Source organism: Mus musculus, chromosome 8, assembly GCF_000001635.26.
Source record: "Mus musculus strain C57BL/6J chromosome 8, GRCm38.p6 C57BL/6J".
NCBI lineage: Eukaryota > Metazoa > Chordata > Mammalia > Rodentia > Muridae > Mus > Mus musculus.
Window position 1 is genome coordinate 4,485,247 of NC_000074.6, and position 72,089 is coordinate 4,557,335.

The 72,089-nt window shown below is 44.4% G+C and overlaps 1 protein-coding gene and 1 pseudogene across 9 annotated transcripts; one reads left to right on the plus strand and one right to left on the minus strand.

Moving 5' to 3' along the window:
- The first annotated feature begins 7,571 nt into the window (after positions 1-7,571).
- Cers4 (ceramide synthase 4) lies at positions 7,572-44,357 on the plus strand. 9 transcript variants are annotated; one of them, XR_003947331.1, is made up of 13 exons: positions 7,740-7,822; positions 8,159-8,344; positions 9,061-9,203; positions 30,309-30,482; positions 31,627-31,744; positions 32,994-33,112; positions 33,357-33,414; positions 34,217-34,267; positions 34,970-35,062; positions 35,308-35,436; positions 35,928-36,171; positions 38,108-38,264; positions 38,358-44,357. XR_003947331.1 is itself a non-coding variant. In XM_006508863.3 (13 exons), the coding sequence occupies exons 4-13, from the start codon at positions 30,310-30,312 to the stop codon at positions 38,532-38,534; spliced, it is 1,182 nt and encodes a 393-aa protein (XP_006508926.1). In that variant the 5' UTR covers positions 7,740-7,822; positions 8,159-8,344; positions 9,061-9,203; position 30,309; the 3' UTR covers positions 38,535-44,357. The 9 variants fall into 9 exon arrangements, 7 of the variants coding, with proteins under 7 accessions (XP_030099592.1, XP_006508924.1, XP_006508926.1 ...); XM_006508863.3 differs by having other exon boundaries at positions 35,928-36,034; XM_030243732.1 differs by lacking the exons at positions 7,740-7,822; positions 9,061-9,203 and adding an exon at positions 7,572-7,719 and having other exon boundaries at positions 35,928-36,034.
- Vmn2r-ps89 (vomeronasal 2, receptor, pseudogene 89) lies at positions 44,369-52,944 on the minus strand (annotated as a pseudogene).

Genomic DNA, 72,089 nt, shown 5'->3' on the forward strand with positions numbered 1-72,089 from the left:
CTTTCCATCCCCATTCCTCAGGCTGTCCTCATGCTTACTAAGACCAAATGTGGATAGTGGTCACTCCCCTCTAGGTATCTGCTGCCCCCACTTCAAGATCAGCTTGGTTGTTTTCCTTTCCAAAATGGAAATATTGGGTCTAGAGAGGTTGTGTCAGCACTCAAAGGCACACAGGTTAAGAATCAGTTTATCTTCAACAGAAATCCCTTTTGGGACAGGGAATCCCCTGATTCCAGTGGAGAGCAGGAACCTTGCTTGGTAGAGGTCATACTAGGGAAGACAGGATGGGAAAATCTGAGAGATCAGCCTGCAAGCCTACTGGCAAGCTACTCTGGACTTTTAGCCACACCTTTGTGTGCCTATCCTTCCAGAGCAGGGCTATACAGACAGGCAGAAAGTGTGGGTAATGAACACGGTGGGGGCTATGGATCTGGCCTTGGAAGGGCCCTATGGGAAGGGTTCATCTTGCAGACAGATCTTTTGCTGGGAGCTTCTAGTCTATAGGATTTTCATAGTTGTAATCAGAATAGATACTCACAAATCTGCCAGGGTGGTGGTACGTGTTTGTAATTTCAGCCATTCCCAGATGTGTGTGAATGTGGAAGCCCCAAATCAATGTCAGAGAATTGTCTTTGCAGGTGGATGGGGTAGTAGAACCACAAGTTGAAAATCAATTTACTCTTTTATTGTATTTATTTACTTATTACGTGTACCATGCCATGTGTACGGGGGATCAGAGAATACTTGTGCACATACGTTTTCTCTTTCTACCATGTGGGGCCCAGGCCTGAACTCAGGTTGTTATCTTGGCAGTAATCACCTTTATCCAGTGAGACATTTCACTGGCCCCACTTTTTTTTTAAAGATAGGGTCTCATGTAGTTAAGGATGGTCATGAACTCACTATGCAGCCTGGAAGATGATTTTTGAACCGATCATCCTGCTTCCACCTCCTGCTTCCTCCACATCCAGTGTCAGGATGACTAATGTATGCCACTACAACTGGCCTGAAAAGGAAATGTGCTAAAGGTCCAGGGATAAAGCATGGATAGTGCCTGCCATTCTAGCACTTGGGAGGTGGAGGCAGGAGAATCATAAGTTTGAGACCAGTCTGGGCCATACAGAGAGACCCTGCTTGGAAAGCCAGGAAGGAAGGAAGGAAGGAAGGAAGGAAGGAAGGAAGGAGGGAGGAAGGGAGGGAGGGAGGGAGGGAGGGAGGGAGGGAGGGAGGGAAGGAAGGAAGGAAGGAAGGAAGGAAGGAAGGAAGGAAGGAAGGAAGGAAGGAAGGAAGGAAGGAAAACTCAGATCCTTATAGAGCAAGTGCTTTAACCACTGAGCCATCTCCCAAGCCTGTATGTTGCTTTACTTATTAAATTTGTGCTCACTTTTTTCCTTCTTTTGTGATGGAGGGGAGCTATGTAGTCTAGGCTATCCTGACATTACAGGTATGCACCACTATGCCTGGTGTGTGTGTGTGTGTGTGTGTGTGTGTGTGTGTGTGTGTGTGTTGCTGGGACTAGAAGCTAGATCTAGAGTCTCTCACCTGCTAGCCAGGTTCTCTATCATTTAGCTCCGTCCTAGTCATTTTCTTTTCTTTTTCTTTCCTTTTTCTTCAAGACAGGGTCTTTCTACATAGCCCAGGCTGGGCTCAAACTCATGATTCTCCTGCCTCCACCTTCTAAGTGCTGGAATGGCAGATCATGATGCCTGATCCCTGGATCTTTTTCTTTTTCAGTATTTATTTATTTACATCCCAAATACTTCTCCCCTCATGATCCTCCCTTCACAGAGTCCCTCACTCCATCACCCTCTCCTCACCTAAGATGATGGGGCCCCCTGGATACCCTCCCACTCTGGTGTATCAGTCTCTGAAGGATTAGGCACGTCTTCTCCCACTGAGGCCAGATAAGGCAGTCCTGCTGGGAATGGAGTCCACATTCAGACTACAGTTTTAGGGACAGCTCCGGCTCTAGTTGTTGGGGAACCCATATGGAGACTGAGTTGCTCATCTGCTGGGGACCTAGGTCCAACTTGTGTCTATCCTTTGGTTGGCTCAGTCTCTGAGAGCCCCCAGGGGTTTCTGGACCTTTTTTACATTTCCTTTTCAGGCCAGTTGTAGTGGCATACATACTTGTCATCCTGGCACTGGATGTGGAGGAAGCAGCAGATAATGTCTGCCTGTAATGCCAGCTTTGGAAAATGGAGACAGAGAATCCCCAGGACAAGTTAGCTAGCAAGATTAGCCACACAGATAATGTCTGCCTGTAATGCCAGCTTTGGAAAATGGAGACAGAGAATCCCCAGGACAAGTTAGCTAGCAGGATTAGCCACACTGGCCAACTCTGGATTTGGTTAAGAGACCCCGTATCAGTGAATAAGGTGGAAGAATGATCAAAGATAATAGTTGATATCAACTTAGGGCATGTGCATGCGCCCCCGCCCCCCACAGGTATTCCCATACAGTGAATTCCCACACATAAAAACAACAACAAAAACAACAACAAAACCAAACCATGTGTATACACATATACAGACAAAATAGCAAAAGAAAGCAACACAGATTCTTTTTTTTAAATATTTTTTATTAGGTATTTTCCTCATTTACATTTCCAATGCTATCCCAAAAGTCCCCCATACCCTCCCCCCCACTCCCTTGCCCACCCATTCCCACTTTTTGGCCCTGGCGTTCCCCTGTACTGGGGCAAATAAAGTTTGCAAGTCCAATGGGCCTCTCTTTGCAGTGATGGCCGACTAGGCCATCTTTTGATACATATGCAGCTAGAGTCAAGAGCTCCGGGGTACTGGTTAGTTCGTAATGTGGTTGCAGATCCCTTTAGCTCCTTGGGTACTTTCTCTAGCTCCTCCATTGGGGGCCCTGTGATCCATCCAATAGCTGACTGTGAGCATCTACTTCTGTGTTTGCTAGGCCCCGGCATAGCCTCACAAGAGACACCTATATCAGGGTTCTTTCAGCAAAATCTTGCTAGTGTATGCAATGGTGTCAGCGTTTGGAAGCTGATTATGGGATGGATCCCCAGGTATGGCAGTCTCTAGATGGTCCATCCTTTTGTCTCAGCTCCAAACTTTGTCTCTGTAACTCCTTCCATGGGTGTTTTGTTCCCAATTCTAAGAAGGGGCACAGTGTCCACACTTTGGTCTTCGTTCTTCTTGAGTTTCATGTGTTTTGCAAATTGTAACTTATATCTTGGGTATTCTAAGTTTCTGGGCTAATATCCACTTATCAGTGAGTACATATCATTTGAGTTCTTTTGTGATTGGGTTACCTCACTCAGGATAATGCCCTCCAGGTCCAACCATTTGCCTAGGAATTTCATAAATTCATTCTTTTTAATAGCTGAGTAGTACTCCATTGCAACACAGATTCTTAACCTTGTTGGAGGGCAGCAATCTCAAACTGAGCTTACTCACTGCATTGAAGTCCAAGGATATACAAGAAGACAACATAAATGTGAGCTCTAGGGAGAACGTAGCATCACAGGGTAGAGCTGGTGTGACTTCCTTCCTATAGGTTTCAGATGTACAGGAAGAGTTTATGCTATTGTCTTCCACAGCATGAACTTGTGGTTAAGCTGTTTTAATTTCCTGGACATGGAGAGTGAGGAGAGGGACTATCTATTTGATGCATATCTGTCATTTGGGTTGTGTCACAGATATGTACTGATAGTGTGAAGTTTATTAGCCTGAGGCTTGGATACAGAATCAGCTATGAGGGAGAAGAGAGACTAGTTGCTGTTGGGCATGACCATAGCAGAGTCTGGTCTGGCCTGGGTTCCAATATTGAGCAGGTGTCATTGGGACTCAGGCTCATAACTGCAAGCAATGCAGTGAGGACCCTGTGGTAACACCAGGCCCAGATGGTCCTCAGTCATCTCCCTTCTTAACATCTTTCATGTTATCCCATGTGTAATCTTGTTAACCATGAGAAGTAACACATTTAGGGGCCAATGAGATGGATCAGGTAGTAAAAGCATTTACTGTTAAGCCTGATGACCGGAGTTCAATCCCCAGAACCCACATGGTAGAAGGAAGGTCAGAACTGACCTTTGCAAACTGCCTTCTGACCCCCAGCATATAGGCTGGGACACATAAGTGTCTTCCTCAAATAAATACAAAATCAAATTGAAGTAACAAAGTCACAGACTTCAGAAGTCAGGAAAAATCTCAGATTGTCTTGACTAGTTTTATGTCAACTTAACACAAGCAAGAGTCTTCAGAGAAGGGAGCATCAATTGAGAAAATGCCTGCATGGGATCTGACTGAAGGCAAGCCTGTGGGACATTTCCTTAGTTAGTGACTGACAGGGGAAAGCCAGACCCAATGTGGGTGGTGCCCTTCCTGGGCTAAAGGTCCTGAGTTCTATAAGAAGGCAGGCTGAGCAAACCGTGATAAACAAGCCAGTAAGCAGTACTTGCCCATAGGTTCCTGCCCTGTTTGAATTCTTGTCCTGATTTCCTTCAGTGGAGAACTACAACCACAACTTACTTTAGTCATGGTGTTTCATGCAGCAATAGAAACACTAACTAAGATAAATTGCCACCAGGATTGTGTGGTATTGCTGAGACAGACCTGTGCATGTTATTAGCAGGATTGTGGGTGTACTTTGGAGTTTTGAGTAAGAAAAGTCATTGAGTGTTTTGTTCTGTAGGAGCTTGGAAAATGTTGAGGACAATGTAGAAGATTGGAGAGCTGGCTAATGAAGTTTTAGAGGGAAGCAAAGACTCTAATTGGGCTATTTTTGTGAAGAATCTGCAGTGTCTGATCAGCTGGAGCTGAAGAATCAGCTGTGATTAACAAGAAACCAGAACAACTAAAGTATAATCTTTGTTTTACTGGGACAATTGATGTTGGTTAGCTAGAGCTGGGAAATTAGAGGTGATTAAAAAGAGACTAGCATCATTAAAGAGAAATCTTCTGGGAGGTGTTTCCTGAGAGCACACAGAACCTGTGTTCCAGAGGTGACCAAGGTTGTACCTCATGTCGGTAGCAGAACTTGGTAGTATAAGAGCCACCCAAATGGTACAGGTTTCATTGCAGCAATATAAACCCTAAGACAGTGATCACTTGTGAATAACTCTTATTGTGCTTAGCCTAGGTGTTGTGGGTCCCAGGGTCCAGTCTTCAGGCCTGGTCACAATCAGCCCAGGTTCTAGAGAAGATCAATATAGGTATCTACTTCAGACCCCCTAGTTGGAGACTGTGATGGTCAATCTCAATTATCAACTTGATGAAATCTAGAATCACCTGGGAGAGGAACCTGTGGATACGCCTGACAGTGGTTGTGTTCATCAGATTGAAATGGGAAGACTTGTGCACTGTGGTGACACTGCTGTCTGGATCCTAGAGTCTATAGAAAGGGGAAGATGAGCTAAGCAAATAGCATGTATCCCTCTCTGTTTCTTGACTGCAGATGGAATGCCACCATATGTCCCAGGCCCCTGACTTCCCGTTAGTGATGTATATCTGGAACCGTGAGCTAAAATAAATGCTTTCTTCCTAAATTGGTTTTGTCAGAATGTTTTATTGTAGCAACAAAAAAGTAATTAAGACAGAGGGGAGCAGCACAGAGTTGCTTCCTGGGTCATAGCACTTAGTAGCTTCCTTAATCATTTGAGCCTCACATGGATGGGAAGATTATACAGGGGGTCAAAGTCGGGGTGGGGGTGGGGTGGGGTGGGGGCTAGTGATAGGGTATAGCTCAGTGAGAGAGTGCTTTTCAAGCATGTGAAAGACCCGAGAAACACACACACACACACACACACACACACACACACACACACACCGACAACACCTCAAATGGTGGCTCACATTTTTAATCCAAGTTTAGAAATTAGTGGAGACAGTTGGATTAGAAGGTCAAAACCATCCTCAGGAACATAGGGATTTTGAGACCAGCTTGAAATATAAGAGATTCTGTCTCAAAAAATAAAAATAACAATGAAAAATAACTGAAAAGCAACAAAAGAAAATCTGCAAGAGAAAGCATGGGAGCCTCGATTTCTCAGGCTTGAGGTCCAGCCTTAGTTAGGGTCCCCTTCCCAGACGATACATACTGCATCCACCAGACAATACATACTGTATCCACCAGACGATACATATTGTATCCACCAGACGATACATGCTGCATCCACCAGACGATACAAGCTGCATCCACCAGATGATACATACTGCATCCACCAGACATACATGCTGCATCCACCAGACGATACATACTGCATCCACCAGAGGATACATATTGCATCCACCAGACGATACATGCTGCATCCACCAGACGATACATACTGCATCCACCAGACGATACATATTGTATCCACCAGACGATACAAGCTGCATCCACCAGATGATACATGCTGCATCCACCAGACGATACATACTGCATCCACCAGACGATACATACTGCATCCACTAGCTTAGAAGTCTATTATCTCATGCCAGCCAGGCACAGCTTCCTCTGTCTCTCTAAACCCTGTCTTTAGATCTTTTGTCTGCCTTTTAAATCTTTTGGGTATACCATCTTCCTTCTATTGACCACCCCTGGGTCATGCTTTCCAGAACGACAAACTCCTCTATCTTCCATAATGCTCCTCTCATGCAACCCAAGTCCAAAATGAGTCATACCTCTACCCAGAAGTCAAAAGGCTTTTGGGAGTTGCTTCTCTTCTACTCCCATGTCCTGGCTATTGAACTCAGGTTGTCAGGCTTGGTGACAGACAGTTTTACTTGCTGACTTGCCTTGTCAGCTGAGGTTTCTTGTAATCTGTTAATTTACTCGGCTTCAGAGAGCCAGAAGTAGCTTCTTCCAAGGACACCCAACTACTTCCAGACTGTGGAGCAGGCCTAGGCATGCAAGTAAAAAGCTGACACCCCACTCTTCTTCAGCCATCCAACTTTGGTTGTAACTTCCACTGAACATTTCTCCATGACCCTTGTACACTCAAATCCTCCACTTCTCTGTGGACCTCTGGCTTGTATTTCCATGTCACTATCAAGATAAGTGGCTCCCATGGTCTAAGTGCTTGGGAATACCCTGTGTGACTTTCCTCTTTCACATTGGCATCTGGTCTATATATCACCCTTGGCTTATCAAACTCAGGGACACCTGTATACTAGACAAGCAGTCTACCTTCTGAGCTAGGCTTGATGTCCTTATATTATATTCTCTTTTACAAAGATGACAAGTTATTAGAAGTCTCTTCTAACTGCTTGCCCTAGAATTGTCTTTCCTCTGGTTGTACTAGGCAAGGAGAGGCCAACATCCTCCTGCATTATCCTAGGTCAAACAGTGGAAACAGCTATCACCCACTCTGACTTGTATCTCAGCTTAATCTCTCAGATCTTGCCTGATCTTTGCACCTCACAAAACCATAGCCGACATATTAATGTAATCTCCCTTCTCCTTTTCAATCCTGTGGACAGCTTCTTGGTGGGCCCAGGCCCAGCAATCCTCTAGGTTGGTCTGACCGACTCCAAGTACTGATGCCCTGGGGTGCTGAGGCCTGCAGAACGATCCAAGCTTCCTTTGCAGAGCCTAGCAGTGCATCTGAGAAACAGAGTGCAGGCAGAAAGACAAGCCAGAGCATCACAAAGAAGAGACCTAGAACTGGAAAACAAGATCCAGAGAGAGTGCCTAGTAGACGCTGCTGGGTTAAAACGTCAGAGATATGCTCTGCAGAAACCTACAGCATGGCTGGAGAAAGGCCAGGTGCCCACAACAGCCTCCGGTCGGGGCGGGGCCTGATAAGGCTGGACTGGGCTGGGGACCAGGCCTTGCCAGTTAGAGGAAGAGGCTGAAAGCAGGGATTGGGGTGAGGAGTAGCAGACCAGAGGTTGAGTGGAGTTGGGGGCGGGTCCTGGTGGCGGCGGCGGGTAGGGGGCTGTGGGCGGGGCCTGGAAACTGAAGGAGCTGGTAATAGTCTAGGGCGAGGCTGGAGGGAGGGTCCCAAGGTGCAGGATTAGGGGCTCAGGGCGGGGTCTGGAGGAGACAAACGACTATAAGGTGGGGGTCTAGGGAGGGGCCTGGTGGCGTGGGGGCGAGGCCAGGCCGCCGGTTGGGCAGTTTAGGACTCAGGGTTTTGGACCAAGCGGTTCTTTGGCCCACTGGGCCCGACCGCACTGAAGCCACGCCCTTTTCCCCTGCTCAGACCACGCCCAAGGCCCCATCAAACTCCTCCCGGAGGCCCCCTCCGGTCCTATTTCCTCCCTCGCGGGTGGAGGCTCTGTAGCGAGGAGTTTCTCGGCCCAGAGCGGTCTGCGGCTTGTCTAAGGCATCTTCGGATTAGCTGATCTCCGCACCGCCTCGGCCTGCATCTTGCTTTCTGAACCTCCAGGTAAGCAATCACCCCTCTCTGGGGGCGCCGCCCTAGTAGATACCCTCGAAACATTCCTCTCCTCCAGGGCTAAGAGCAGTCCGGCTCGGAGCCAAAACAGTCATTTAGTTTCCCATCATTTCTCCGACAAGGTATTTCTCAGAGTTTCCCATCTGGTCGGGGATCAGGTTGCATTCTGATCTGAGAGCTGTGGTGCCCCCATGGAGCAGGTGCAGGTGGTGGACATGAATAGAAAACGCGCGGGAGAGAATGGGGGTTGTCGTGACGTGGGGAATCCGGACATGTGAACAGGCACTGCGCCACAGGAATGTCTGTCACTAGAGAATTTGTACGGAGCGCCTGCTGGGTGCTACCGACCCGACAGGCGAAGGCCGAAGGCCGCAGACACAGAGATTCGGGAACCACGTAGACCCAGCCTCTGGGAAACAAGGGAGTGTGTAGAGCACTATCCAAATCCTGGAGGAAGGAGGTTGAAGTGTTGTGAGGAAGCCTATGGTGTCTGAGGGAAAGGGGCAGCCTGTCATGAGGGCACCTGCTATGGAGAGCTTTCTGGGCCCAGGCCACAAAATCCTAGGGAAATGGCCAGGCTGGTGTATTTGCAGACCAGAAAAGAGGCTGGAGTGTATACAGGGAAGAAAGGAGGTAGGGAGTGGTTGACCAGGGCTTGGAAGACAATGAGGAGCCCACAGCTCCATCCTCCGGGCTGTGTGTACAAGGGATGTTTAAGGCAGCAAGCAACAGCCATCTGATTGTGTCTTGAGAGGAAGACCCTGCCCTATGCTGGGAAAGTTGAAAAGACACCAGGGCAACCTGGACGTCTGGCTGGACCCCTGATGGAAGGTGCGTGAAGTGATAAGAGGTAAGTTAGAAATTCTGTGTTTCCCCCCAAGAATTGTGTTTCATGCTTGTTTGGAAGTGAGATGTGAGGAAGGTCTGTGTGAAGCTTTCCGAGGTGGTCTTCTGAGAATTTGGAAGGGGCCTTATTTTATTTGGGGGAAGGGCTAGGTTGAATCTAGGGCCTCATGCTAGACAAGCACTTTGCCGCTGCAGCACTTTGGTTGCTTCCTTCCTTCCTTCGTGTGTGTGTGTGTGTGTGTGTGTGTGTGTGTGTGTGTACGTGTGTGTGTGTGTACACTAACTTGTGGTGTCAATGTGTGTATGCATGTGTGTGTGCATCTATGTGTGTGTGGAGGCCAGAGATTGACTTCTTATGCCTTCCTCTCTCACTCTCCATATTAGTTCCTGAGACAGGTCTCTTAACTGAACCTGGAGGTTGTCATACTTGCATAGCAAGCGCTGTACTGACTGAGCTAGCACCAGCTTAGTCCTTAGGTTTTATTTTGAGACCACCTCACTAACTTTTTCTTTTCTTTTCTTTTCTTTTCTTTTTTTTTTTTTTTTTTTGCCGAGACAGGGTTTCTCTGTATAGCCCTGGCTGTCCTGGAACTCACTCTGTAGACCAGGCTGGCCTTGAACTCAGAAGTCCACCTGTCTCTGCCTCCCCAGTGCTGGGATTAAAGGCGTGCGCCACCACGCCCGGGCTCACTAACTTGTTTAAGCCGTCTTTGAATTCATTCTGTAAGCCAGTTACGCCTTGAGCTTGCAAAATCTATGAGTGATACGGGGATTTAGGAGACAGGGCTTCCTAAGAGAGCAGTTTGGGCTCAGCCAAGGTCCCAGGCACCAGTGTGGTCTCCAGTGGGGTGACCTGGACCTGTTGGTTGGATGGAGATCCCCAAGAAAGGAATCTCAGACTATGAACTTGCCCTGGAAGCCCCACATCCTTTACAGCTTGCCTTTTCCCAGCCGTAGAGTCAGTTTGAGTGGAGTTCCAATAGCATCACTCGGCCTGCCTTGAACCTTCTCTGAAGGCCAGCCAGGTTGCCGGAGTATTGGGGAATCTTCTTTACCTTCTCACTTTACTCACTCCTAAAGGGGGTTGTTTCCAGGAGTCAAGGCGAGAAGAGGCAATAGATAAAAGCTGGGAACTCCTGGCTGCAGGAAAGGGTTCTGAGCTTTTGTTTGCCCATCTGGAAAATGGGTCTGAAGTATCTTTCTCCTTACTGGGTCCACAGCTGTTGATAGTACTTGAAAACCTGTGCCCTTTACATTCCTGAGAACCTGTGGTTAGCTTCCATGCCTACTCTGAGGAGAACACTATCCTCTTCCAAATCCTAGGCTGTTGGCCAGTAGAGGGGTGGGGGTGGGGGCATTTAGTTGGTACAGTGCCTGGGAGGGAGTGAATGAACATTTAGCAAAAGGAGCCTCTGGGCTTACTAAAGAGGACAAAGAGAGTGGGTAAAGGCCCCTACTCCCACCCTGAGATGACACAAGAAAGCATTGCAGTGGGGAGTGCTCCCCTCTGATCTGGGTGCCCCAGGTTGCTTTCCTCTCCAGTCTGGGCTTGCAGAGCGGTGCAGCCCTCCGGCTAGTGGGTTTACCTCATTTTCCCCAGTTGTAAAATGGGACCAATAGCAGTTAAACTCCTCATATAGTTAAAAGAACCTAGGACAATGCCTGGCTAGTAATCAGTGCCTGATGAAACTAGTCTGTTAACACCGGGCTATTGCAGAGTTCATGCCTCAGGGTAGAACTGAGTGCAGTAACACGGCTTGGCCCAGAGAGTGTCAGGGAAGGCTGCATCCTGGCTGAGTGACAGCTGTCTGTGTTCTGGGTTACATGGGATGATTGGACGGAAGAAAGAGAAACACTGTGGGATGAATTCATGCTTTCTCAAGCAACAGGGGGATCAGCCTCTCGAGGACTGAATGCTGGCAGCTTCCTAGAAGCGCTTTAAAAAAATTATTTACTTTACATCCAGACTGCAGTTTCCCCTCCCTCCTTTCCTGTCAGTCCTCCTCCCCACCAATCCCCCCTCCCTTTCTCTTCAGAAAAGGGGAGACCTCCCATAGATATCAGCTAGCCTTGGCTTAGCAAGTTGCAGTAAGACTAGGTGCATCTTCTCGTGAGGCTAAATGAGGCAGCCCAGTTAGGGGAAAAGGATCTAAAGGCAGGCAACAAACTCTGAGACAGCCCTACCCCTGTTGTTGGGAGTCCCACATGAAGACCCAGGCGCACAACTGTTACTTATGTGCAGACGGCTTAGGCCATCCCTATGCATGTTTTTCTAGAAGTGCTTTTTATTGTGACACAAAAGGCGCTTTTAGCAAGTTAATTTTTGTTTATCAAAACCTTGTATCTGATCTAGGGTTCATCTTGAAAGAACCATCGCCTAAGCAATTCTAAGCCATACCTCGCCCTGGTATGTCCTGGGACTAAGTTATGCAAACACTCTGAGCACAGCCTCAGAAGGTCTTAGCTAACAGCCACTGAGAAAAGGTTAGGTGCCCTCTGGAATTCATGCCAGATAGAATGGCTCTGTTAAAATTCTGCTATGGTGATTCAACTAAGGATGGATTGGGCAGAGAAACAGTATTCCAAACCAAAAAGGATAAGCAGATACAAGGCTCCAAGCACATTGCTGGGCACTTGGAGGAGTAATTAGTAGAGATTTGAAAGAACATTGAGATCTATGGGGGCTGGAGAGATTGCTCATTGGTTCTTGCTTGCAGAGGACCTGAGTTCAGATCCCAGCACCCCCAATTATGTGGCTTACAACGACTTGGTGAAACTCTAGCTCCAGGGAATTTAATGCCCTCTTTTGGCCTCTTCATGCAACACAGTCATGTTCTTGTGTTTTCTGCCAGCCCCACCCCAACACCTATCAACTAACTAACCACCCCTCACCCTACAAAACAACCTTGAAGTCTAGGGGAGAGCAGGATGGCTAGGCCTCAACAAGGAATTTATATGTTATTTTAATCCTAGAGAACAAAACAGTGGGTGTGTATGGTGCTTGTGGTGGCAGGAGCCAGGAGACCAGAATAGAGGTGACTGTTCTAGAGAGGTTTGGATGGGTGAGAATTCAATGAATCTTGGATAGACTAGGTGGGATGGAGCTGTGGTTGGAGAAGACACTAATGTGTGTGGCTGACATGAGACGAACATTGTTACATTGAAGCCAGCAATCTGTTTCTGGTATCTGCCCTTTGTCATGTCTTTGGACCCCAAGCTGGTAGAGGAGTGACACAGGGCAGGCTTTGGAGTAACAAAATGGGAGCTAACTGGGAGACAGGGCAGAACATAGGTGGGAGGCAAGGACCAAGGGTGCTGTGGGTTTAGTAAAGAGGAAGTCTGGTCAGCAATATGGCTCACTGGATAAAGACCCTTGCTGCCAAGTCTAATAACCCGAGGTTGATCTTCAGAATCCATATGGTGGAAGGAGAGACCTAACTCCTTTAAGTTGTTCTCTGAGCTTCACATACACTGTGGCACTCACATACACACATCCACATGCATGAGTAAGTAAAATGTTGAAAGAAATAAAAGAAAGGTCATGTCTAGAGACCTAGATCAAGGTGGAACTCTTGCTTAGCATGTGCAAAGCCCTGATTAACATCCCAGGAGTACAAAATAAATACTTAAATTAAAATATAAATAAGAAACTGTCTCTGAATGCCCTTACTGGCAAGAATCTTCCTCCTCAGCCCTTTATGCAGCACTTTTGAATTATTTATAGTGGTGTGTGCGGTGCATGTGCGTGTGTGTGTGTGTGTGTGTGTGTGTGTGTGTGTGTGTGTATAACTTGTAGGACTAAGTTCTTCTACCATGTGGATCTCAGAGATGGAATTGGGTCAAATTTGGTGGCAAGTGCCTTTACCTGTGGGGCAATCCTGCCTCCTCCTTCAGACCTTCTCTAGGGCTTCTTTAGTCTCTTTCTAATGGGACCTCTCAAACTCAGCATGACCTTTCTCCTGTCTCAGTCTGGACTCTATATCTTTGTTAGTATGACATCTGCACCAGCATGGGTAGTGCTCAGCAACTTTTAGGCTCCTATATATTCTGGTCCAAGGTTCCATGACTGCCTAAAAAGGGATTCTTTCTCTGCCAGCAATACCTGGGAGTCCCCATTTGCCCTAATTTTGTTTTTTTCTCCCTTCATTCCTGCTTGTGTCATTTATATCCAGTGGTGTTGGGAACCTGTGTTCCTAGAGGAAGAGACAGGAAAAAGGATGAGGAGGCAGCCAGATGATCATGTGGCGGAGGCATATCATTGGCAGAGGGACCAGGAGGTGCAAAGGCCCTAGGGCCCCCACAAACTTGGTGTGTGTTGGGTATGGCAAGGAGGCTGGCGTTGCTGGAATAGAGTGAATGCGAGGGAGAGTTCTAAGAGGAGCAGAGGCAACGACCTGCAGACCAACCACAGCTGACCCTTGGAAGGCCCTTACTCAAGAGCAGAGGAGGAGTTGGAACTTTTTGCTTTCTAATTTTGTTCCATGTGTGTGTCGATGATCCCTAAAAAGAGGAAGACAAGGCCATATTCTTTTTTCCACCAAGGCAAGACATCTCTTTACCCATGGTAGGGTGGCCCAGGGAAACTTCCTAGAGGGGTCCAGATTTCCTTCTTGCCCAGGGGCAGGGAAAAGGAATTAGCCAAGGAGAGAATTCTGATTGCCAGTGTGGAGGTAGGAGTTGATAAAGGTCACACAATACATAGAGCAGGGCAGCAGGTAACAGGGGCCTGAAGGATGCAGAGATGGTGAGCCTGGAGGAGAAACTACAGAAGCCAAGCAGGTGTGTTCTGAGGATGGGGCAGCTACTGACCAGTGGCTACTCTCTACTCAGATGATGGAGATTAAACTTGTTCCTTTTTCTTGTATCTCACATGGGCAAGAGCTGGTCACTTGGTTCTCGTCACCTAACCCACACCTACTACTGACTGAGTCATTCATCTGCTCTGGCTTCATGAGCAGATTTTGACCTCAGTTTGCTGGAATTGAGATCCAAAATTAATTAATCTTGAGGTAGAATCTCACTATGTAGTCCTGGCCAACCTGGAACTATCTCTGTAGACCAGGCTGGTCTTTAATTCACAGAGATCTGGCTGTCTTTGCCTCCCTAGTAGTGGCTTTCAGGGTGTGCTACCATGGCTAACCTTTCTTACATCTGGATACTGTGCTGGGTGGCTGCCCTCTGTCCCTGTCCAAATTTGTGGTAGGTACTCTTTGAACCTTCTTCTGCTTATAGTTGGGGCTGAGGCAGAGGGCTTGTGTGGATCTCCCTGCCTTGTAGATCATTGGCCAATCCAGCCCCTTCCAAGGGAGTAGACATCAAGGGTGGCGGTGGTGGTGGTTTGGAAGCCCTGTGAGTACATACTGTGAATGACCACATCGGGACCAGCCATCAGGAGGCAGGTCAACTTTACTTGGGATGAGTCAAGGCTTATAAAGATTTGTGGGACAGAGAGTAGGAAGGAACATCCAGGATGGGCAAAGGTCATTGGCTGGGGACTTAGGGTACCTGAAATGCCTCATAAGCATGGTGAAACATTTCAGGAATCTCAGGTTCTAGCTGAACAGGTTTTATCAAGAGAAAGGAAATTGATCCTATAATCTAATTGGAGCTATGTGACATTCCTCAGGTCGACGCATATGTGGGGGCTTAAAATTCCTCAGATAAGGTCAGAGAAGAAGGCACCCCACTAATGTATGGAGTGTCCCATACTGTGCCAAGCCCAGAGGGTATCCAGTCATGGTGACTTTGACCTTAATTATCAGAGTTTTCCCATAGGCCTGAACTTGTGGGAGATGACAGGGAATACAGAGAGTGATGGAGGGAAGAGAAACAGGCCTCTGGCTGAGATGTTGGTGAGGATCGTTCTATATAAATGGCTGAGCCTTTCCTATTGTCACTTCTAACCAGTATTCCTTCTGCTGTGGCCATGTCACTTTCTGTGTGTCTTCAGTTCAATGTATAACCCTGCCTCAGGCCTTTGGACTGGCTGTTAATTCTGGCTAGAATGACCTGTTTCTCTGCTTTGGCTCCTGCACTTAAAATGTTATCATAGCAAGGAGGCTTTTCTGACCAAGGTCTGGTTGTCTTTTCTTTTTTCTTTCTGTCTTCCCCCTTTTCTTTTACTCTTTTCTTCCCTTCACTCCCTTCTTTGTGTGTGTATGTCACTGTAAGCACTTGTGGAGGGCAGAGGACAAGTTTAAGTGTCCCTTCATAGGAGCCATTCACCTTTGTTGAGATAGGGCCTCTCACTGGGACCTGACACTTTCCAGTTAGGCTAGGCTGGTTGGCCAGCAAGCCCCAGGGATAGGGCCTTTGTCTTTGCCTCCTAAGTTCTGGGATTACAAGCGTGTACCCCCCAGGCCTGACTTCCTTTTTAAAATGTGGGTTCTGGAGATCAAACTCAGGCCCTCATACTTGTGGAATATACTTTACTGACTGAACCATCTCCTCTGACCTCTGTCTTTCAAATGTAGTCTCTGGGTTCCTCTGTATCCCTTTTCACATCTCTTCCCTGCCTTATTCTTTTTTCTCTCCACAAGACTGGTTGCTGCCTGATATAATGAAAGAAATAATTAACAAAATATACTATGTATCTCTCCTCCACTCTTTTAAAAACATGAATTCCTGAGTTAGCAATAGAGTTTGCTCAGCCCCCTGTGTAGACTCTAGTGTGTAGGCCAGTACTTGATACGTGGTAGGTACCAAGTAAGTGTTGTTGATCAAATGATGCTAGGCATCCAGATACCCTGGATACAGCCTACGTAAAGATCAGGCAGGATGTTAAGATGAGGCTCAGTTTGGGTACAGGTTCATAAAATAGGTAAGCTCACCTTCTGCTTCTCAGCTTTCTACTTCATTATGATCTTCGGTGATTCTGTATCCTAGCAAGCTACAAGATGATAGAAGCAACCAGTCTTCAACAGAAATCTCAACTATGGCTTCTTGGAGACATAGGTAGAGGCCAAAAGGACTTGGGGGTGAATCTCATTTAGTTAGCCTTTCTTGGACCTCAAACACTGAAGCAGAGCATTTAGATTTTCTTGTGTTTTCTTTTTCCCAGAATCTGTCTGAGGACGAAGGGGCTTCCTCTACTCTGCTTGGTGCTATTTGGGCTGAGGCTGGATTTGGAGCCAGCAATAGACACTGTGTTAGGAATCCATAGAACAGCGGTTCTCAACCTTCCTAATGCTGTGACCCTTCAGTACACTTCCTCATGCTGTGCTGACTCTCAACCATAAAATTATTTTGTTACTACTTCTTAACTGTAATTTTGCTACCATTACTAATTATAATATAAATATCTGATATACAGGATATCTGATATGTGATCCCTGTCGGGGTCATGACCCACGTGTTGCAAATTGCTACTCTAGAGGAACAGAACTGGTAGACTCAATATATATTACAAAGGGGATTTGCTAGGTAGGCTCACATGACATACACTGGGCAGTCCAAGAGTGGCTATCTGCATGTTGGAGAGGGTAAGAATCCAGTAGCTGCTCAGTCCTAAAGGTTAGGTAGCTCAGCTGTCCAGTTTGGTACTGAAGTCCTGAACAATTCTTGGAGAGTCTTCTCCAATCAAAAGTCAAAGTAGCTGAGTTGTACTGTTAGCATAGGATGATAGGTGCAGTGGCAGCAGCAAAATAGATGCATTTACCAGTAGTCAGTGAAGACCAACAGTCAAAAGAAGCCCTGTTACCTGGAAGACTTCTTCATATCTAGGCTGCCACCAGAAGATGCCACCCTTGGGTTGGGGGGGAGTCCTCTTTCTTCAGTTAATTCTCAATTGAAGGGGATACCTTCAATTGAGTCTAAGAGGCATGTATCTTAGCTGACCCCATAATCTGGTCAAGTTGACAACCAAAGTTAACCATTGTGGTAGGAATTGGATGCGTTTACTACCTTCTTAGCCTGGCCCTATGGGGAAGAAGTTGTAAGCCAAAGTAAACTAGTCCCAGCAGAGGCATGTCCCTGGAGACATGATGGATCCCCTGACCTAGTCTGTGAAAAAGTCTCACTTGCAAGGTCAGCCAGGCCTGGGATCAGATAATGGAAATGGTGACTGAAGGACTCATGGAGGGAACTGCCAAGGCAAAGGCCTGGCATCATAGAGCTGCCCAAGGTGCTGTTTCTGAAGTTTGACTGGGAATCTGAGGACACAGACTGAGAACTATAGAGTCAAGGTGATGATCAGTGGGGTTGGGTGGAGTGGTAGGAGGAGCCAGGTAACCATAGAGAACTCAAACTGGCAGGCCAGGAGCCATGAGAAGCCCTCAGTCTTGTCATCAGAAGGGATGGATAGGATCAAGCTATGAGCTGCTATTGGATTGTTGTAGGAGGGAAGGATAGGTCCAGAGTGGGCTTCCTTTACCTTCCTGCTACCACCAGTGAGTATTACATCTCTGGTCCATTAAAAGGATTAAAAGCCCCCCAATTAATTTTAATTTTAGCTACAACACTATCTACTGTATTCTCACATTCTCTCCCTCGTTTTTCCCCACCCCTAAGGTGTGTGTGTGTGTGTGTGTGTGTTCTATAGCTTTTTTAGACCTGTGTCCATTACTACTCCTGTCTCCATAGGATGTTCCCACAAATTCTATAACATCTGGAGGGCAACCCATATGCTATATGGGTATTTTTCACTGCAATGCTCCTTTCTGCTTCCCCTTGATACAGGGTTACAAGCAACATAGATGCTGGTGTCTCTTTAAGACATGACAAGCCTAGGGCTGGAGAGATGGTTCACCTGTTAAAAGCTGATACTCCTCTCACAGAGGATTTGCTTTCCAGCAACACTCTGGTGGCTCACAACCTCCCAGATCTCCAGCTCCAGAGAATCTAATGCCTCTTCTGACTTTTTCAGGCACGTGCATGTATGTGCACATGCATGTCTGTGGATGTGTATCTGTATGTATATATAATTAAAAACAAAATAAATATGTACTAAAGCAAAATGAAGAAAGAATATAAAAATAAGAAAAAAACCCAAAAGAATAAAAAATAAATAAATAAAGAAAAATGAAAAGAAAAAACAGCTACAGGCATGGTAGCACAGGCCTGCTATCCTAGGTACTTTGGAGCCAGAGGTATGAGGATCATAAGCCTAAGGCTAGCCTAGGAAATTTAGTAAGACATGTCTCAAAATAAGCAATAAAAGAGACTGGCAATATAGCTCAGCGGTAGAGCACCTGCCTAGCATCTTCCAGTGAGGGGTTAGGGATGTGGCTCACTGGTAGGATGCTTGTTTAGCACATATGAGATTATGGGTTCTAGTACCACAGACAAAAGAAAAATGAAAATGGAAAACCCAAACAATATCAACAACAACAAAACTAAAACTAAATCAAACCTAAATGATTATAGCTGTGGCCACTTGCCACCACCTCATGTACCAGCAGCATCAGGATAGAAGCTGATGTATTTTGTGTTTGTTTTTATGAGCACGTTGCTTTCCTGCAGATGCTGGTTTGCTGAGGGAGCAAAGGGAAGTCTCTTTTGAAAATAAACATGCAGTGATATGTCACTTAATGACCTAGAGGCACCCTAGGACATTGGCGGTAGGTGAGTCTGTTTGTAATATGAATAGTTATTCCATGCGGCTTCTTGTTTTAATAAAGAGACTTTTAAAACAAGAGCTATTGGGCTGAGGGTGAATTCAGTTGGTAGAATGCTTGCTTAACATATAAAAATCCTGGTTTCAACTCTGAGCAGGGTGTTGTATGCCTCTATCTCAGCACTTAGAATATGAGGAAAGGATGACAAGTCCAAGATCACCTTTGGCTGTATAGGGAGGCTAGTCTGGGATACAGAAGACCACATCTCAAAACAAAACAAAACAAAGTGTGTTGGTGCATGCCTTGGGACATGAGGCAAGAAGATGGCAAGTTTGAAAACACACACACATACATACATACACACACACACACACACACACACACACACAGGGGTTTGGGGAGAAAGAGGGTGGGAATATGCGAATACAGTATGTAGTGTTGAGGTTAAAATTAATATTAATTATTTTTTAACACTGCCTTTGACCATTCATTTCCCAGATAAAAGACAAAACCTTTACATTTATAATAAACACATTAACACATTAGAGCTGGGCAGATATAACCCTCTATTGCTATTTTGCCTACTTCCCTGTCAATAACCCTGAGTTACAATTTGTCATGGTCCACTTGGGCTGTTCTTACTCCAATTGGCCAGTCCTCATGGCCATGGTTTTGTGATTCACCTGCCCCATGAGATGGTCTTGAGATGGTTCAGTGGGTAATAGTGATTGCTGCCCATCCTGAAGATCTGAGTTTGATCCCTGGGCCTCACATTGTAGAAAGAGAGAACTGACTCCTGGAGGTTGTCCTCTGATCTCCACATAACAATCCATGCATAAGTGTGCAACAAACAAACAAACAAACAAACAATAAAAAACCTGAGAATACATAATTTCTTATCCAGATATGTCACCCCAAGTCATCCCACCACTACACTTGCTTTCTTTTTTACTCAGGACTGGTGGTCCAATAATCTACCATCTACTCAGCCTACTATCTACCCAAGAATGGCTGTAGCTCAGCTGATAGGGCATGTACCTAGCATGCATAAAGCCCCGAGTTCCACCCTCAACCTGTACAAGCCAGACATGGTCATGCCTAGCATCCCAGCAGTAAGAGGAAGACGGAGAATTAGGAGTTCAAGGTCATCCTTAGCTACAATACATGAAGAGTTTACGTTAGCCTGGGTTATAGGATATCCTGTCTCAAAACAGAAGTGGGGTAGGGGGAAGAAACAGGTATCTGCAACACTCCAGATAAGACCCTATACCTGCCCTCTTCATACATGGCCCTAGGCCTGATAACCAGTCCTTTCCACCCTAAGTCCTGTCTCCGTGCTTTCTTAACTGATTCATTTTGTGTCTACTGACTTTCTTCCTCACTAGTGCCCTAAAAGAAATATAGCCACCCACTCATAAACTGGAACATCAGAAAGTATCAAGGCAAAGAAAACCTAGCAGAAGCAGACTAACACAACAATAATGGGAACCTGTGTTGCCAGTTTATGTGCCTTCCATGATAGAGGCAGGCTGTCCATGTTGTTTGACGAGTATGTCAGGCTGAGTGACTCATGAGCTTCCAGAGGCCCTCCCATCTTAATGCAGGAGTCCTGGGATTATAGACACCTACTCACAATTCTGGCTTTATATTGCTGTTGGGGATCCAAACCCAAATCCTATCATATTGCATTACCCATTAAGCCACCTCCCAGCCAGCCAGCTAGCTAGCTTTCTTGCTTTCTTTCTTTCTTTCTTTCTTTCTTTCTTTCTTTCTTTCTTTCTTTCTTTCTTTCTTTCTTTCTTTCTTTCTTTCTTTCTTCCTTCCTTCCTTCCTTCCTTCCTTCCTTCCTTCCTTCCTTCCTTCCTTCCTTCCTTCCTTTCTCTCTCTCTCCCTCCCTCCCTCCCTCCCTCCCTCCCTCCCCCTCTCTCCCCCCCTCCCCCTCTCCCTCTCTCCCCCCCTCCCCCTCTCCCTCTCCCTCCCTCCCTTACTTCCTTCCTTCCTGACACATTTCTGATTCTCCTGCCTGTACCTCCCAAGTACTGGATAACAAGGTTTTCACCCCTTCAGCTGGCTTTATTTAGCACTGGGGATGGAACCTAGCATTTTATGCGTGCTGGGCCAGTGTTGTACCAACTAAGCCACATCCCCTTGATTTTTTTTTCCTTCATCCTCTAGTATTCTAAACCTATGTGCATGTGTGAGAGACCTTTTTGACATTATCCTAAAAGTTATTCAGACTCTGTACATGTTTGGCTCTTTGAAAATTTTTGTTGTGTTATGTATGGGTGCAAGAAGTATGCTACAGTCCTTTCTCTAGTAGAACTTTTCAGAGTCAGCCTTTCTCTTTCCATCATGTGAGTTCTAGGGGTTGAACTCAGGGCATCAGGATTGGCAGCAACCACCTTTACCTGAAGAGCTATCGTGATGCCCCCCTATATATCCTTACATACTGGTAAAAAAATGTAAAACATAACATGGATCTTCCTTTCCTGTCCCCTGCCCCTTCCCCTCTTTCCCTTCCTCCCTTTCTTCCTATTTTTCCCCTTTTAGAAGACAGGGTTTTGTTGTGTATCCTGTAACTCATCATGAGTTTCCTGCTTCTGCCTCCTGAGTGCTGGAGTACAGGCATTTGCAACTTCATTTAGCTCATTTCTGGATCTGGTCACTATCTAGAACAGTTCTGTTTAGTACCATGTTGTGTGATGATGGAAAGCTCTTATATCAGCATTGGCAAGCATAGTGAATGCTACCTATATGTGGCAGTGGAGTATGTATATATACATATATAACTGGTAAGACTGAGGGACTATGCATGTAGGGTCTGTGAGTGTGTGTTCATGCACATACATGCATGTGGAGGTCAGGGGTCAGCTTCAAGTGGATTCCTTTATTGCTCTGCACCTTACTGTTTCGAGATAAGATCTTTCACTGAACCTGAAGCTTACCAATTTGACTAGACTGGCCAGCTGGCTAGTCCTGAGAGTCGCTTGTTTCTGTTCCCCAGTGCTAGAATAGATGCATGTTGTCATGCCCAGATTTTTTGTGAGTTCTGGGAAGCGTGCGTGTGTGTGTGTGTGTGTGTGTGTGTGTGTATACACATGTGTTATTGGGGATAGAACTTACAGCTTGGTGTATGCCTCCCAGGATAAACTGGTTTAACTTTAACCACTTGCTTTGGGGAGGCTGAAATAGAAAGATTGAGAATTTGAGGCCATTGTAGCCTCCATAATAAGTTTCAGGGCACATTGCAAGACTCTATCTTAAATTAAGATTTAGTAAATTTTTATAACTAAAAAATAAAATTTAAATAGTTTCATGAGGTCTAGAATTTCTAGGTACTGCTTTTTTTCCCAAAACATATGATAATAATAATTATAATAATAATTATTATTATTTAGTGATGCTGGGGATATCTCCCAGGCTTTTCTGTATATTGGGTAAATGCTCACATTTAGCCATGCATGTAGATTAGGCAAGTGTTCATAGTCCCTTACTAGTGCATTCCAGACAGGTGCTCGACTAGTGAACTCATTCTGTAATCCAGGCTATCATGGAACTTGCTATTTTCGGTGTCAGCTTCCCTTGTGGCTCTATTTCTTGGCTCCTGCAGCCTCACCTGACTCAGTAGTCCTTTTATATTTTGCCTACAATTTACCGTTACCATCTGCAAGTCTGATGCGGCTTCCTCTACCATTACCCCAGCTGAACTGTGTTGGTGATTTTCCATTACATAGATTAGAAAGGTGGCTATTAGTGACTTCCTCCGTTTTGCTTTTGTTTTTTAAACTTTTTGATCTGCCCACACCAGACAGCATAACTCGTTTATCTCCCCTATCATCTCTACCTAGCTTTGTGTTACTTTTGTTAATTAAAACAAATAATTATGATGACTACATGCAGAAGTTAGTCACCTTAACTATTTTAAGTGTGCAATTTGGCATTCCTAATTTATTCACATAGCTGTGCCCCCAGTTTACAGAATGTTTTTATCTTGCACAATTCAAACTATAATTATTAAACATTAACTTCCCAGTTCTCCCTCTTCCCTGCCAAGCTCTGGGAAGCTCTATTTCTATTTTACACACACGCACACACACACACACACACACACACACACACACACACACACACACACATTCATGTCTGCTCTTCACACACATGCACATGTGCGCGTGCATGCTGAGTTCAGAAGTTGATGTCAGGTATCAGGTGTCTTCCTCAGTTGCTCTTCATCTAGTTTTTAAAGACTTATACTGAACCCAGAGCTCCCTGATAAAGCTTGACTGGCTGGCCAGCCAGCTCTAGGAATCCTGTCTCTCTCTCTCTGCTTCTCCATGCCTGATTTTCTTATTTGGGTTCTGGGATTCTTCCACAGTAAACACTTTACCCATTGAGCCATGTCCCCAGCTCTTCTGTCCTTGAATTTGACTGCCTAGAGACTTCTTACCACTGGAATTGTGGCAGGATTTGTCTTGTTTTCTTTCACTCACTGTTATGTCTCCCAGGTTTATCCAAACTATATCTTTCTCCTCCTTTTACATTTTCTGTGATATCTTATAGTATGGAATCGTAGAGATTTCTTACCCCAAGTGTTGCACATCAAGACTGCTTCTGGTAAGGAGGGAGGAGGGACTCTAAAGGACATAAGAACATTTTGGGGAAGGGATGGATATGTTCATTATCATGATTGAGGCAATGACTTCATAGGCTTTGATATATGTCAAAATAAATTAGATTGTGCTAGAAGTGGTGTTGCATGCCTGTGCTGTTCCAACACTTGGAAGATAGAAGCAGAAGAATCAGGAGTTTAAGGGTAGTCTCAGTTATATAGTGAATTTGAGGTCACCTGGGCTCATTGAAGTCACAATGAGACTTTGTCTCATTCCCTCCTCAAACAAAACATAACAAAATATAACAAAACAAAACAAAAAGTGTAAAGGTGTGCATGTGTATACAACCACAAAATTTAAGCACATAGTTTTCTTGTTTGTCCTTTTTTATTTTAAATTTCTTTCCCTTCCCATCCTCCCTTCCTTTTCCTTTTCCCCCCCTCCCTTATTCTTCCCTCTTCTGTTCTTCCTCTCTGTGACCTCCCCAGGCTCTCACTATGTAGCCTAGGCTGGCCTGGAACTTACCATCTTCTTGCCTTATAGCTCCAAAGTACTGGGATGACAGATTCCCCCCCACCCCCCATCCAGCTGTTCCCATGTGATTTGCTGGTATCCCCGCAGAAATGCTATTTGTGTGGGGACCCAGCCCCAGCCATGTCCATTCCAAGTCCCATGGAAGTGTTGGTGGTGAGAGAGAAGTGGTGGGTGGTGGTTTCAGAGGTCACCATCCCTAGCTTGTGATGAGGCAGAGCATCCAGACTTGTGGGGCAGAGCAGACTGCTCCCCTCATAGGGTCCAGGGCACAGGGGCAAGGTGGAGGAAGGGGAGAGCAGAGGGCAGAGAAGAGAGGGAGAGAGGGGGAGAGAGAACTGTGGAGGAGAGAGGAGGAAAGAGCGATGAGGAGAGCCAGAGGGAGAAAAGAGGAAAGAGTGGTGGAGGAGAGAGACAGTAAGGAGGGAGAGAGAGGAGAGAGGAAGGAGGAGGGAGGAAGGAGGAGGAATAGAAAAAGACAGGAGGAAGAGGAAGGAGAGATGAAGGAGGGAGAGTGAGGAGGAAAGGGGGGAGGTAGATAAGGAAAAGAAATAGAAAGATAGAGATAAGAGAGATAATCTCTTCACCAGTGACCTGCTTTTTTGTTGCCACATCTGCTAAGTTTCCAGTGCTCTTAGTAGCCCATGAAGCTAAGAGTCTGTCAGTGTGTCAGGTTTTTGTGAGTCCAGAGCCATTATGAACCAGTTATATTCAGCAGCCTCCCTTGCGCAATACTGATCTACCAGGGATCAAGCCCTCAACATAGATGCTTTTGTGGGACATTTCTAATCCAAGTCGCCATGGGAGACAGTTTCAAGTGATCCAGCAGTCAAAAGTCACACCACACTCATCACTTAAGGGGTGAAGGAAAGGAGCAGAGCCAACACCTGGCTGCTGCACAGTGGCTATGTTGGATTTGGTCTGAGACTTGTGGGGGGTGGTGAGAAGTGAGTTGAGTAGAGAAGGTGAAAACAAAGTCGACTTGCAGGTGCTTGAGGAATGTGTTTTGCTAAAACACTTAAAAGTTTTTGTTTTTTTAAATCTTCACACCTATATGTATGGGTGCTCTGCTTGCATTTGTGTCTGTGCACCATGTATGTGCAGTGCCGGGGGAGGGCACCGGATCCACTAGAACTAGACTGTCAGAACAGGAGGTGCCATGTGAGTGCGGGGAATTGAACTTGGGTCCTCTGCAACAGCAGTCACTGGTCTTAATGACTGAACCTTCTAAAGCACTTCACTAAAAAAAAAACTTGAAACTCAATATATTGTGGTACTAAACAACCTTTTCCATTTCATTTTATGTTTTACATTCTGTTATTTTGTGTGTACTTGTGTGTCTGTGTGGGTAAACATGTGTCACAGAGCACATGCTGAGGTCACAGTACAACTTGAGGGGGCTAGTGCTCCCTTTCCATCATGCGAGTCTCAGCAATTGCACTCAGGTCATCACATCTAGCAGCACACCCTTTACTTGTTGAGCCATCTTGCCCTTCTGTTTTAATTTTTGTTTTGAAGCAAAGTTTGATATAGCATGGACTGTCCTCAAACTCCAAACCAATGGTGCTCTTCAACTTCTGACCCATCTGCCTCCACCTCCCAAATGTAGGGATTGCAGTTATGCACTACAACTCCTATGAAGTGTTGGGTCTGGGAACCAGAGCCTCATGCATGCTGGGTAATCACTCTACCAATCGAGCCATAGCCTGGTCCTTTATAGGCCAAGCTGCTGACCTAGAACTTGCATTTTTCCTCCTATGCTTTCCAAGGGCTATGACTACAGATGTGTGCCACACCCAGCTCCTAGCATTGACACTTAAAACAATTTTTACAAGCGTATGTGTGCATGTGTACACACATGTGACACTGCAACTACAACTTGCAGTAAGTAGTTGGCTCTCTCCTCCACCTAGAGGAAGGTTGGGGACAAGCGCTCCCACTTACCGAGGTCCTGGGTAAAGTACTCAACAAGCTGCCTCATTGAGAATTGAATTGGGAGGGGGTGATCAGGGTTCAAGTGTGGAGGGCAGAAACATGGCAACCTCTGAGGGGGTGGGGCAAGGCAGAGTCTTAGACTTAGGGCCTTCCTTGAGATCTTTGTGAGATGTATTCTGGACCTTCAGTCTGTCTGGTCATCAGCACTTGCTGGTTGCCCTGGGGGGAGCCAGGGTCACTTGGAAAGGACAGCTAGGAGTCCAGTGCAGGACTGGCTTTAGCAATCTGAAAACACTCCCCTCATCTTGTAGAGCCCCTGATGTGTTTAGTTCTAGGCCTCTACCTGCAGGAATCAGGTGAGCCCAGGCAGGAATGGGCCTCCCCAGGAAATGTGTCAGGGAGGTCTTGATTGATTTACTTTCCCATAATCTTGTTTTCAGAAAGACAGAAAACAAAACAAAGCAGTTCCTGCTCCCTGCAAAGTTCTGGTGGTTGATGAGGGGTACTGGTGTGATAGGATTTGTGGTGACAGCCTGTGCTCCAACAAGCCAGAATTGGCAACTTATTCCCCATATGTCAATTAGAACAGCCAAATTAACAGTGAAAAGCAGATTTACTCAGTGTGGCTACATTGTGAAGTGGGACAAAGAAATTTAGAGACTCTCCCAAAACTGTGTTTGGGGTCCTAAAGGGAGGTGAAGAGTTAAGTAGAGGCCAGAATTATGGATGTCTAAGCCATCTCAGTCAAGGTGTGGTCCCGTCCAGTGCTGTCTGGGTTTCCTGTCTTCAGCGAGGTGGTCTGACAAGTTGTTGGCAAAGTGTAAACCTCATTCCTGGAGAAAGTTCTCCTCTGTTGGCCCAGGCTTTAGACTTTCTTCTCTCCCAGCTGGAGATTCCTGGGGGTTGGGGCTGGGGTTGAGGGTGGGGGGAAATTCCAGTTTCTTGGGGCTCATTGTTTCAATACTCTGATAGCCAAAGTGAGGGGCCCAAAGTGTTTGTTTAGAGTGAGTTTATCCCTGTTAGGCTGGTTACAACAGGACTTTCCGAACAGCTAGGATCAAACTTAAACACACAGCAGTCCCCAACCCCCACCGTAGGCAGGGCAGGGTAGGATATTTAGCTCTTTCTCCACTCCCCTCGCCTTTCTTTTCTCCCTTCCTCCCTGCCTCTCTCTTCCCTTCAGCTTAGCTGGTCCCTATGCTGGGCCCCTTAGCACAAAGCCCTGGTCTCTCTCCTCGAGGGATATTTTTAGTCAGTAAGAGGGATTATCAGCTGAGTTCCAGGTGGAGGGGCCTGGCTGGGAGAGGAGCCAGCCGGGCTTCAAAGAGCTGGCAAGCTGAGGGAGAAGGGAGAAACACAGGGGTAGGAGGGCCTTGAGGATAATAAAGGTCGAGACCGGACATGTTGGCGCAGCAACCTACACTGACTCTTTGCTTGACCTCGCTCACATTCATTGCCCTGTAGGCTGCTCTGGCCTAACCCAACTTGAGCACAAGGCATAGAATTTAAGGGAAGGACAATAGAGGTCAGGAGGGTTTCCAGGCTGAGAACTGCCTAGGAATCACCTAGAAAACTGGTGGTGATGCACATTTTCCATCCCAGAACTGGGGAGGCAGAGGCAGGAGGATTTTGAATGCCAGGATATTCTGGGAGACCCTGACTTTGAAAACCAGGTGCTGGGGGATGTGGTGGGGGTGGCTCACTGGTGAGTGCTTGGCTAGCATCTGACGGGCCATGGGACCTATCCCGGCACTGCAGACGCAATATATTTCTAGCATCTTCCAGTAAGGAGCTGGAATTGTATGGCGCATCCTTACCTAGAACCCACCAGGAGGGCTGGACCTCCCTAGGCTCCTCTTAATAAGAGGCTGGGAGGGGGGATGGTTCAGCAGTAGAGCACAGGCTTAGAATCTACCATTGTGGATCTGGGAGTGTGACTCAGTGGAAAAGACCCTTTCTAGAATCCCCCAGTGAGGGGCAAGGGTCATGTCTTCGTGGTAGAGTGCCATCATAGGACTGGGGTTGTGGCTCAAAAGTAGATTGTCTGTCTAGAATCTACCAGTGTGGGGCTGGGTGTATGTGTTATTGGAGAGCATTTGCCTAGCCTGGTTCTGGGTTCCACTCTCAGAACTGGGAGTGTGGGGACCTGAGGAGTGGAGCATGAAGAAGAAAAGCACCCACTGCCTCGTGGCACCTTTGCTCTGCAAGCAAGAAGACACTCACAGAAATGCTTCTGATTCCAGTGCTGGGGATTAGAGACAGGGGGATCCTGGGTACTCACTGGGCATTCCAGCCAGCTTGTAAACTATAGGTACAGTGAGAGAACCTGGCTCAAAAAAATAAAGTGGGAAACAATTTAGGAAGATACCTAGGGTCTACCTCTGGGCTCCACATGTACATGCAGAGCTCGTGGACTTGCCCATGTACGCATAAACCACTCACCACACAAAGCATCATCCAGAAGCTGCCACATACCAGTGACCCCTCAGTCTTTCTCGGACCACTTCCCTCCCCCAAATCATTACTGGCACTGTTCTCACACGGCTGTAGGCGTCATTTCCAGCCACTTATTAGGAATGAACTATTGTGGATCCCAGTTACAGATGGGAAAACTGAGTCACAGAGAGAGCAAGGCATCTGCTCCCAAGGTTACATAACTGGTAAATGACTGAGCCAGGAATTAAACCAGCCAGGATGGAACCTCCTGTTCTCACCTCCACTCCATTCCCCAGTAAAGTACATATCTGTTGTACTCATATTTCAGACTGGATATATGAGATGTGAGGATATGGAGCTGAGTTTCAAAGGAGAAAATGGAAACTGAGGAACCCTGAAGCCCTTCATCTTACTTCCTCAAGAGTGACTGCTTAGAATCCCTGAGTCAGGAGCTGGGGGCATAGCCCAGATGTAGAATTTTGAGTTTTGTTGCTGGAAAAGGCAATATTCATATTCTCCCAGGAGCCTCTAGAGGAGACCAGCTTAGCAACGTGATTTGAGCCCAGTGAGATCCATTTAGAACTATTGACCTATATATAGAACTGCCAGACAACCAGTTTGCAAGAGTAGCCACAGGAAGCCAACCAACCTCAGCAGCATACATTTATTTGGCCTAATTTTGAATTTTATGTTGATAGCATTTTGTGTAGACAACAGTACGTGCTAGTGTGCATCTGAAATGCTTTTGTGTTTTGAAAATGGAGGAGGGGAGAGGGTGCTGAGGATTAAACTTGATCCTCCTGTGTTCTAGGCAAGTGGCTACTGAGTGACACTTACAGTTCTCGTTATTGATTTATTATTTCTTTCCTGCCATGTGAATTTGATTTTTCTTTTTATTTAGGGTCTTGTATAGCCCAGGATGGCCTCAAACTCACTATGTAGCCAAGGGTGGTGACCTTGATCCCCACAAGAAACCAAAACCAAGATCATGCAAGCATATTTCAAACCTCAGTTAAGCAATCTCACCACTGTGACAAAGCATGTATCATAAACAATTTAAGGGGAAAAAAAGATTTATTCTGGGTTACTACTTGAGTGTCATTATACCATGGTGGGGCGGGTGTAGTGGGGTAGAACAGTTTGAGACATGGTGTCCAGGAAGCAGAAGAAAGCAATAGAAGAAGGCCTCAGGCAAGACACAGCCACAAGGACATGCCTTACCAGCTCCAAGGCTCGTCCTACTTTTTTTTTGCTATATCCTAATACTGTGAACTCTTCAAGGATTGACCATGAAATAGGTCAGAACCTCCAGGATTTAACTGTGGAAATGGTTTCTTAGATAAACCAGAAATACCATTTACCCGGCTTTAAAAACATTATTCATTTTTATGTGTGCCTTAGTTACTGTTCTACTGCTGTGATGAAACACTATGGCCAAAAGAACTTATAAAAGAGGGTATTTAATTGGAGCTCAATTACAGTTTCAGAGAGGTTAGTTCATTATCACTAAGGTGGGGAGCATGGCAGCAAGCAGGCAGAAATGGCACTGAAGCAGTAGCTGAGAGCTTACATCCTCACCTGCTGGTAGTAGACAGAGAGACACTGGGCCTGGAGTGGGCGTTGCCAACTCTCAGTGACATACCTCCTCCAACAAGGTCACAGCTCCTAATTCTTCTTAAACAGGCCACCAACTAGGGACCAGACATTCAAATATTTGAGCCTATGGAGGCATTCTCATTCAAACCACCATATTGTATATGGGTGCTCTGCCTGCTTGTATGTCTGTGCACCACATTGGGTGCATTGCCTATGGGAGTCAGAGGAGGGCATTGGCTTTCTCAGGTTGGAGTTGCAGATGGTTATTAGCTGCGGTGTGGGTCCGCAAGTGCTCTAAACCACTGAACGATCTCTCCAGTATTCCCCTTGTTCTGACATTTCTTCAAGTAGTATGCTTAGTGGCACTGAAGATTCAGCCTGTCCTACTGTACACACCCTTTGAGTTGAGTTGAGTTGAGTTATGCTTACCTGATTGTGTATCCACAGCATGTCGTTCAGCTTGAGTGAGTGGCTGTGGCAGGAGACATACTGGTTACCACCCAATGTCACATGGGCAGAGCTGGAGGACCGTGATGGCCTGGTGTTCGCCCACCCTCACCACGTGCTTGCTGCCTTCCCAGTGGCTCTGGTCCTGGTGGCTGTGCGAATTGTCTTTGAGAGGTAAGTGCCATGATGTGGCCCTGCAGGGTGTATGCATGTGTGTGTGTATGTGTGTGTGTGTGTGTGTGTGTGTGTGTGTGTGTGTGTGTGTGGTGTAGAGGTCAGAGGACATCAAGATGTCCTTTATCATTCTCTTAGTACCTTCAGATAGGTTCCCTGAGTGGCCCAGAGCTAGGTTGGTGGGTTGCAAGCCCTAAGTGATCCTTCATCTCCCAACCTGCCAGAGAGATGAAGTTACAGGCAGGCATGTGGCCACACCCAAGTTTTTGCATGTGTGCTGGGGATTTGAACTCACTTACTAAATGCTTGTGTGGTAAAGACTCTTACTGAACCGTCTGCCCAGAGCCCTCATATACTTCTTTTTTGAGGGCTTTTTCTCTGTCATCTAAGATGTATGTATGTCTTAACTCAATGCTTGATGACAATATATGGCACGGTACTATTATTACTCCCATTTTACAGAAGGAAAAATGGAGACACACAAAGATTTAGTAACATGACTAAGAATATACAGTGTGTAAGATCAGCTGGGCCTGTAGGAATTGTGGGAAGCTCAGTTTAGATAGGCCTTAAGGAAGGAGTTGAGTTCCTTAAAGAGCTGATGTTCAGTCTCCATCTGTGGTCTTGGGGCACCCTCCTGTGGGCAATGTGGGTAACTGATTAACCAGGTATCTGCTGCAGGAAGGATGGGAGGGAGGGTAAATCAGACTTAACAGGTAGCATGCCTAGGCCCGCCCTTGAGTAACCTGATGCAGAGAGGTGAAGACCCAGGTCACCAGGACACAGGTAGTGAGAAGACTTGATTTTGGTTGAATATGGGTGAAGGATCCTGGGTTCCCAATGAACTGGTCTGAACATCTCTCTTCTGAAGACAAAGCTATAGTGTCTTTTCTTAGGTTTGGTCTGATGCACTATACAGGTAATCCCTTTGGCCTTGAGGGATTAAAGCTGGGAGTAGTGGCAGAAAATTCTGTCCTGCCCACGTGGGCATTTTGGCTCTGGGCTTCCAAACCCTCTTTTCAGATAGATTTGAACTATACATACTGGTAAGGCTTCCCCAAGCCTCAGGTCCTCTCACTTTCCTCCTGTTATAGTCACATCCCTTCATTTGCATTCTTCTGAGTTCTGTCTCTCTCACACTCAGATTTGTGGCCTTGCCCCTGAGCCGGTGGATGGGTGTGCAGGATCCAATCAGGAGAAAGATAAAGCCCAACCCGGTGCTGGAGAAGTACTTCCTCAGGATGAAGCAGTGTCCAGAGGAGGTGAGCCCCATATTCTCTAGACAGCTGCATGGTGATTGCCCTGGGACCCAGGCATAGAAGTGGTGTGTGTCCCTTATTAGAGGTTGGACAGGGACCTCTGACACACCCACAGATTCAACTTGAACCCACAGATTCCCTGGTATGTTAGGCTCTCTCCTCTGTCTGCTGGTTTGTGAGACCCCCACCTCTTCCTGCTGTGCAGAGACTAGTGGATCAGTCACTCCTTCCCTGGTTCTGCGGGGCTTGAAACCACTTCTCTCTCAGTACGAGGCTACTCTTCCTAGCCTCAAGGCTTTGAAGCCCCATCCCTCATCTATCTCTTGAAAGCAAGGCCATGTTCCTCATCTCCCTGAGCCAAGAGTATCTGCCCGTTTAGGCTTCCTGGGTATGAAGCCCTGCCCTTCCTGTTCTCCTTGGGACCTGGGGAAACCTTATTTTCAAGGTCTTGAGGCATAAAATTGTCCTTGTGTAGCCTTTCTGGGACACAAGGCCATGTCTCTCTCTCCTGGTCTTCCTGAGACTTGAAGGTCCCATCCTTCTCAGGGTTCCCAGAGTTTGAAACTGGCATTCCAGCCTTCCTGGGTCATGAGTCTCTGTACCTCTAGGCTTCTTGGGGTTTAAGGCCCTGCTCCTTCCTCCCAGGTTTCTTGGGACATGAGGTCCTACCACTGTGAGGCTTCCTGGCATATGAAGCCCTCCTCTCTTAGTCTGGAACATCAACCTTATGATCACTCAACAAACAGAAGAGTAGGTTTCGTCCCAGTTCTGGGAAGGGACAAGATGCTTTTGATCCAGTGGAGTGCCTGGAGTGTCAGAAGCAGCCCTGTGGTTCTGCCTCCATTCCCATCCATGGTGTGGCAGCCCAGTTGGCCTGGTCTGGGTCAGGTTCTGTTGGGTAAGGTGGACGTGATGGCAGTGTGCCCTGTCTGGGAATAGAATAGCTTCTATAGAGCTGAGAGCTGAGTGCCTGCCTAGGGTAGTGTCCTACTCTGCTGCTTGTTGCAGTGCAAACAACTGCAAGCTGGAGAAGAAAGGGTTCATTTCAACTTAAACTTTCAGGTAACAGTCCATTGCTGAGGGAAGTGAAGGCAGGAAGTGAAGGCAGGAACTGAAGTAGATGCCACCTTACCCTCCTCTCTTTTCTCTGTGGGATAGATCTTAAGCTTCAGTGGGGAATCAAAGTAGGAACAAAGGGTACGAAACCGGCATTGGGCCTGTATAATCCTTCCCCTCATTACTCCCTTCTCAGACACAGATGGTCCTGCTGGCTTCCCAGTGTGGCCTCACGCTTCGGCAGACTCAACGCTGGTTCAGGAGACGTCGGAACCAGGATCGGCCTTCCTTATCCAAGAAATTCTGTGAAGCCTGGTAATTGTGGGGCTCAGGGGGAGGTAAGGTCTTTCTTAATGATGAGGCCCCATTCCTCCTAGCCTGTCTGGGTGAGGGGGCTCCTCCCTCCTAGCCTCCTCGTACTTGAGGTCCTTCCCTTCCCAGATTCCCTGAGATGTGAGCCACACTCCCTTTCAGTCTCCCTGTCAGATGAGGCTCCACCCCTGGGTCCTGGACACTGCTCTTTTGATAGCTGCCTTACTAGCTTCCTCCCCTTCTGCAGCTGGAGGTTTGTCTTCTATCTGTGTTCCTTCGTGGGTGGCACCTCCATCCTCTACCATGTGAGTAAACCTGACGGTAGAAGGGAAGGCCTCTACCTTACAAGCATCCATAGGTGCTTAATGAAGACCTACTGTGCACCAGGAGCTGGCCATCTGCAGTGAATGAATCTGCTGGGGAGGAGTGGGAGGGCAGAGATGGAACAAGGGAGGAGAGAAGAGGGCTGAGCTCTGGTGGAGGAGAGAGCATGCTCTCCTAGTTTTTGTTTTTGTTTTCTGTTGCTGTAATAACATCCTGACAAGAGCATCTCAAGGGAGAAAGGATTTTATATTTTATATTTTAGCTCATGGTTCCAGGTCTGGTCTGTCATAGCAGGGGAGGTAGCCTGAGGGAGTTGGTTACATCCACAATCAGGAATAGACAACAAGGAATGCATGCATGTCAGCGTTCAGCTCACTCTCTTTATCATCTAGTGTAAGGCCCACCTCGTGAAATAGTGCTACCCGCATTCAGGATGGTCCTTTCCATCTCAACCCCATTAAGAACGTCTCTCATATAGGCACACCCATAGACCAGCGTAATACAGACACACCTTCACTGAGAGCATCTTTCCAGGGGATTCTTGATTGTGTCAAGTTGACAATTAAAACCAACCATCAGACTTAACACTCAGGAGTTGAAGGCAGAAGGATCATGAACATGAGGGCAATGTGAGCTACGTAATATAAAAATAAAGTGTAAAAGCAGGGAAGAGTGGAAGTGGTACCTAGAAGGCCGTGGAAGCCTTGGTGATGGGGATTCATATTCAGGGTAGGAGGCTGACTTTTGCCTTTGTAGAGCTTGAGATTCATTGTTCCTTCATAGGAATCATGGTTGTGGTCGCCATCATTGTGCTGGGAGAATTACCCACATCAGGTGAGTGGCAGGGACTGTGGAGAAGCTCAGTTCCTGTGGTCAAGGCAAAAGAGCCAGGCTGTCTAGCTGATGAGGCCCAGCCCCAATAATTGCCTGTATGATGAGGCCCTGCCCTTCTTGCCTGCTTGGATTATGAATCTCCTCCCCTCCTACCTGCCTGTGTGATGAAGCTTGGCCTTTCATAGCCTGCCTTGGTGCTGAGGGCCCAGTGTTTCTAGTATTCTTGGTACCTGAGACTCTCACAGCCTTTCTGAGGTGTAAGGCCTCATTCCTCTTTAGTGTCCCAGGCAGATAAGTTGAGTCCTTGTAACTTCCCATAACTCCTTTGGCTATGATGCCTAGTCTCTCCTGGTCTCCTGGGACTTGAATGTTTACCTCAACTCCCTGGTCCATGAAGCCCCACCTTTTGGGGCCTCCGTGGGCCATGAGACCCCATTCTTCTCTGACTCTTGGGTGTGAGGACACTGAACTCCCAACTCTATTTTTGATTCTTCTTTGGAAGAAAGAGGGGTCAAAAGGGAGGAAAATAAGACCAGGAGCTGCCCTAGACCTCTGCTCTTGATTACCTCCAGGATTGGGGAGTTCATGCTTTGCTCACTTATTCAGGTGTCCAGGTTTTGGGCAACCTGGAGTCTCCATTCAAGTCCCTTTCAGGTAGAACCCTCCACATTTCACAGCTAATCTTCCCTTACCCTGCTGTAGACCCTGAATTTGTCCCTGTACTGGTGGTACCTCCTGGAGCTGGGCTTCTACCTTTCACTGCTGATCACTTTGCCCTTTGATGTCAAACGCAAGGTAAGTTATGAGCCAAGAGTCCAGCTGGAGATGTGGATACCATGATGGGGATACTTTCCAATTTCTGGGCCGGGCCTGAAGTGGGAAGAATTGGCCTCAGCACTGTACCCTGGGGGTGCTCTTGATTCCTCACAGAAGGTCTGGGATCCAGAGGCCTTATGGATCTTCTGAAAAGGCTTGCTTCCAGGCATGTGGCCATCCAGCCACAGAGGCTTGTCCTGGTGGTGACCCTCTGTCTTCTGCAGGACTTCAAGGAGCAGGTGGTGCACCATTTTGTGGCCGTGGGACTGATAGGCTTCTCCTACAGCGTCAACTTGCTCCGCATTGGCGCTGTGGTACTGTTGTTGCATGACTGCTCCGACTACCTGCTGGAGGTGGGTTCACCTCTACACTTGCCCTGCCAGCCCTGCTATTTTCTTGGGCATGGAGAGGAAGCCCTGCCACAATGGGGGTATTTGATGAGAGCTTGCCCCTCCTAATCTGCTAGGGTGATAAGCTGCTGCCCACTCAACCTCTATGGAAGGTCAACCCTCCCTATTTAGTTTCCCTGTGACATAAGGCCTTTTCCCTCCTGGTCTCTGGGACAGGAGTCCCCATCTCTATCTGACTCCTTTATATGAGGCCCTGCCCCTCCAAGCCTTTTGGGGACTAGAGGTACCACTCCCCATCTCCCTGGAGATAAAATTGTATGTCTGTCTTGTCTCTGCCACTCTTTCATTCTTTATCCTTTCTAGGTAGTTCTAGACATATGGCCTTACCTTAGTTCACATGGCTTCACCCCATAGTTTATTATCTCCCTCATCTGATCCACCACTTTCCATGGGTTGTTCATCCTGAGCCTGTTTCTCTTTGTTTTACTCCCCAGGGTTGTAAGATTCTCAACTATGCCCACTTTAGGCGAGGGTGCGATGCTCTCTTCATCATGTTTGCCTTAGTCTTCTTCTACACGCGCCTCATATTCTTCCCCACCCAGTAAGTCCTGAGGGTTTAGGGAGAGGGTAGGGCTGTGTCCAGGATTCGGGCAGTCCTAACCCTTGGTGCCCTACCTCAGTGAACTGGAGGTGTTGGCTGGGATTTTTGCAGAGCACAACATATGCAAAGGCACAGAGGTAAGAGAATCAGAAAACTGAGTGCAGCACTAGTGTAATGCAGTGCACTCCAGAACAGGAAGAGAGAGGAGGACGCTTTCTGAGTGCCTGGTTGCTAAGATTGTCCAGTAAATACATTCTTATATTTGTTGAGCCTGGAATGTGTCAGAGTGTGAAGAAATACTAAAGAGAGCAATGCAGATGACTGCCCTCCTGGAGCTAACTGATATGGGTGAGAAAAAGGGGAGAGCGGCAAACAAGCAGAAACAAGTCACAAAGCAGTGATAGCCCTGAAGAGGAAGTAAAACTGGAAGTGTACAGGAAGCAAGTGTGTAGGCAGTTGGCCTCGGATGAATAACTCTTAAGGGACATTTCACTGATAGCCATGGTATATAGAGAATGAGTGGAGCTCACGAATCATACTAATCATAGAGGAAAATGGTCCAAGTGGCAGGAACAGCTAAGGCTCTGAGGTGAGACTGTGTTCCAGTATTGGAAGAACAGAAATGAGTTCACGTGGTTGCAACAGAGAAAAGGATAAGATGAATGCAGGTAGGTGACCAGGGCAAGCCATGAAGGATCTTATGGGATGTCATCTGAAGGGAGGTAGGAGTCATGGGGAGTTGAGGGCAGATGCTGGGAAGCTGGGGCAGATGAACCAGAGCAGGTTAGAGGAGACCTGATTAAGGAAACACCATCAGGGCTAGGAGAAACTTCAGGGGCATCACGTGTTCAGCTGCTTTGTGCTGGTTTTGAGCAGCCTATGCTCCTTTGTAGACACAGGAGAAGCAAATGGCATGTCAGGCTAAGCTTTCTAGAAGGGTGGTGCATAAATGCAGGAGTTGCCAGTGTGTAGGCATTTGCAGCAGGAGGCTGGACAGGGTCACCTGGAGGTAAGGTATGGATACAAGCCAAATCCTGGAGCTCCCTAATGTGTATTGGAGACTGATGGAGGAGTTATGAAATGTGTAGCAGAACTAAGTAGTAAAGTTTTTGCTCAGTGCCTGTTAAGTACAAGATTGGTGAGGGGAGAGAGAAGAGGGCAGGGAGTGAGAAGGAAGAGAGAGAAGGAAGAGGAAAAGAATGTAGAGGGAGAAGACAGAGGAAAAGATGGAAGAAGGTAAGAAGGAAAGAGGAGAGGAAGAAGAAAAATAGAGAATATAGAAGGAAAGAAAAAAAGGATGTGGAAGATGGAGAAGGAGGAGGAGTGTGGAGGAAAAAGAAAGGGAGATGAGTGGAAGAAGGAAGAAAGGAGGAACAGGAGGAGGAAGAAGGGAGATGAGTGTGGAGGAGGGGTGAAGGAGAGGAGGAGGAGGAGAAGGAGGGAGATTAATGTAGAGGAGGGAGGAGGGAGAGGTGTGGGCTCCTCCTAGAAGGCACAAGAGATTCAAGGGGAAAAGAAATAAAGTAGCAGGGGGCAAAGATTGACGAAGGGTGTGTGGCTGGATTTTTTCCTTTTGCATTGAAATAGCAGGATTGGTTTTAATAATAATGGGTATGTGTAAGAAATAAGAACTGTGACCTTGCAAAAGAGATGGTATAATCAGAGCTGGGGTCAAAGACTGTGCTGGGGACAGCTGGCAAGAGGGTGGAGGAGGTACAGGAACAGCAGGTTCAGGAACATTGTTTCTGAATGGCTTCTGGTGGCTCTGTGAGATGAGTAGGTAGGTCTCAGGTTGATGCAAAGAGTCAATGTGTATCTAAGGAGAGATGAGTAACCATAAAGGGTCACTGAGAAGGGCCAGTGGGACACTAGGTACTGCATTGGAGTTTGTAGTTCAGAAAGGCCAGTTGACAAACTTGTATGTTCCACTGTCTTAGTATAAGCAGAGGAAGAGAGGTACCATGTAAGGATGAGGGAACCAGGGAGGTTTGGGAGCACAGAGTCCATTTACGCTACTTCATGGAATGAGGAGCTGTACCAATTGGTGAAATTCCTTTCTGCTTCCCGCCTTAGGGTCATCTACACGTCTGTGTATGACTCCATCAAGAACTCGGGCCCCTTCTTTGGCTACTACTTCTTTATTGTGCTCTTGGTGATGCTACAGATTCTTCATGTGTACTGGTTCTGCCTCATCCTGCGCATGCTCTACAGTTTCCTGCATAAGGGTCAGGTATGGAGGCCTGGGACAGGGTCAGCCCCCGGGACCCTTCCTTGGCCCAGAGCTCCTCACTGTTCTGAGCTCTGGCCCCATCTGTTTTCATAGATGACAGAGGACATTCGTAGCGATGTGGAAGAACCAGACTCCAGTGATGACGAGCCAGTTTCTGAAGGTCCACAGCTGAAGAATGGGATGGCTCGAGGGTCTAGAGTAGCTGTTACCAATGGCCCGCGGAGCCGGGCAGCAGCATGCCTGACCAATGGGCACACCCGGGCCACATAGACAACCTTGGACTGATGTTGAGGGGTTGCCGCCAGCATTGTGAATATTCAGATGCTGGGCTGGTGATTCTGGGAGACAGGGAGGCCCTACCTCAAGGTAGGAAGAAGACTGATGATCTGTTTCCCTTCTGTTCCTCTCCCTTTATCCTTTTGAGCAGCTTGACAGAACCTGGGGGAGCAGTGGACTCTGCATCTGGCCTGAGCCAACCCCAGGCTGTAGCTTGGGGGCTGTGGGGAGCTTTGGCTCCAAGGACCAATAAAACGTCAACAGCGATGAATTCTCTGCGCCAGAGCTTAAGTTCCCTTCACAGCAGTTCCTCTCCATAACGTACTCTGTTGACAGGATTCCTCACTGCCACATCAAGATTTATGTCAACTCTTGCCTGTATAGCACCACAGCATGAAGATACTCCCTGCTCCTCAGTCAGTGCCTTCACTTTGTTCTACTTCATAGTAGCTCTCCAGGACGTTGGTGGTAGCAGATACAGGCTGACCTGTAGGAAAGAAATTCTTAAGCTTAGATGAAGCCTCTCTGCTGCTGTCCAAGCCAGAGGGTAGAGCAGAAACCTGTGGGTGTCCTTGTAGTCCCTTGCTTAAAGCAACCTGCAGCCCACCCTGGGGTCTTTATATTCCCTTGAGACAGTGGAGACCTAAGATTTGGTGTGCGGTCACTACCTTTAGGAGTGGTATAGGAAAACATCCTCCTCCAAGATGGAGGCTGAGTGACCAGTATTACTTAACGCAGAAACCAAAGCCAGAGGATCCATGTATGGTTAGACCTTGCCATCTTTGGGAGTATGCAAGAGGAACTGAGTGTCATGGAAGAATGAGAATCAGAGAGTGGGGAAAGAGGTCATCTCAGGCAACATCCAAAAATAAAGACTTTTGGTACAAAGAGCAGAGCCTGGCATGGTGACTCATGACTGTCATTTAACACTAGGGAGGAAGAAGCCAATAGACAGGAAGAACATATAAGCCTGGGATACAAAGCAGGGCCCAGTTTCAAAACAAACAATGGGGGTGTGTGCATGTGTGTCAAGGAACAGGTACTGCAGAAGAGAAAACTATACAAAAATCCGAGATAGAAACAGCTGAGAAAAGGAAGGAAAAATGCTGGGGCAAGAATGAGGGCCAACTCTGCGTACAGAACAAGGTAGTGAGATGAGATAGATTTTTGCCTTCTGGAGAAATATGAGAAAAAGGAAGAGAACTGTGGCTTCTGTTGAGAGAACAACAGTTTAGGAGAAACAGAGGGTGCATTGGTAGAGAATGCATAGAGACTTGTGAAAGAGACAAGAAGACAAAGCAACCGATAGGAAAGGAGTGGGTTAGTAGGGATCAAGAAAAAAGAAGAAAAAAAGAAAGAGAAAAAACGCTGTAGATAGTGCATGGATGAGAAAACTGGGAAAGAACAGGAAAGGGTATTCAAGACAGAAGACAGAGGGCCACTGATGAGAGAAACAGCTTCTAGAGAACTTGAGAGATGGAAACAAGGTGTGACCACAAGTCTGAAATCACAGTACTCTGCATGCTGAGGCAGGAAGATTGTAGGTTTGAGGCCAGCCTGGGAAGGAGCACCAACCTAGAAAAACAACTACAACAACAAAAATGCATAGAGTTATGTGGACACAATGGATTGTTTTCTTTCTTTTTTTTAGCTGTAAAGAATAAATCATGATAGCTGCAGAAAAAATGGATATAACTGGAAGTCATGTTTGGTAGAATAATATACAGACAAATGCTTAATGTTTTCTTTTATGCAAAACTTAGATTCAAACGATAAATATTTGTGTGTGTGTTTGCATTTATATATTTATAAGTTATGAAAATATAGGGGTCATGGGCCAGGTATGGTGGTGCACACCTTTAATCCCAGCACTTGGGAGGCAAAGGCAGACAAATCTGAGTTCAAGGCCAGCCTGGTTTTCCAAGCAAGTCCAGGACAGGTCTGTTACATAGAGAAACCCTGTCTTGAAACAAAAATAAAAGAAAGAAAGATAATCGAGTTGAAGAATGTAATCCATGTGACACAGAAATGGAAGAGTAAAGAACCAACCAGAAAGGGACAGTATGGGAGGAGCACAGGAAGAGTAATGAGTGAATGAGCGAGTCATTCGTGTTTATGCGAATGTCAGGACAAAACACATTACCTTTTACGTAATCATAAAATTTAGGACCAATAAACTTAAAATGCACACTGACCTTACTAATAACCTCAGTACAGAGTAATGCTGGGTTCTTAACCTGGTAGTTGTGATAGTTAACCTCCATTGTCAGCTCGATGAAATCTAGAGTCATCTGGGAGATGGGCCTCTAGGGAGTGTTTTGATTAAGTTAATTGACATGAGGAGACTTGCTCACTTGAGTGGCACCTTTTCTTGCTAAGAAGACTGTGTATAGCTAAATATGGTTGTTAATATTGATTGAATGGAATATTCTATATATGCTAAGTCCATTTCCTCTATGGTATATCTTTGTTAACTTTTAGTTTGGATGACCTCTCTAAATGAAAGTTTAGTATTGAATTCACCTACTAGTATCGTATAAGGATCAATTTTTCCATTTGGCGTTTGTTTTATGAAGTTGGAGTCACAACATTTGGTGTGTTTGGTTTAATGCTCTTGACAGAATGTTAACACAGAAGTGGATGCTCACACTCAGCTATTGGATGGATCACAGGGCCCCCAATGGAGGAGCTAGAGAAAGTACCTAAGGAGCTAAAGGGGTCTGCAACCCCATAGATGGAACAACAATATGAGCTAACCAGTACCCCCTGGAGCTCGTGTCACTATCTGCATATGTAGCAGAAGATGGCCTAGTCGGCCATCAGTGGAAAGAGAGGCCCATTGGTCTTGCAAACTTTATATGCCTCAGTACAGGGGAACGCCAGGGCCAAGAAAGGGGGGGGGGAGATGGGGGACTTTTGGCATAGCATTGGAAATGTAAATGAAGAAAATACCTAATTAAAAAAAATAAAAAATAAAAATAAAAAAAAGAAATTAAGCATCTTTGAAGCAGAAAAAAGAATGTTTTCCAACTTTTGATTTTTATCAGTGAGGGTGTGTTTCTTGGAGAGAGCATAGAGTTGGATCTAGATTTTTCCCCTTAAATATATGAATAGATTGTATTTTCATTTTATAAGAATGATTTAGTTGCTGGGTGGTGACATGTCTTTACTCCCAGCACTTGGGAGGCAGATACAGATGGATCTCTGTGAGTTTGAGGCCAGTGTGGTCTATAGAGCTAGGTCCAAGACAGGCAGCGATACACAAAGAAACCCTGATTCAAAACTATTTAGAGCTTGAAATTTATAAGAATGTTGAGAGGTTTCATTGCTCCCTTTGCCCATCACGTGTAAGCCTCTCCCATCATCAACATTTTTCCATTACAGTGCTGTGTGTGGTACAGTCCACAGTGACACATTCTCACCCAAAGTCTACACTTCACATTAGTGTTCATTATTTCTTCCTTGTTCTTCTTTATTAAATCAGGCTACCTTTCAACTTGCCCTCCCAATAGTCTTCCAAATGCTGCAGTTGTATGTGTGCCCACTATACCAAACTGGGGTTCATATTTTGTGCCTTACATTTGGTAAGTATTGACAAATATGTAATGACCTCACTGAAATACCATACAGAGTATTTCACAGCCCCTAGTCCTCCACATTCTTCCTAGTCACCTCTGTCAAGTGGTGGCCTTCCACTGTTCTCCATGGAATAGTCAAGTGGTGGCCTTCCACTGTTCTCCATGGAATAGTCAAGTGGTGGCCTTCCACTGTTCTCCATGGAAGTTCCTTTGCAGTTTTTAATCCAGTCAATCAGTTTGCATCTCCGTTTTTTGTTTGTTTGTTTGTTTGTTTGTTTTTTTGTCAAGTTGAGGCCATTACTTGTAGATTATCATTGAAAAATATCGACAATTTTTTGTCATTTTTGTTGGTTGGATTATTGTTTGTTCTTTATATTGTCCCACATTAGTATCTGGTTTACTTTGTTGGATATAACGGGCTCCTTCCAGCTCTCCTTTGTTCAGCTAGCCTGTTCATTAAATCTATTCTTTCCTGTGTGGCCATGTGATTGAAATTTCTTCTTTTGCTTGCAGTATTCCTTTAGTGTCTTCTGCAGTGCTGGCTTGGTGGTCAGGGACTCCTTCAGTGTGGTTATGTTGAAATGTCCTTATTTGTTTTCAAATTCAGAAGACCACTTTGCTTGCATAGTAGTCTTGACTAGCAATTACCTGCTTTTGAGACTTGAATTACATCATTTCATGATTTCTTGGTTCACGGTTGCTGATAGTACTCTGGTGCTTTGCTTTTGTAGGTGAGTTGGTGTTTTCCTTATATAGCATCTAATACTGTTTCTTTGCTTTGTATCTTTGACATCTTGACTATAAGATGTCATGGAGAGGTTCTTCCCTGATTTCGTTAGTTTGGGATTTTGAATGTCACTTATGTTTGAATGTTTGTTTCTTCTTCTGGGCTTGGGGAAGCTTCTGCCTTAATGTTGAATGGAAATGCTGTACCTTTGGTGTTTACTTCACTAGTCCTGTGGGTTCTTGGGTTTGGTCTTCCTTGAACATTGTGGTTATGATAATTTACTTTTTGCTTATTGGTGCCTATATGTATTATTTCTCCTCTCCTCTCCATCCTGATATTCTTTCTTCTGTTTTTTCGAGTCCATTGTCCATGCTTCTTATTATGCGCTTTTGGTTTTGTTTTCATTTTCAACCCCTTTGCCCCTCCTCTTCTCAGCTTCATTGGTAAGTTTCCTTTCATCTTGCTGAGTTTTTTCATCTATTTTGCTGCCTTTTTCTTTTGTATTGATGACTTTCTCTGTAGGTCCTGTATTGGATTAATTTTCGCATTGAATATTTACTTTCAGGTCATTGATCATTTTTTTTAATAAGAAAACTTTGAAATACTCATCTGATATTTTACCTATCTCAGAGCGTTGCATTACTTTTTAATGTTTCTTGTGTTTTGTGTTGTAAGCTACACATCTTCTGGTTTATATGTCTCTTCTGGATTTTGGAGATGTAGTGGTGGTAGTGATGGTGGTGAATTTCATCAATAGCTTAGACCGTAGGGAAAGTAAGTGCTACAAATTCACTGATCTCTTTGCCAGTCTCCATAAAGTCTGAAACCTCAGAAAGCTGACCGGACACATGATCTTCTTTCCTTTGTGATTTTTATTACATGTAATAGTTTTTTTTTTCTACTATGGTATAAGATAGTATAGAAGTTACTTAAAAAATTAAAAATAGAACATTATTGAATCTAACTATACCACACTTGGGCATATAGACCCAGAAGACATCAGTAAAGGTATTTGCACATCCAAGGTTATTGTTGTACTTGCATGGTAGGTTCAAAAAGGAAGAATGCTAGATATCTATCAACAGGTGAATTGATAAAGTAAGTATGGAACATATTTACAGTAGCATTTATTCAACCTTAAAAATGAATAAAGTCATTACATTTAAAAGGAAAATTATGGATTTGGAAATTGTTAAATTATGTGACTAAAGCCATGGTCATAAGTATAAATATCATATGTAGCTGGCATCCATTCTTTCTCTCTCCCCAATCACATGAAAGTAGAAAGTAGCCAAGAGAGGGAAGAAAGTGAGGGAGCTGGAAAAGAGGGGGGTAATGAAACATACATATGAATATAGAAATAAAGATTGTTTTAAGATAAGGAACAAGAGGAGACAGATAGAGGGGATGGGGGTATTAGCTTGTTAGGGGGATGAATAGGAATAAAATATATGTATGAAAATGTAATAATGTTCTAACTTGAACAATTAATAAAAAGTTTACTAAGTCTTATAACTATAACTATAATGTATTTTGTCCCTGTGACCCTGAATAGAGTTCCTTTGTGGTCTTAACAAAATGATGTAGCACTTGGGGGCAAAGATACAGCCTAGAAGTCCTGCACTGGAGACCAAGATGGAGAAGACCTCCACAGCCACCATGACCTTTCCCTTGGTACTGTGGTAGACAGGGAGAAAGGTGACCCAGACGCTGCAGAACACCAGCAGGCTGAATGTCAGGAACTTGGCTTCATAGAAAGTGTCGGGTAGATTCCTGGCCAGGAAAGCCATGGTGAAGCTTCCCAGGGCCGGAGCCCCCAGATATCCCAGCACACAGTAGAAGGCAGGGACTGAGCCCTTGTTGCGCATGATGACAATATGTTCATGTTCAGAATGTGTATCTGTGTCAATCTAGGGAGGAGAGTTTGCCAGCCAGATTCCACACAGGATAATCTGGATCAAGGTGCAGATGGGAACTATGAAGTTAGGTGCCCGTGTTACCAACAACCACCTGATTCTTCTTCTTGGAGCAGTGACCTTGAAGGCTAGAACCACAGTAATAGTTTTGGCCAAGACAGTGGAAACAGCCACCGTGAGCACCATTCAAATGTGGTCTGCTGTAGGATGCAAGTGGCTGTGTTGGGATGGCCAATGAAGAGAAAAGAACAGAAAATCAGAGGTTAAGGGCGACCAGCAGGATGTAGCTGAGAGTGCGGTTATTTGCTTTCACAATAGGACTGTTTTTCTGCTTCAGAAAGATGCCAAGAACTAGAGCTGACAATGCAGAGAAGCACAAGGCTATGCAGGACAGACCTATCCCCATGGGATCTTCATAATCCAGGAAGGTCATAGACTTTTGGAGGCAGTGGTCCCGAGTTGTGTTGGCATATTGATGGTCTAAGCACTGCATACACTGATCCACATCTGGTGAAATGTACATTTTTGTTATTTCATGTTCATTATTCTTTTGTTCACAGCCCCTCTTCTTCACCCACTTATTTGAGTAGGTTAGCCTGATAGCCTTCCTTTGTTCCTTCAGGCATCAAATAAAAGGACATTATGCAGGGAATAATGCAACTACTGCATCATGACATGGACAAAGTTATGATTTCTCCTCCTAGTTCAATTATACGTTGCTTTGAAGATTCTGATACCATTATTTTTCCCATTTCTAGAAACTTAGGAATGTACACTACATAGCTTCAGTTTGGTTACAATATTGACTTCCTATGAAGCATTTCCTGGGCTGGGGACAGATGGCTCACCAGGTAAATGCACTTGCTACACAAGCCTGATGATGTGAGTTTGGATTCCCAGGACCCAGATAAAGGCTGAATGTAGCAGCACAAATGTCAGTAATCCCAGTTCACCCCTACAATAAGATGGGAGACAGAGACAGAATTTGTCTCAGGAGCTCATGGGACATCTAGCCTAGCTAATGCATCTGTGAAGAGACATGGTCTCAAGCAAAATAGAAGGGTGATGACTGACTCCCCAATTTCATATGTGCACTATGGTATATGTACTCCCTCTCACATTGACTCTCTCTCTCTCTCTCTCTCTCTTTCTCGCTCGCTCGCTCGCTTGCAAAATAAATGTAGTGAGGTTTGAGCAGTAGTATTTTCAATCCTGGAGTCTTTATATTGTGTGTGTATAAGGGAATATTTGTAGTTGTGCTGGAGCGCATGTGTGCATGAATATGTATGCATGCTTGTATTCATACACATGGCACCCAGAGGTCAACTTAAGGTACATTCCTCATGAGCCATCTAATTTGTTTTATAATATGTGGTCTCTGGGGATTGCTGATTAGGCTAGTCTGACTGGCCAGGGAGTGTCAGGGATTTGTATTTGTTCCCCCTGCCCCATAATGCTGAAATTACAGGCACAGGCCACCACCACCACACCTGGTTTTTATGTGATTGTTTGTTGGAAGACCCTGTTATTAAGGTTGCAGTTCATGGCTGGAAAAGCTCTCCTATTAGTCCTTACTGCCTGTAATTCCCTCATAGTCTATGGCCAGATTATAGGTTCAACTTCCTCTTTCCTTACAAGAACCTGCCTAGCAAATAAAGTTCACCCTAAATAAAGTTGAGCTGTCTTACTGAAGCTTATCCTAGAGGTCAGTGACCTTGTGTACTCACATCCTCTGGATCCAGCTCCCCCACCCCCACTGTACTCACATCCTCCGGATCCAGCTCCCCCACCCCCACTGTACTCACATCCTCTGGATCCAGCTCCCCCACCCCCACTGTACTCACATCCTCCGGATCCAGCTCCCCCACCCCCACTGTACTCACATCCTCCTATTCCAGCTCCCCCACCCCCACTGTACTCACATCCTCTGGATCCAGCTCCCCCACCCCCACTGTATTCACATCCTCCTATTCCAGCTTCCCACCCCCACTGTACTCACATCCTCTGGATCCAGCTCCCCCACCCCCACTGTACTCACATTCTCTGGATCCAGCTCCCCCACCCCCACTGTACTCACATGCTCTTAATCCAGCTCCCCCACCCCCACTGTACTCATATCCTCTGGATCCAGCTCCCCCACCCCCACTGTACTCACATCCTCTGGATCCAGCTCCCCCACCCCCACTGTACTCACATCCTCCGGATCCAGCTCCACCACCCCCACTGTACTCACATCCTCTGGATCCAGCTCCCCCACCCCCACTGTACTCATATCCTCTGGATCCAGCTCCCCCACCCCCACTGTACTCACATCCTCTGGATCCAGCTCCCCCACCCCCACTGTACTCACATCCTCCTGATCCAGCTCCCCCACCCCCACTGTACTCACATCCTCTGGATCCAGCTCCCCCACCCCCACTGTACTCATATCCTCCGGGATCCAGCTCCCCCATCCCCACTGTACTCACATCCTCCGGATCCAGCTCCCCCACCCCCACTGAACTCATATCCTCTGGATCAAGTTCCCCCACCCCCACTGAACTCACATCGACTGGATCCAGCTCCCCCACCCCCACTGTACTCACATCCTCCGGATCCAGCTCCACCACCCCCACTGTACTCACATCCTCTGGATCCAGCTCCCCCACCCCCACTGTACTCACATCCTCTGGATCCAGCTCCCCCACCCCCCACTGTACTCACATGCTCTTGATCCAGCTCCCCCACCCCCACTGTACTCATATCCTCTGGATCCAGCTCCCCCACCCCCACTGTACTCACATCCTCCCGATCTATGTCACCCACCCCCACTGGACTCTACTCACATCCTCAGGATCCAGCTCCCCCACCCCCACTGTACTCACATCCTCTGGATCCAGCTCCCCCACCCCCACTGTACTCACATTCTCTGGATCCAGCTCCCCCACCCCCACTCTCTTTGTCCTTGACTGCCAATGGCCAGTACTTGACTCTCTCTCTCTCTCTCTCTCTCTTTCTCGCTCGCTCGCTCGCTTGCAAAATAAATGTAGTGAGGTTTGAGCAGTAGTATTTTCAATCCTGGAGTCTTTATATTGTGTGTGTATAAGGGAATATTTGTAGTTGTGCTGGAGCGCATGTGTGCATGAATATGTATGCATGCTTGTATTCATACACATGGCACCCAGAGGTCAACTTAAGGTACATTCCTCATGAGCCATCTAATTTGTTTTATAATATGTGGTCTCTGGGGATTGCTGATTAGGCTAGTCTGACTGGCCAGGGAGTGTCAGGGATTTGTATTTGTTCCCCCTGCCCCATAATGCTGAAATTACAGGCACAGGCCACCACCACCACACCTGGTTTTTATGTGATTGTTTGTTGGAAGACCCTGTTATTAAGGTTGCAGTTCATGGCTGGAAAAGCTCTCCTATTAGTCCTTACTGCCTGTAATTCCCTCATAGTCTATGGCCAGATTATAGGTTCAACTTCCTCTTTCCTTACAAGAACCTGCCTAGCAAATAAAGTTCACCCTAAATAAAGTTGAGCTGTCTTACTGAAGCTTATCCTAGAGGTCAGTGACCTTGTGTACTCACATCCTCTGGATCCAGCTCCCCCACCCCCACTGTACTCACATTCTCTGGATCCAGCTCCCCCACCCCCACTCTCTTTGTCCTTGACTGCCAATGGCCAGCAGCCCTGGGTGAAAAGGGAGGTTCACAATTGTTAAAAATTTACCAAAGCTCCCATGTTTATGGGTAAGAGCTTTACTTACTGAGCCATCTCTCCATTGCAATTCTCTCTTCTTTAGCCTATGCCTTGTTAAAAGATAGTAAATGTTAGATTTACAAAAGATTCAGCTGACCTCAACAAAGACCACCAAACAAAATGTTAAGGAAGTGGGGATATCACTTCCTCTCCACTCTAGGGTAAAAAGCCAAAGAGAAAAGGAGACTTTTCCGAAACAACCCCAGTAAACCAAAGTTTTGGATGGGATATGTATATCTCACTCCTCTTCCCAAAGCCTAGGGTCCATCTCTGAAGAGGAGGTAGAAAGAGTAAAAAGCAAAAACACTGAGGAGGAATGCTGCAGGACTATTTTCTGGACATGATATGGCAGCTACACCCATTAACTCATAGCAGATGTGTTTGCCTGAACAAGACTTGCATAAGATTAAGACAGCTAACATTTTCATATGGACCAGGGAGGGGCTTATGAGCTCCCACTCTAGCCGAGGCTGTGAGGAGTTTATGACTTTGGAGGAAGGAAAGTCAGTTTCCTTCTGGGATATTCCTGGTAAGTCAACCATTTTCTAGTAGGTGTGTGTTTTAGCAGCACTAATTGGATTTAGTGGGTTATAAAATCAAAAGTGATCAAACAAACAAAAAATAAAGACGACCTGAAATTGAGAAGGGAATATGGGAGGATCCATGTATAAAACTACTAGAGAACACATTTTAAAAATATTTTTGAGTGGCAGGTCCTAGAAGCAAACTGAGAAGGGATTCTGATGTTCTGTATGAAATAGATGCTGAGAAGGAACATGGTGACAGCTGTGTCAAGTTACTTATTAAAGTGGGAAAAGAGGGAGTAGATCATAGACAAAATCCACTGAGGGGGCTGGGAAATATCTTAGTAAAATATGGGTCATGTAAGTATGAGGACTTCCGTTCAATTCCCAGCACCCATATAAAAGCACAAGTACAGCTCCAGGCACCTATCAATCATCTCAGAACTGGTTTGCCATGTAAAAGTGCAAGTACAACTCCAAGCACCTATCATCTCAGAACTGGTCTGACAGAGACAGGAAGGTCTCTCAAGCTTGCTAGCTAGCTAGTGTAAGCCAAATTAGGCTGCAGTTTCAGTGAAAGATCCTGTCTCAAAAAAAAGAAGGTGGAGAGTGATACATCTATGCGTGTGCATGCGTGCAACACCTCACCCCTCCACACCACTCTACTACTATCATCAGTATCATCACTGTGCTTGAGAAAGTAGAAAACTTGGTTTTCCTGTTTCTAAAGTCTATCCCATATACTAAGAATGCAAGGGTTCACAGAACACTCTAAACATCCACAGAAGCTGCCCTGAACTCTAATTCAGTGTACATCAACATACTCGGGTAGAAGCTAAAGGGTGCCTGTGGGGAGGGAGTTGTATTTTTAACCAAAATTATCCAGTTGGAGCCACAGGCCAGATTGTTTAGTTGGGGAAAGCACTTGCTTTGCAAGCCTGACAACTTGAGTTTTATTCCTGGACCTGCAAAAAGGTGAAAGGAGACAACTGATCTCCCACAGTTGTCTTCTCATTTCCCCTTGCATGCCATGTGTGTTGTGGTGGTTTGAATAAGAATGGTACCCATGGCTCATATATTCAGATACATAGTACCATCAGTGAATGACAGTACTTGAGGATTAGAAGGTGTGATCTTGTCAGAGGGGCCACTGGGGGTAGGCTTTGAGGCTTTCAAAAGCCAAAGTCTGGCCCAGTGGCTCTCTTCCTGTTGCCTGCAGATCAAGATGTAGAACTCTGAGCTATTTCTTCAGCACCATATCTATCAATGTGCCATCAGGCTTCCTACAATGATGATAATGGACTAAACCTCTGAAACTAAGCAAGACCCAACAAATGCTTTATTTTATAGGTGTTGTCATGGTCATTGTGGATCTTCACAGCAGTAGAACAGTATCCAAGTCAGCAGTTGATAACAGGACTGAGATGTTTCTGTGACTGGCCTGACCATGTTTCTTGTAGGAATGTGAGGCCAAAACAGTGGTTGGATGATTTAAGTGGGGCTTAATGTGCCATCTTAGTTGGAGCATGGAAGACAGTGGTGCAGAGAGCAATGTAGCTTATAATGGCCTGGCTCAAGAGACTTCACAGGAGAAGAATATTACTACCTAGCCTAGAGATTGTTCTTGTGATATTTTGGCAAAGAATGTGGCAGCTTTCTGGCTTTGTGTAAAACATAATCAGTCTGCGGCTAAATTGAAGAAATTTAGATTAATGGCACTGGTAGAGGAGATTTCTAGTTTTCACTAGTATGAGGCCATATCGTATTTCAAAAGGCAGTTAACCCAATTTCCAAAGTTCCCATAGTTTATAACAGTCTAAATACTGTTTAAATGAAGTGAATACTGTCTAGTATTCACTGCTACATGGTTGTTAGTGGTCACCCTTATGCAGATCTATAATGAAAAGAAGTAATCTGAGCAAGGAGAAAACCAGAATGTATGGTTTGAGGAGAGCACCAGAAAATGAGCACCAGAAAATATAATGGTGCTAAGACCAGTGTTCAGGAGATGAAACATGTAAAGAAATGCCTGATGCTAAATCAATTAAGGGAGTGGTGACCTCAGGGAAAGATCTCACCCAGCTAAGCTTCCAAACTGTGGAAAGAAATTAAGGAAAAGCTAAAGCAGTGAAAGAAACCATTGACAAAAGAAAGCAAATAAAGATGTAGTTGAATGAGGGGGCCATGTTCCAGCCCCAGCAAATAACAGAGTGGTGGCAGTCTCACCCACATGGTTCTGGATTTAGAGTCAAGAATCCTTTCAAGGAGCTGTGGAATCTTCTCCCATAACTAAGAAAGTTGCCAGGCTTGTTATAGGGGTGTCCCTTAATTGGGGCCCAAAGAGGCCACTGAGTGAAGCTGTGAAGATGAAGTCGAGATTATGTTGGAGACCCTCAGATACTGGAAATGCCACAGTTGTGGGATATCTGCTGAGGGACACTGCTGACCAGTTGTGGAATGAATCCAAGAGAGAAGTGTGTTGCAGACAACAAAGCTGGAAGGAGTTGGAGTAATGAAAAATACTTTGGTATCAGAAATGGGGATGCAGAATTTGGTTTGCCCTGCTGGTTTTTGGTCTTGCACTGAATCAGTATTTCTTCACTTTGGTCCTTTTCTTCCCTTTTGAAATGGTAATGCTTATTTTATGTCATGTTATGTTGGAAGTATATGATCAGTATTTTGACATATTTTACTGGGGGTGGCAGTTAAGAGATTGCCTTGAATTTCAGAAGAGACTTTGAACTTTGGACTTTTAAACAGTATTGAGACTGTTATAGACTATGGGAACTTTGGAAATTGGACTAACTGCATTTTGAAATACAATATGGCCTCATCCTTGTGAGGGGGGAGAGAATGGAATCTTTGTTCAGGGAGGAATTTCTTACCTAAACTTGGAGTTCAGCACTGTGGGGGAATTAAGACTCACAGAATGAGGTGAAAAGTGGTTCCCTTGAAAATGGATGAAAAATATTTTTAGATACTTCCTTGATTCTGAGGGAATAGAGAGCTGCCTATGTTTTAAGCCTGAAGGCAAGTGTGAGAATTCTAAGAATGAGAGTGGCATATCATGTTTGTCTTTCCTCTTTGGTCACAGATATTTGAAGGATTTGATCACACTTGACCATATTCAGAGAAGTATGGAGAAAAATCCACTAAGGAAACATTTGCTTTGACTTCAGGGTGGTGAAAAACCTGAAAATAATCTTTTGTCTGTCTCATTCCAACCCCCTTTCCCCAGGAGCTCCTCCCAGTATGTAAAGAAGGAGAGAGGAGTTTTAACTATTCTCACATTCAAATCACTCCTGTCAATCATCTTTTGTGTACTGGAACCTGAATGAGGTAGCATGTGAATGTGAGTGTGAATGCACAGAGTCATTCCTTGTGTGTTGTCCATAACCTCAGAAGACATGGAGAGGAGCACTGATGAAAGTCCTTTAAGCCCTGGGGTAGCAATCAAAGACATCTGTGGCAAGGCAAGTTATTTGCTATAAAATTATTTTAAAAACAAGTTCTTGTTATATAGCCCTGGCTGTCCTGGAACTTGTTATGTAAACCATGCTGATTATAAACTCAGAGATCTGCTTATCTCTGCCTCCTGAATGCAGAAGGTGTGCACCACTACACTTAATATTCATTTTCTTACTAATAAAACAACTTGGACTAGGGAGATGGATCATTGTCAAATGTTTTCAGTAAGTGTGAGAATCTGAGTTCAGATGCCCTCAATCCTCATAAGAATGGGGCTCTACATTAGAAGTAGAGAATTTTTCCATACAGCACACACTTACATGTCTCATTGGAAATTTCATTCTCTGGGCATGGAATGCAGTCAAAACAACAGGTCACATTTCCTTCTTGGAGGGATTTTCTAAATCCAGGACCACAACTTTCACTGCATATGGACTGGGGAGTCTGAAGAAAATCAGACATGTGTAAGTTATAATTCTGATTTTTGCCTACCGCTCTAGTAAGCATAGAACTGGATCATTAATGAACATAGTTTTTGTATCCATAAATAAATGGATGCTGCTATTGCTTGTACATGACACATTCAATTAATGGTGATGGCCTTTAACCTGTGGTGTGACTTGGACATGGTGAAGCCTTTAATTGGAGAGAGCTTAGGAAAATAGCTCAGCATGTAACACTCTTGCAGAGGTGCTGAATTTGGGTCCCAGAGCCCATTTTACACGACTCAAAACGTCCTGTAACTCCAGATTCAGGAGATCAACTAGCCTCTTTTGGCCTCCATGGGCACCTGCACTCAATAGGTAGATATTTGTGTATTCATACAAATAATGGAAATAAAACATAGTTTTTAAAAGGAAAGGAAGTTATTGATTGGAGGCTTGTTATTGGGAGTAATATTGCAACAATGGCTTAAAGCTACCTCTATTTTTGCTACCTGGTTGCCATGAGGTAAGTGGCTTCTACTTCTACCAACCACACCATTGTACATCATTACAAATTCAAAAGTAACAGCTAATGTGTCTCTGATAGAAACCTCCAAACTCATCCTAAAGATATGTTGTCAATAATGAAAACCCACAGCATTTACATACACACTGTTAGTGAACATGCTTTAGTTACATACAGTAGATAAAATTCTCTTCCTTAAATTGGAAATACAAGATTTTAAAACTATATTCATGGTTCAGGAGATTCCTGGGTGTGATGATGGATTAAAAGACTCAATGAAAGACTAGAGTCCCAGTAAGGAATAGTAGACTCTACTATTATTTAGCATAGAAAGGAAAAAAGAAATAAGCTTATTGGAATTTTTCTTTCCAAAAGAATAGCCAAGCTAGCACCAAGTTTCACCATCTTGTCTGCATCAGGTCAAGGACAAAGGTAGCAGCCAATGAGGTTCTTTCCCCTCTAGACATGGACACTAGAAAAACAGCAGGTGGAAATATTTTAACCCAGTGTACAGAGAGGCAAGCAGTGGGTGGCTTGATGACTGGAGCATAACCAGGTGAGTTTATGGAAGCTGAAAAGAGGCACAGGAGCTTGGAGTTTAGAATTTCCCTGGGCATCCTGGAGACAATTGCCTGCACAGAATACACCCCTGTCAATGCCTTGGTGAACTGCTGTAAGATATTTTATCTACTATTATTCATGCCCATAAAACATGTACTAATCTTCTCATTCATATTTTACTCTCTCTATTCTCATTTTCCCAATTCCCTCCTCATTTTACTACTTAATTATGGATGCTATTAGCTCTAAAAATCTGTGACGCATATTTTCTCTAATCAGTACTCTAATGATGCTATCTCTGAACCATTGTAGAGAAACAAGAAAAATGTACAAGTGTCATCTAATGCAAGTTTACCTCAATATTTCTGTGAAATCACTGAATTTGTTATTTTCATTAACTCTTCTCCACCATAAACAGTAATTGATGAAAAGACATTACATGTTCAAAGATGGGTAGATTTAATATCATGAAAATAACTATTCCACCAATCTACTATTCCATCAATATTCAATGAAATCTCAATTAAAATCCCCATCTTATTCTTCACAGAAATAGGACTATCCTAAGTGTTATATGAAGTCACAAAAGGTCCTGGATAGAAAAAATAACCTGAACAGGAAGAAAAAGTGCTGAAGGGAAAAACAATTCCAAATCTTAAGATACATTACAGAGCTAAAGTCACAAGTCAATACAGTATTGACACAAAAACAGACACATCCATCACTGAAACAAAGTTGAAGATCCAAAAATGAGTACATGTAACTTCAGCTACTTAATATTTGACAAAAATTGAAAAAACTAAAACTGGAGAAAAGAAAGCACTTTCAAAAAATGGTGCTGGGGAAACTAGCTGTCCATGTTTAAAAGAAGAAAATTAGATCTGTGTCTATCATGCTGTACATTCTAATTCCAAATGGATCAAAATCTTGAACACTAAACCTGAAACATTCTAGAAGAAACCTGAAACTGCTAGAAGAAAATCTAGGCAGCATCCTATATGACATGAGTGTAGGAAAGGACTTTTGGAATATGACTTTATTTACCCCAAAATTAAGGTCAACAATTGACAACTCGAACCTTATAAAACTCAAACAGGTATGGGATGTGGAACAGTTGGAGGGTAGATTGGGGAAGGAAGAATAAAATATGGAGTGAAAATATAAGTTAATTGATTATAACAAAAAACTCAAACACTTGCAAACAGCTAAATGAAGAGGAAACTCTCAGAATGCTAAAAGTATTGGAGAGAATAGGAATTCAGGGCCCATACCCAAATATAATACAAGCAATATGCAGCAAGTCAATAGCCAACATCAAACTAAATGGAAAGAAACTTGAAGCAATCCCACTAAAATCAGGGATGAGACAAGGCTGCCCATTCTCTCCCTATCTATTTAATACAGTACTTGAAGTTCTAGTCAGAGCAATTAGGCAACAAAACAAGATCAATGGGATACACTGGGCAGTGGTGGCGCTCGCCCTTAATCCCAGCACTTGGGAGGCAGAGGCAGGTAGATTTCTGAGTTAGAGGCCAGCCTGGTCTACAGAGTGAGTTCCAGGACAGCCAGGGCTACACAGAGAAACCCTGTCTAGAAAAAAACAAAAAAACAAAAAACAAAACAAAACAAAACAAAACCCCAAAATACAAAACACAAAACAAAACAAAACAAAAAGATCAATGGGATACAAATTGGAAAGGAGGAAGTCAAGATATCACTATTTTCAGATGATATAGAATACATAAGTGACCCAAAAATCCATGAGAGAACTCCTAACAATTTCAGCAAAGTGGCTGAATACAAAATTAACTCAAACAAATCAGTAGCTTTCCTCTACTCGAAGGATAAAGGGGCTGAGAAAGAAATTATTAGGGAAATGACACCCTTTAAAATAATCACAAGTAATATGTAATATCTTAGTGGGAGATCTGTATGACAAGAACTTCAAGTCTCTGAAGAAAGAAACTGAAGAAGACCTTAGAAGATGGAAAGATCTCCCAAGCTCATGGATTGGCAGGAATAATATAGTAAAAAATGGCCATCATACCTAAAGTAATCTACAGATTCAATGCAATCCCCGTCAAAATTCCATATCAATTCTTCACAGAGATAGAGCATTTCTCAAATTTATCCGGAATAACAAAAAATCCAGGTTATCAAAAATCATTCTCAACAATGAAAGAACTTCTGGGGAATCACCATCCCTGGCCTTAAGCTATACTACAGAGCAATAGTGATAAAAACCAACATGGTATTGGTACAGAGACAGAAAGGTAGATAAATGGAATAGAATTGAAGACCCAGAAATGTGCCACACACCTATGGTCAATTGATCTTTGACAAAGGAGCCAAAACCATTCAGTGAAAAAAAAAAAAAGACAGCTTTTTTTCTTTTTTTTTTTTCCTTTCCTCGAGACAGGGTTTTTCTGTGTAGCCCTGGCTGTCCTGGAACTCACTTTGTAGACCAGCCTGGCTTCGAACTCAGAAATCCACCTGCCTCTGCCTCCTAGGTGCTGAGATTAAAGGCATGTGCCACCACTGCCCGGCAAGACAGCATTTTCAACAAATGGTGCTGGTTCAACTGGTGAATAGCTAGTAGAAGAATGCAAATTGACCCATTCTTATCTCCTTGTACAAAGATCAAGTCTAAGTGGATCAAGGACACATAAAACCAGGTACGATGAATCTAATAGAAGAGAAAGTGGGAAAGAACCTCAAATACATTGGCACAGGGAAAAATTTCCTGAATAGAACACCAATGGCTTATGCTTTAAGATCAAGAATAGACAAATGGGACCTCATAAAATTGAAAAGCTTCTGTAAGATAAAGGACACTGTCAATAGGACAAAATGGTAATTCACAGATTGGGAAAAGATCTTTACCAACCCTACATCAGATAGAGGGCTAATATCTAATATATACAAAGAATTTAAGAAGTTAGACTCCAGAGGACCAAATAACCCTATTAAAAAATTGGGTACAGAGCTAAACAGAGAATTCTCAACTGAGGAATCTCAAATGCCGGAGAAGCACTTAAAGAAATGCTCAACATCCTTAATCATCAGGGAAATGCAAATCAAAACAACCCTGAGATTCCACCTCACACCAGTCAGAATGGCTAAGATCAAAAATCAGGTGACAGCAGATGCTGGCGAGGATGTGGAGAAAGAGGGACACTCCTCCATTACTGGTGGGATTGCAAGTTGGTACAGCTACTCTGGAAATCAGTCTGGCGGTTCCTCAGAAAATTGGACATAGTACTACCTGAGGACCCAGCTATACCATTCCTGGGCATATACCCAGAAGATGTTCCAACTTGTAATAAGGACACATAATCCACTATGCTCATAGCAGCCTTACTTATAATAGCTAAAAGCTGGAAAGACCCAGATGTCCCTCAACAGAGGAACGGATACAGAAAATGTGGTATCTTCTACTCTCAGCTGACAGCATATGCTGGCGAAGATGTGGCAAAAGAGAAACGCTCCTCCATTTCTGGTGGGATTGCAAGCTGGTACAACCACTCAGGAAATCAGTCTGACACTATTGCTGATGCCAAATTCTTGGTGACTGGACCCTGATACAGCTGTCTTCTGAGAGGCTCTGCCAGAGCTGAATCAATACAGATGTAGATGTTCACAGCTGAACATTGGACTGAGCGCAGGGACCCCAATGGGGAAGTTTGGGCAAAGACTGTAGGAGCTGAAGGGGTTTACAACCTCACAGGATGAACAATGATATCAACCAACTAGATCACTCAAAGCTCCCAGGTACTAAACTACCAACCAAAAAGTATACAGGGGATACCCATGGCTCCCACTGGATAAGTAGCAGAGAATTGCCTTATCTGGCACCACTGGAAGGCTTGATGACCCAAGATAGGGGAATGCTAGGCTGCTGAGGCAGGAGTGAGTGGGTGGGAGGGGCAGCACCCTCATAGAGGCAGGTGGGAGGGAGGAGGGGATAGGGGGCTTATGGAAGAAAAACTGGCAAGGGTGATAACATTTGATGTAAATAAATAAAATAACTAATAAAAAGTGAAAAAAATTAGCCAGTTTGAAAAATAGTAGACTTTCAACCAAAATTAATCAAAACTGATGAGAAGGACAGTTCATACTCACCAAAGGAAAAATTCACCTAGCTGAGACATCAGTTATGAATACTTACTCCCCCAAGTGCAATAACACCCACGTTCATAAAAAAATATTATTAAAGCTTATTCGCACATTGAATTCCATGCATTAATAGTGGGAGACTTCAACACCCACCCTTACCAATGAACTGGTCATCTAGACAGAAACCAACATTATGCCTGAAATGAACCAAATAAACCTTCTTGTCAGCAGTTCATGGAATCTTCTCTAAAATTCACCATATAACTGGTCACAAAGCAAGCCTCAACAGATACAAGAAATTTGAGATAAATTGTTTTACCTTATTAGACCTTCATGGATTAAAGCTGAACTTCAACAATGACAGAAACAACAGAAAGCCTGGTCTGCAGGTGCTGAGCCCCATTTTGGTGTTTGCTATGGGACTGAACTGCTGAGGAAGAAGATGAAGCTCACCCCTAAAGAACATTTGCTAAACAGGTCCACTTCTCCCATATCCGAATGACTTTTCTCTTCCACTACCTCTGCTGGGTGGTGGGCTGGAGGAGAGGTTGAACCCTTATTAAAAGTAGTTTGCAAAAAAGTATGCTTATAAACTCCCCTTCATGTTAAAAGTCTTGGAGAGCTTAGAGATACAAAGTGTTTGCCAAAACATAATGAAGGCAATATATAGTAAGCTAAAAGCCAATATAAAATTAAGTGGAAAGAAACTTTAAGTGATTAACTAAAATCAGGGACATGACAAGGCTGTACACTCTTTCTGTATCTATTTAATGTAGCACTTGAAGTTTTAGCTAGAGAATAAGACAACTAAAAGATATCAAAAGGATAAAAATTGGGAAGGAAGTGGTCAAAGTATTGCTATTCGCATATAATATGATAGTGTACATAAATGGCTCAAAAAATTTACTGGGAAACTCCTACAGCTGATAAACACTTTTAGCCAAGTGGCTAAAAACAAACAAACAAACAAACAAAAAATCTAACAAAATCAATACCCTCATTTATACAAACAATAAATGAGCTGAGAAAGAAATTAGGAAACTAATACCCTTCACAATAGCCACAAATAATATAAAATATCTTCGTGTAATTGTAACCAAGCAAGTGAAAAAATCTATATCACAAGAACTTCAAGTCTTAAAGAAAGAAATTGAGGAAGATATCAAAAGATGTAAAGATCTTCCATGCTCATGCATTGGTAGAATTAACATAGTAAAAATGGCTATCTAACCAAAAGTAATGTACAAATTAATGAAATTTGCATCAAAATTACAACACAATTCTTTAAAGACAGTAAAATACCAATATTCAACTTCATATGGAAAAAACAAAAACCCAAGATAGTTAAAACAATCCTGTACAATAAAAGAACTAGAGGTATCACCATGTCTGATTTCAAGCTGTATTACAAAGAAACAGTAATAAAAACCAAATGTTATTGGCATATAAACAGAAAGTTTGACCAGTGTAATAGAATTGAAGATCCAGAAATAAGCCATACACCTGTAATACACTTGATTTTATCAACAAAAAAGGCAAAACTATACTAAGGAAAAAAGAAAGCATCTTTAACAAATGTTGTTGGACTAATTGAATATCTGCATGTAGAAGAATTCAATTAGATCTGTATTGATCATCCTGCACAGAACTTAAGCCCAAGTGAGTCAAGGACCTCAACATAAATCCAGTTATACCAAATCTAATACAAGAGAAGTGGCACAAGATACAACTTCCTGAACAGAACACCAATAACTCAGGCACTAAGATCAAGAATTCTTCTGTAAGTCAAAGGATGCTGTCAGTAGGTCAAAATGTCAGCCTATGGAATGGTAAAAGGCCTTAATCAATCCTACATCTGACAGAGAGCTGATATCCAAAAATATATGAAGAACTCAAGAAATCTGACAACAAACCAAATCACCCAATTTAAAATGGGGTACAGAGCTAAGCAGAATATTCTCAATAGAGTAATCTCTAATGCCCAAGAAGCACTCTGTGAAGTGGTCAGCATCCTTAGTCATCAGGGAAATGCAAATCAAAGCAACTCTTATTCAATCATACCTATGTCAGAATGGCTGATTTTAAAAACTCAAGTGATAGCTCCTGATGGTGAGGACATGGAGAAAAGGGAATACTACTACATTGATGGTGGAAATGTAAACATGTACAGCCACTTTGGAAATCAATTTGTCAGTTTCTCAGAAAATTGGAAATATTTCTACCTTAAGACCCAGCTATACTATTACAGGGAATATATGCAAAATATCCCCCATCATACCACAAGGAAACTTTCTCAACTATGTTCATAGCAGCTTCATTTGTAATAGCCAGAAACTGGAAACAATTCCACACAATGGAATACAATTCTGCTATTAAAAACAGGGACCCCATAAAATTTGCAGACAAATAGATGGAACTAGAAAAGATCATCCTTACTGAGGTAACTTGGAACTAGAAAGCCACCCTTCCGGTCCACTGCAGCACCAGGGTCCCTGGCCTGGGGAGTCTCCGGACACCCGCAAGGACCCACACAGGATCCGCCACGGGATCCTAAGACCTCTGGTGAGTGGAACACAGCGCCTGCTCCAATCCAATCTCTAGGGACCTGAGACTGCATTAATTAAGGAAGCAGATAACCCGGCCTGATCCGGGGCACAAGTCCCTTCTGGCCCACTGCAGCACCGGGGTCCCTGCCCCGGGGAGTCTCCGGACACCTGCAAGGACCCATACAGGATCTGCCACGGGATCCTAAGACCTCTAGTGAGCGGAACACAGCGCCTGCTCCAATCCAATCTTGCATGACCTGAGACTGCATTAATTAGGGAAGCAGAAAACCCAGCCTGATCAGGGGCACAAGTCCCTTCTGGTCAACGCCAGCACTGGGGTTCCTTGCCCGCAGAGTCTCCGGACACCCGCAAGAACCCCCACAGGACCCTCCACGGGATCTTAAAACCTATGGTGAGTGGAACACAACTTCTGCCAGGAGGCAGGTTCAAACACCAGATATCTGGGCACCTTCCCTGCAAGACGAGAGCTTGCCTGCAGAGAGTACTCTGAGCACTGAAACTAAGGATAGAGCTAGTCTCCCAGGTCTGCTGATAGAGGCTAACATAATCACCTGAGGAACAAGCTCTAACCAGAGACAACTATAACAACTAGCTCCAGAGAATACCAGATGGCGAAAGGCAAACATAAGAATCCTACTAACAGAAATCAAGACCACTCACGATCATCAGAACGCAGCACTCCCACCCCACCTAGTCCTGGGCACCCCAACACAACCGAAAAGCTAGACCCGGATTTAAAAGCATATCTCATGATGATGGTAGAGGACATCAAGAAGGACTTTAATAACTCACTTAAAGAAACACAGGAGAACACTGCTAAAGAGTTACAAGTCCTTAAAGAAAAACAGGAAAACACAACCAAACAGGTAGAAGTCCTTAGAGAAAAACAGGAAAGCACATCCAAACAGGTGATGGAAATGAACAAAACCATACTAGACCTAAAAAGAGAAGTAGACACAATAAAGAAAACCCAAAGTGAGGCAACACTGGAGATAGAAACCCTAGGAAAGAAATCTGGAACCATAGATGCGAGCATCAGCAACAGAATACAAGAGATGGAAGAGAGAATCTCAGGTGCAGAAGATTCCATAGAGAACATCAGCACAACAATCAAAGATAATACAAAACGCAAAAAGATCCTAACTCAAAACATCCAGGAAATCCAGGACACAATGAGAAGACCAAACCTACGGATAATAGGAGTTGATGAGAATGAAGATTTTCAAATTTAAGGGCCAGCAAATATCTTCAACAAAATTATAGAAGAAAACTTCCCAAACCTAAAGAAAGAAATGCCCATGAACATACAAGAATCCTACAGAACTCCAAATAGACTGGACCAGAAAAGAAATTTCTCCCGACATATAATAATCAGAACAACAAATGCACTAATTAAAGAGAGAATATTAAAAGCAGTAAGGGAGAAAGGTCAAATAACATATAAAGGCAGGCCTATCAGAATTACACCAGCCTTTTCACCAGAGACTATGAAAGCCAGAAGAGCCTGGACAGATGTTATACAGACACTAAGAGAACACAAATGCCAGCCCAGGCTACTATACCCGGCCAAACTCTCAATCACCATAGATGGAGAAACCAAAGAGTTCCACGACAAAACCAAATTCACACATTATCTTCCCACGAATCCAGCCCTTCAAAGATAATAACAGAAAAAAAACCAATACAAGGACGGAAATCACGCCCTAGAACAAGCAAGAAAGTAATCCCTCAACAAACCAAAGAGAAGAAAGCCACAAGAACAGAATGTCAACTCTAACAACAAAAATAAAAGGAAGCAACAATTACTTTTCCTTAATATCTCTTAATATCAATGGTCTCAATTTCCCAATAAAAAGACATAGACTAACAGACTGGCTACACAAACAGGACCCAACATTCTGCTGCTTACAGGAAACCCATCTCAGGGAAAAAGACAGACACTACCTCAGAGTGAAAGGCTGGAAAACAATTTTCCAAGCAAATGGTCTGAAGAAACAAGCTGGAGTAGCCATTCTAATATCGGATAAAATCGACTTCCAACCCAAAGTTATCAAAAAAGACAAGGAGGGACACTTCAACTCATCAAAGGTAAAATCCTCCAAGAGGCACTCTCAATTCTGAATATCTATGCTCCAAATGCAAGGGCAGCCACATTCATTAAAGACACTTTAGTAAAGCTCAAAGCACACATTGCACCTCACACAATAATAGTGGGAACTTCAACATACCACTTTCATCAATGGACAGATCGTGGAAAGAGAAACTAAACAGAGACACAGTGAAACTAACAGAAGTTATGAAACAAATGGATCTGACAGATATCTACAGAACATTTTATCCTAAAACAAAAGGATATACCTTCTTCTCAGCACCTCACGGGACCTTCTCCAAAACTGACCATATAATTGGTCACAAAACAGGCCTCAACTGATACAAAAATATTGAAATTGTCCCATGCATCCTATCAGAACACCATGGCCTAAGGCTGATCTTCAATAACAAAATAAATAACAGAAAGCCAACATTCACGTGGAAACTGAACAACACTCTTCTCAATGGTACCTTGATCAAAAAAGGAATAAAGAAAGAAATTAAAGACTTCTTAGAGTTTAATCAAAATGAAGCCACAACATACCCAAACCTTTGGGACACAATGAAAGCATTTCTAAGAGGGAAACTCATAGCTCTGAGTGCCTCCAAGAAGAAACTGGAGAGAGCACCAACTAGCAGCTTGACAACACATCTAAAAGATCTAGAAAAAAAGGAAGAAAATTCACACAAGAGGAGTAGACAGCAGGAAATAATCAAATTCAGGGGTGAAATCAACCAAGTGGAAACAAGAAGAACTATTCAACGAATTAACCAAATGAGGAGTTGGTTCTTTGAAAAAATCAACAAGATAGATAAACCTTTAGCTAGACTCACTAGAGGGCACAGGGAACGGATCCTAATTAACAAAATCAGAAATGAAAAGGGAGACATAACAACAGATCCTGAAGAAATCCAAAACACCATCAGATCCTTCTACAAAAGGCTATACTGAACAAAACTGGAAAACCTGAACAAAATGGACAAATTTCGAGACAGATACCAGGTAACAAAGTTAAATCAGGATCAAGTTAACCTTCTAAACAGTCCCATATCCCCTAAAGAATTAGAAGCAGTATTAATAGTCTCCCACCCAAAAAAAGCCCAGGACCAGATGGGTTTAGTGCAGAGTTCTACCAGACCTTCAAAGAAGATCTAATTCCAGTTCTGCACAAACTATTCCACAAAATAGAAGTAGAGGGAAATCTACCCAACTCTTTCTATAAAGCCACAATTACTCTGATACCTAAACCACAGAAAGATCCAACAAAGATAGAGACCTTCAGACCAATTTCCCTTATGAATATCGATGCAAAAATACTCAATAAAATTCTCGCTAACAGAATCCAAGAACACATTAAAGCAATCATCCATCCTGACCAAGTAGGTTTTATTCCAGGGATGCAGGGATGGTTTAATATAGGGAAATCCATCAACGTAATCCATTATATAAACAAACTCAAAGACAAAAACCACGTGATCTTCTCCTTAGACATGGAGAGAGCATTTTACAAAATCCAACACCCATTCATGATAAAAGTCTTGGAAAGATCAGGAATTCAAGGCCTATACCTAACCATGATAAAAGCAATCTACAGCAAACCAGTAGCCAACATCAAAGTAAATGGAGAGAAGCTGGAAGCAATCCCACTAAAACCAGGGACTAGACAAGGCTGCCCACTTATTCCCTACCTATTCAACATTGTACTTGAAGTCCTAGCCAGAGCAATTTGACAACAAAAGGACATCAAGGGGATACAGATTGGAAAAGAAGAAGTCAAAATATCACTTTTTGCAGATGATATGATAGTATATATAAGTGACCCTAAAAATTCCACCAGAGAACACCTAAGCCTGATAAACAGCTTCAGTGAAGTAGCTGGATATAAAATTAACTCAAACAAGTCAATGGCCTTTCTGTACACAAAGGATAAACAGGCTGAGAGAGAAATTAGGGAAACAACACCCTTCTCAATAGTCACAAATAATATAAGATACCTTTGCGTGACTCTAACTAAGGAAGTGAAAGATCTGTATGATAAAAACTTCAGGTCTCTGAAGAAATAAAGAAGATCTCAGAAGATGGAAAGATCTCCCATGCTCATGGATGGGCAGGATCAATATAGTAAAAATGGCTTATCTTGCCAAAAGCAATCTACAGATTCAATGCAATCCCCATCAAAATTCCAACTCAATTCTTCAATGAATTAGGAAGAGCAATCTGCAGATTCATCTGGAATAACAAAAAACCTAGGATAGCAAAAACTCTCCTCAAGGATAAAAGAACCTCTGGTGGAATCACCATGCCTGACCTAAAGCTATAGCACAGAGCAATTGTGATAAAAACTGCATGGTACTGGTATAGTGACAGACAAGTAGACCAATGGAATAGAATTGAAGACCGAGAAATGAACCCACACACCTATGGTCACTTGATCTTTGACAAGGGAGCTAAAACCATCTAGTGGAAGAAAGACAGCATTTTCAACAAATGGTTCTGGCACAACTGGTTATCATGTAGAAGAATGCGAATCGATCCATTCCTATCTCCTTGTACTAAGGTCAAATCTAAGTGGATCAAGGAACTTCACATAAAACCAGAGACACTGAAACTTATAGAGGAGAAAGTGGGGAAAAGCCTCGAAGATATGGGCACAGGGGAAAAATTCCTGAATAGAACAGCAATGGCTTGTGCTGTAAGATCAAGGATTGACAAATGGGACTTCATGAAACTGCAAACCTTCTGCAAGGCAAAAGACACCTTCAATAAGACAAAAAGGCCACCAACAGACTGGGAAAGGATCTTTACCTATCCTAAATCAGATAGGGGACTAATATCCAATATATATAAAGAAGTCAAGAGTGTGGACTCCAGAAAATCAAATAACCCCATTAAAAGATGGGGCTCAGAGCTAAACAAGAATTCTTTTTTTTTTTTTTTAAAGATTTATTTATTTATTATATGTGAGTACATTGTAGCTGTCTTCAGACACACCAGAAGAGGGAGTCAGATCTTGTTACGGATGGTTGTGAGCCACCATGTGGTTGCTGGGATTTGAACTCTGGACCTTCGGAAGAGCAGTCGGGTGCTCTTACCCACTGAGCCATCTCTCCAGCCCCTAAACAAAAATTCTTACCCGAGGAATACTGAATGGCTGAGAAGCACCTGAAAAAAAATATTCAACATCCTTAATCATCAGAGAAATGCAAATCAAAACAACCCTGAGATTCCATCTCACACCAGTCAGAATGGCTAAGATCAAAAATTCAGGTGACAGCAGATGCTGGCGAGGATGTGGAGAAAGAGGAACCCTCCTCCATTGTTGGTGGGGTTGCAAGCTTGTACAACCAGTGTGGAAATCAGTCTGGTGGTTCCTCAGAAAATTGGACATAGTACTACCGGAGGATCCCGCAATATCTCTCCTGGGCATATATCCAGAAGATGTCCCAACTGGTAAGAAGGACACATGCTCCACTATGTTCATAGCAGCCTTATTTATAATAGCCAGAAGCTGGAAAGAACCCAGATGTCCCTCAACAGAGGAATGGATACAAAAAATGTGGTACATTTACACAATGGAGTCCTACTCAGCTATTAAAAAGAATGAATTTATGAAATTCCTAGGCAAATGGTTGGACCTGGAGGGCATCATCCTGAGTGAGGTAACACAATCACAAAAGAACTCAAATGATATGTACTCACTGATAAGTGGATATTAGGCCAGAAACTTAGTATACTGAGATATAAGATACAATTTGCAAAACACATTAAACTGAAGAAGAACAAAGACCAAAGTGTGGACACTTTGCCCCTTCTTAGAATTTGAAACAATCACCCATGGAAGGAGTTACAGAGACAAAGTTTGGAGCTGAGACAAAAGGATGGACCATCTAGAGACTGCCATATCCAGGGATCCATCCCATAATTAGCCTCCAAACGATGACACCATTGCATACACTAGCAAGCGTTTGTTGCAAGGACCATGATATAGCTGTCTCTTGTGAGACTAGGTTGGGTCCTAGCAAACACAGAAGTGGATGCTCACAGTCAGCTCTTGGATGGATCACAATGGAGGAGCTAGAGAAAGTATCCAAGGAGCTAAATAGATCTGCAACCCTGTAGGTGCAACATTACGAACTAACCAGTACCCCGGAGCTCTTGACTCTAGCTGCATATGTATCAAAAGATGGCCTAGACGGCCATCACTGGAAAGGGATGCCGAATGGACAGGCAAACTTTATATGCCCCAGTACAGGGGAACGTCAGGGCCAAAAAATGGGAATGGGTGGGTAGGGGAGTGGGGTGGGGGAGGGTATGGGGGACTTTTGGGATAGCATTGGAAATGTAATTGAGGAAAATACGTTAAAAAAAAAAAAAAAAAAAGAACTAGAAAGCCGCACAGGGTAAGCAGTCACTTATAAGTGGATAATAGCCATCAAAGATAAGATAACCACGCTAGAATCCATAGATACAAAGAAGGTAAGTAACAAGGAAACCTAAGGGGAGGTGTGTGTGTTTGAATCTCACTGAGAATGGGAAATACCATAGATATTGGGGGTGGATGGATGGAGGGAACTTGGTAGGAGCCAGGGTGTGGAGGGTAACAGGAGTGATCAGGTGCAGGGAGGAGAGAGGTAGAGAAGACTAGAAGAGGGAGCTGGGATTTGCAGTGGGTGTGGGGCATCTCTGGTAGGAGCAAAAATCTTAGGAGAAAGGAAACTCCAGCAGTCTATGAGCATGACCCTAGCTAAGGCTCCGAGCAATAGTGGATATGGAACATGAAATAGCTACTGTCTGTAACCAGCAAAGGCTTCCAATGGAGGACTGGGGACACAGCCACAAAACCTTTGATGTACAATTTGTCCTGCCTACATGGTGTGCAGAGATAAACATGGAGCAAAATATGAAGGAATGGCAAACCAATGATTGCCCCATCTTTGGTCCCATGCCTTGAGAGAGCCCACCTATGACAATATTAAGAGTATTCTGGTATACTTGCATACAGGGGCCTAGCATAACTGTCATCTAAGAGGATTCACCCAGCAGCTGATGGAAACAGAAGCAGAGGCCATTAGCCTAGGATTAACTAGAGCTCAGGGAATCTTATGGAAGAGAGGGATGAAGGATTGAAGGAGCCAGAGAGGTCAAGGAAATCACAAGGAAACCAACAGAATTAACTAACCTTGTAGGACCATGAAAGGCAGCCTGGTTCTTGGTTGAACACAGGCTAGAAACCATGGTGACCCTGAACTGTCGGAAGGCATTTTGCCTTGCTCCTGGACACATGGCTCCTGTCATGAAGCTATAGTCTCCCACCCCCATAACCCTCCATAGATTTGTGGCCATCAGTCACAGGCAATACCCCAAACCCCTCCACAGTTTCAGGATGTGACTTGTAGTCACATAGCCTCAAGACAGATCTCCATTTTAATGAGGTTCCTAAAGGCGTAGAGGACTTAGCCAACCAAATTTCCTTTCCAGACACTCCTCTCTGCAAAAATATATTTAACCTCAGGCCTACCTGGAGAATGGGGTATGGTTTTACTCATCTACTTTTTGCCATGACAATAAATGCCTTAAAACCATGGGCTGTCTCTTTTCATTGGGATTCGCCATGGGGAACTATGGAGAAGGCCTTCCCTTAAAGAGTTGCTGTTTAACCTCCCATAGAAGGCCTCTCTACACTTCCCAAGCCAAGCCTGACACAACTGACAAGAGAAGGACTCATCCCTGTGGGTTCCAACTGGAGCTCCCCTCTTTTCCCCCTCAGCCTCAGGCTAAATACAGCCCTCCGGGCCTGACTCCATTTTCTGCTCTTCCATGGCTTCCAGAGGCACCTGAGTGTCCAAGAACCTGAGAACCAGATGGTCCCAGCCTTCTTGCATGCCTGGGGATGCCCAAGCCAGCTCTGGCTGTCCCCAGCACCTTAGACTATGCTCTCCCACCACTGGAGCTGTGTCCTGTGGCTTCATCATAGCCCGACACCCTCCTGGTGACTTCATGGGGTAAGCAAGGTCAAAACTCCCACATTGTGCTTTCATGATTAGCCAAGCCCTGTGTCAGAGCAGATGAGAAACCACTAACCCTATATAACCTGGGGGCATAAGAACCAGCAACAAAAAAGCATAAATGGAACAGACGTAGGGCCCCTACACATATGTAACAGATGTGTCTTCATCTTGCTCTCCTAACAACTGGAGCTGGGTCTGTCTCTGAGTCTACTGCCTGCTTTTGGATCCCTTTTACCTAACTGGGATGCCTTGTCTAGACTTAATATTAGAAGACGTGCTTAGTCCTACTACAACTTGATAGGCCCAGGCAAGTTGATATGTGTGGGAGTTTTCTCCTTTGCTGAAGAGAAAGGGAGGGGGAGATAGGGGAAGGGTAGGTAAGAGAAGAGATTGGGAGGAGACAAGGGAGAGAAGCTTTGCTTAGGATGCAATGTAAAATTAATTAATTACTGAAAAATTGCAGCAAGAAAATGACAACAGTTTGAAAACCCTAGATAGGATAGGCTATCAACCTAGAGGAAAACCAAATATTATTATTTTGCTAAAGGAATATATCGATGAAATGACTCCTAATAACACTGTGCTAAACTCAGTCATCGTCAGAGAAACTTCTCCCAGTGAATGGTAATGAATACAGAGACCCATGACCGGACAATATGCTAGGGTGAGAGAATTTGGAGCACTCTTCATCAAATCCCTTCACTAAGGGTGTGGGGAGCTCTGTGCAAGAGGAGGTAGAACAGTGTCTCCAGACAAATTAGAACTGATGAACATAAGAACTCCCAGAGTCTGTGGCACCATTTCCAGGGACTGAACAAGTTCAAGCCAGACAGTTTCAGTGCTGCGAGGGGAACTGGACCAAGATGCTATCTCCAACTGACACTTGCAACTTAGTTTTATATAATGGAGTCTCATTGTGTATATTAACCACATTTAAGGATAGGCCCCATGCCCAGCTGTAGACGGACAATAGTATTGTTGTAGACTTTTTGTCTTCTATTGCTTTGTTTGAGCAATTTTTGACTCACTGGTCTTTGCTTGTATATTACGGTTCCTGATTTTGATTTTGTTTTTGTGTGTTTTTTTGTGCGTATGTTTCTTATAATTTTTCTTAAAAAAAAAAAAAAAACAACAACCTGTTTTTTCCTTTTTGTTTGGTCTTCTAATGAAATTTTTATCTTTCAGTATGTTCTAATTATGGTTTCCCCTCCTCCAGCTCTCACTAGTTCCTGACCCTTTCTTCTCCCATCTGGTCTCCCTTCCTGCACCTCATTAGGAAACAAAAAGTATCTAAGGAATAATAATAATAGTAGTAGTAGTAGTACAAAATTAAATAAACCAAAATAAAGATTGAAATATCACAAAAATAACAAGAAAAAAAGCCAAGTATAAAGCACATGAAACATGTATAGACACTGGTACATACTCAATGGTACACTTAGGATTCTCATAAAAGCACAAAACCAGAAGACAAAGACCCCATGTGGTAACAAAAAAAAAATGCCCTGACACAATATTAAGAGACAATGAACCTTCAAAGAAGCCATTGAGTATTTTTGTGTTGGTTCCTTATTACTGGGCATGCAGAGACCTTCCTTTTCACCTGATGGAAATCTAGCAGGGTGAGAGAAATGGTCTGATGCATTGCTGTGACTTTTGCAGGAGTAGGTTGTAGGAGCCAAGAGAGACAGAGTCAAAACAGGCATGCCTGAGGTGACACATTCCAGAGTACACTTATCAAGAGGAAACTAGGTTGAGCAGGTAGAAGAGAATCAACTGTAGAGGTGGCCCTTAGATGTATAGTTGAATGTGGTGGATGGCAGAAGTTAGCAGAAGCAAATGCTTCATACCAAAGGGGGGGAACAAATCAGCACTTTGTCTTGGTTTAGATGGTGCTACACCCCTTGAAAGGGGGCCGATTTTGTTTTTCCAGGTTTTGACAGCAGATATAAATGAGGGCACAGAAAAGAAACAACCAAAATAAGTGATTCTTGGTTAGGGAGAAGGTTTTTATTGTAGATTTGAGAGAACATCCAGAGTCATTAGAATGTCTTAAAGCCGAGCAAAAATGAAGCACACTGGCCATGGCTAGGGCCATCCATCCCTCAGCAGTGGAAAAGCAGAGGAGCTGTGTGATATGGCCATGGCTAGGGCTATCCTTCAGCAGTAGAAAGGCAGAGGAGCTGTGTGGTATGGCCATGGCTAAGGCTAGCCCTCAGCAGTGGAAAGGTAGAGGAACTGTGTTGTATGGTCATGGCTTGGGCTAGCCCTCAGCAGTGGAAAAGTAGAGGAGCTGTGTGGTATTTGTGTTGGTAGTTTTAAAGGGAACCGAGCAATTGCAGAATGAGGTGAGCTGTAATTTGGAACATCCTGGGAGCTAGCCAAGTGGAAAACAAGTTGGGTAGGTGAGAAGGGCCAGGAGGCTGGTGTAGGGACTTTGAGATCTCTAACAAGTTCGTGTGAATAGGTACCAAAAAAGAATAGAGGCTAGCATGAACTTTGGTATGTGGTTAGGCAATACAGAAACTTGTCAAGAGAGGGCACAAGTCTGAAGTAGAAATTTCTGGTTTCTTTGGAGACTCAGTTGTGCCATGTGATGTTTTTGTGGAACTGTGTTGTGAGAGGGCATGTGATGGTTTTTTTATTTTTTTTTTTTTCATGTGATGGTTTTTGAAGTAGACACGTGAAAGGATGTTTTGTTGAAACAGACACATGAGAGGGCATGAGATATTTTGCCAGAGCAGATGCTAGAGAGGGCTTGTGACATTTAGAAAGAATATAAATGGAACCCCACAAACAATGAGAGAGTGGTCTTGTACTGTCATGCTGTCCAAAACTTGGCTGGTCTTGCTAGCCGTGCAGTGCTTAAACTTGTGCATCAACTATGACAAATCATTGTGGTTGGAAGCCTCCTGTAAAGCTGATTTTCGTGGTGTATGTATTTTATATTCCCAGCAGCAGTTAATAAGTCTTCTTTTCCTCTTTCTTCACCAAGATTTGTTGTCAGTTTCTTTTAATTATTTTGTTGTTGATGGATTTTCTTTTTTCTTTTGCAATACATACTGATTAGAGCTCACCTCCCCCAAACCTACCTAGATCCTCAGGATCTCCTCACACAACCAACTTCAAGCCCTGTCTCTTTCTCCCTCTCCCTCCTTCTCCTCCTCCCTCTCTCTTTTTCACCCTTCCATCTTGTTTTTAGATGTAGAGTCAAGATGTATACAAATCTTTGGCTGTCCTGAAACTCACTATATCGACTAGGGTGGCCTCAAATTCACAGAAATCCACAGGCCTCTG

Coding starts and splice junctions, on each gene's coding strand:
- Cers4 (XM_030243732.1), top strand. CDS start 30,310: ATGTCGTTCAGCTTGAGTGAGTGGCTGTGGCAGGAGACATACTGGTTA. Junction 34,268..34,969: donor GGGAGAATTACCCACATCAG/GTGAGTGGCAGG, acceptor ACCCTGCTGTAG/ACCCTGAATTTGTCCCTGTA. Junction 35,063..35,307: donor CCTTTGATGTCAAACGCAAG/GTAAGTTATGAG, acceptor TGTCTTCTGCAG/GACTTCAAGGAGCAGGTGGT.